The 72,089-nt window shown below is 45.9% G+C and overlaps 1 protein-coding gene across 3 annotated transcripts; it reads right to left on the bottom strand.

The window, feature by feature from the left end:
* Positions 1–28,708: 28,708 nt before the first annotated feature.
* Positions 28,709–71,711, bottom strand: Usp10 (ubiquitin specific peptidase 10). Of its 3 annotated transcripts, none has more exons than XM_027410741.2 (15): positions 71,406–71,535; positions 61,052–61,086; positions 53,413–53,481; positions 49,093–49,150; positions 45,567–46,598; positions 41,732–41,823; positions 41,081–41,190; positions 40,380–40,435; positions 40,068–40,171; positions 38,247–38,346; positions 36,658–36,835; positions 33,625–33,790; positions 30,775–30,919; positions 30,038–30,103; positions 28,709–29,716 (listed from the first exon to the last, which is right to left on the bottom strand). In XM_027410741.2, exons 2-15 carry the CDS (start codon positions 61,076–61,078, stop codon positions 29,529–29,531), a joined length of 2,391 nt encoding a protein of 796 aa, XP_027266542.1. In that variant the 5' UTR covers positions 61,079–61,086; positions 71,406–71,535; the 3' UTR covers positions 28,709–29,528. The 3 variants fall into 3 exon arrangements, with proteins under 3 accessions (XP_027266542.1, XP_027266543.1, XP_027266544.1); XM_027410742.2 differs by having other exon boundaries at positions 29,529–29,716; positions 45,567–46,595; positions 71,406–71,536; XM_027410743.1 differs by lacking the exon at positions 61,052–61,086 and having other exon boundaries at positions 29,529–29,716; positions 71,406–71,711.
* Positions 71,712–72,089: the final 378 nt, after the last annotated feature.

Raw genomic sequence — 72,089 nt, 5'->3', positions numbered from 1 at the left:
GGCCTGGAGAGATAGTTCAGAGATTAAGAGTACTTGCTGCTCTTATAGAAGACCTGAGCTCTGTTCCCAGCACCCGTATCAGGTTGCTCACAAAGACAACTGTAATTCTAGTCCTGGGGAAACCTCATGCCCTCTTCTGGTCTCAGTGGGCATGTGCACACAAGCATGTGAAGACACAGACACATGCATTAATAATAAAAATAACAAATCTTAAAAAAAATTTTTAAGTGTCTACTCTCTGCTATTTTTGTTTTAGCAGCTCAAACAGTAGAGGACAACCCATGTGGAGATCAGAGGACCATGTGGCTTCCCAAAGATTGAACTCAAGTCATCAGGCTTGGTGGCAAACCCCATTAACCGCTGAACCATCTCATCAGCCCTGGGATTTCTCCTCAAAAAAGAGGAGGTGACATGGCCATCATTGCTTCCCAAATACCTGGAATACGTATGTGAAGGCTGAAGCAGAGCAGCCACATTGGTCCATGAGGTGCTAGGGAACTAGAAGTCATAAAGAGGGGGCCATAAATCCCTGGCATTTTTGTTCTCTTCTATCTGTCCCACTGCTTGTGCCATGTAAAGTGTTGTGGTCAAACAAAGGAGAGTAAATGTCTACCCCTAGTTTGGTGAAGAGGAAGGGGAGATCTTTCTTATCCAACGTGACTAGTCCTGATAGACTTTCAAAAGAGAGAGTGAGCTGGGGTGTGACTCAGTCTGGAAAGTGTCTGTCAAGTGTGCATGAAATTGGGTTTGATCTTCAGCACCAAGTAGACCATTTGTACTGCCAAACTTCTGTAATCTCAGCACTTGAGAGACTGAAACAGGTGGTCTCCATGACTTTGAAAGCAGCTTGGACTCCATAGTGAGTTCAAGGATAGCCTGGGCTACAAAGTGAGACCCTGTCTTCAAAAAAGTGATAATTGGAGCTGGAGAGATGGCTCAGCTGTTAAGAGCACTTGTTATTCTTGCAGAGGACCCAGATTTGGTTCCCAGCACCAACATGGTGGCTCACATCACTTGTAACCCCAGCTTCAGAGGACTTGACACCCTTTTCTAGCTTCTGTGGCATCCACACACCATACATACATACATACATACATACATACATACATACATACATACACACACGTAAACAAAAACTCTCTGTGTGTGCATTGGGTTTTTGAGACAGGGTTTCTATGCGTAGCCTTGGTTGTCCTAGAACTCAATCTGTAGACCAGGCTGCTGAACTCACGTAAAGCTGCCCACCTCTGCCTCCTAAACGCTGGTATTAAAGGCATGTTGCTACCACCATCTGCAACTTACACTTTTTAAAAACCTGTCTTGTGTTTGAACAGTGTTTGCCCTTTCCTGTGTCTGTGTTTTCTCTTTGACTCCTCTATTTGTGTTTCTGTCCTCAGGGGAAAAGTCACAAAACGGAAATCTGATTGTATCTCCACAGAGATCCCAGGAAATCCCAGGCTCCCACCTCATGTTGCCTCTGGCCATTCACCTGGCACAACTGCAACTCCTACAACACATGCGCTTGGATTCACATCTTCCCACAAGCTCCTCATTCTGGCTCTTGAGCCCCAATACCTGTCAAGTGTCCAGTTATATGCAGAGTCAGTCCACTGGAAGGCACGCCAGTGTGGGCCTCTCTGACCAGCCAGCATGGTGGTTGCTGCCCTTCCTGGGACCAGCGGGAGGTGCTGCTGGGGTGGGGGTGGGGGTGGGGGGCTGGGTTGTACACTGAATTCTAGAAGGTTATACACCTGAACCTGTAACCCTGCAGTTCTGCCTTGGGCCCCATCTTCAACCCTAGTGTATGAGCCAAGCCTTCTGACAGATCAGCCGGAGCACTTCTCACCCAAGCTTAAGGCAGGAAGGAAATACCTCCCTCAAACTGCCTGCAAGGAATCAGTTTCCGGGTCCCTGGAGACAGTTTGGCCACTTCCAGTCTCAGGACAATGTCCAAGCCTTGTGCCCCCCCATCCCCCATTTAGAAAACGGACAGAGTGATAGCATGTGCTTCCCAGGAACACGGTTTACACTTCAGGAGAGATCAAGATACAGGGAAGATCATACCTCCTGAACTAAAAGGAGGCGGGAAGCAGGGGGGTATATAATTAGGTTTGTGTCACACGCTCCCCAGCTTTTATTGCCTGTTGTCCAGGCTGAGACCAGCTTCTGCAGAACCAAATATAAAACCCTCAGTTTCACAACTTGATGTCTCTTAAATCTAGTATTACACAGAGGGAGGGTCTTGTTTCTCCTGTCACTTTGCAAGGACATCTGCCAACCCCCCTCAACTTTAACCCTGACTCAGCATGAATGCATTTACCTCACCCCTGTTCATCTGTGAAGATGGTTTCTGAACAAGGCCACATTCTGAACAGGGTGCCTGCAGGACATGGGGGAGGGTGGGTTACTGCCTAACACTAGTTAACCTGTGCCAAGGGCCTGGCAGGGGGAGCTGTTGTGAATAGGGTCTCAGGAGGGTTAACTGTCACATCTGGAATAGGAAGCAGGTGGCCTTCATGGTCCCCTGGCTTGGAACTTCACAGTGGGGCCAGAATTGAACCACAGGGCTGTGCTGCCTGGGCAGCAGGGACAGAACACCTGCAGGCAGCTTCTTCCAGCACAGAGGCAGAAAGGCTGACCCTTCAGGGATCCCACCAGGACAAGATGGAGCTGTGAGTAGGACAATGGGGAGGGGACTCCCTCTGCAGAAACAGACATGAGGAGAGTACAGGGCCTCACACCCCACAGTCCAGGGCCCACCCCTTTCTTAGCCTCCTTCCATTGTGGGGGAATATTGAAACAATTTGGCTAGCTCACCTATTAAAGACTTTGTTCTAAGCTGGGCGTTGGTGGCCCACGCCTTTAATCCCAGCACTTGGGAGGCAGAGGCAGGTGGATCTCTGTGACTTCGAGACCAGCCTGGTCTACAAGAGCTAGTTCCAGGACAGCCTCCAAAGCCACAGAGAAACCCTGTCTCGAAAAACCAAAAAAAAAAAAAAAAAAAAAAAAAAAAAAAAAAAAAAAAAAAAAACAAAAAAACAAAAAGACTTTGTTCTAGTTTGTTTTTTGTTTTTGTTTTTTATTGTTTGTTTGTTTCTTTTTTTATGGCCAGAGGAACTAGGGAGCTGGATCAGAGGTCTAGAGAACTCTTTGCTCATGCAGAGAACTAGGGTTCTCTTCCCAGTTCCCACATGGTGGCTCACAACATTCTGTAACTTCAGGTACAGGAGATCTAATGTCCTCTTCTGGCCTCTGTGAGCATTGCACACATGGAATACACAGACATACATGCAGGTAAAGCACATATACATATAATATAAAATGACAATTTTAAATTAAATAAAAAAATACCCCCCCCTCAGATGTAAACTGGTATGGCCACTACAGAAATCAGTGTGGAGATTCCAAAAGAAAATAAAACTAAAAATAGAAGCACCTTGACCCAGCAACCAATGCTACCCAAAGGACCCAAGACAATGCCACACAGGCACCCTTCGCCCCCTGCATGTTCACCACCCGCTGTGTACATGGTAGTTGAGAAGTGGAACCAGCCTATATGCGTACCAAAAGGTGACTAGACAAAGAAAATGTGAACATGTACACAACAAAGTCTTATTCTAGAGAAATCCTGCCATTTCCAGGAAAATGGATGGAACCAGAAATCACCAAGTTAAGAGAAATAAGTCAGACTCAGAAGGGCAAATACTCATTTCCTTTTGGAAGACGTGTTCAGGGTCAGCAAGATGGCTCATGGGGCTGAGAATGCTTACTGCTAACCCTGACGACGTGAGTCTAATCTCCCAGAGCAGTGCTTCTCAACCTTCCCAATGCGGAGACCCTTTAACACAGTGCCTCGAGTTGCAGCAACCCCAACCATAAAATTATTTTTGTTGCTTTTTTTTTTTTTTTTTTTTGAGACAGGGTTTCTCTGTGTAGCTTTGGAGCCTATCCTGGCACTTGCTCTGGAGACCAGGCTGGCCTCGAACTCACAGAGATCCGCCTGCCTCTGCCTTCCAAGTGCTGGGATTAAATGTGTGTGCCACCAACGCCTGGCTTGTTGCTTCTTAATAACTGTAATTTTGCTGATATGAATTGTAATGTGAATACATGATATGGTATCCCTGTGAAAGAGTCATTCTACCCCGAAGGGGTCACAACTCACAAGTTGAGAACCACTGCCCTAAAACCTCATGGTGGAAGGAAAGAACCAATTTCCATAGGTTGTCCCCTGACCCCAACACAAGCTCCATATTCCATATACCCTCCTGCCTAAGCTAAATGAAGACCCTTTAACACAGTGCCTCGAGTTGCAGCAACTCCAACCATAAAATTATTTTTGTCACTTCTTAATAACTGTAATTTTGCTGATATGAATTGTATCGGAAATACATGGGAAGGCAGAGTGAGTATGTGGCCTGAGGCCACAGGCCTGGCCCTGGACAATATAGGATGACATGACCTGACTCATCCTGTGTGTTTCCTACATATTGTTACCATCAGTCATGTAGCCCATGGCTGGGTCTGTGCTCACTGTGGCTGGCGATGGCTCTCCCAGAGAGTAGTGATCACATGGTCCATTGGAGAGCTAGCCCTGGGTGATTCTGCCTTTACTCCCTTGATCCTTTGCTGTGTGACACCCCCCTACCCCTCCACCCCACCCTACCCCCGTGCCCACAAAGGCCGTGTGACTTTGGCCTATGGAATGCAACAGGACTAACCATGCGTCAGTTCCCAGCTTGAAGCAGGAGACTTGAGCTTTGGCTTTAGCTCTCAAGGGACCTCTGGGACCATCTAGCCAACATGGAGCCTGAAATGACAGCCAGAACCAACTCCAGCATGCAGCAAGCCACTTTGGACTCTCCCACCCCAGCTGAGATGTCAGCTAACTAGCAGCAGTATGAAGGAGACCTGATGAGACCAGCGGAGGGACCACCAGGGTGCCAGCCTCAGAACATGAGGACTTGTTGAGATTTCAGTATCTACAGTCTGGGAACTGAGACCATAAACATGTCACCACAAACCACACTGAGGACAGAATGCTCTGGAAGCTACATGTCCCTTCCAACACAGCCAGTTCTGAACTTTAAGACTCTGAGGAAGCTCTAAGGAGATGGCTCAGTGGGTAAAGACCTGCTGTACAAACATGAGGACTGAGCTCGGATCCCCAGAACCCACAAAAGCCAGGCTGGACAGCTGCTGACCTGGACGTCCACCCAGCACTGGAAAGGCAGAGACAGGGGTTGGTTCCCCCACAGAGTGTCAACCTCATAACTAATGTAAAGAATGATGGAGAAGACACCTGGTGGCAACCTCAGGCCTCTACACATACATGTACAAACATGAATGTACCCTCACATGCACATGTGCACCCACAAACACACACACACACACACACACACACACACACACACACACACACAGATATACACATATAGATACACACACACACACACACACACACACAGATATACACATATAGATACACACACACACACAGAGATATACACATATAGATACACACACACACACACACACACACACACACACACACACACACACACGTGTACACATGCTCGCAAAAAAAAAAAAAAAAATCCTGGAGAACATTCTATACTTCTGTTATGACTGACTTTGAGTTCTCATGTTTCCTGTTCACCCTCAGGAGCCCAGGATGTGGCTGTTTTCACAGACGGGCACAAGGCCAGAAGTCACATGTGGGCTCCTAGACTGAACTGACCAAATGTCTTATAAGGAGGGTCAAGGGCCAGGAACAGAGACACAGCAAAGACAGGCCACCAGCAAGCCCAGATGGGTGTCTTCACAGTGACCTGCCTGCACCGTGCTGCAGACTTCTGCTCCTCAGAACTGAGAAGGGTGTGATAGTGCTGTTAAATGGACAGAATCTAGAACCTCTGGCTATGCCTGGGTGTGTGTGTGTGACTTGATTACATTAATTCACTCGAGAAGACCATATTAATTGTGGGTGGGTCTAAAGGCCAGGGCACCTCCTGCTGAATAACCACAGGAGAGCAAAGCACTAGTTTGCACTCTCTGCTTGTGATTGTCAGTCCTTGAGACCAGCTGCCTCAAGTCCCTTCCTGCCACCTAGACTTCCCCATCCATGATGGGCAGTACTCTGAACCGTGAGCCAGAATCACCCTTTCACCCTTGAGTTGCTTTCCTCAGGTATTTAGCACCAAGCCAAGACAGGAGGGTCCTCCCCCGAGGGGCCCAGTCTGAGGCCCTAATGTGTGGTGACCCGGAGAAAAGAACATGGTACATTTTGTGTCTCTAGCCCAGGCCTGTGGTGGAGGCAGCCTTTCTGCCTCAGTGGTACTGCACCTTTGAATGGAGGCTGGTGTCATCCTGAACCTGATGAGGACAGGGAGCTGACTCCAGCATAGCTCTCTCTCTGCTCCCAGCTAGACTGTCCCTGCCATGGCTCTGTCTAGTTGTTATCTCTTTCTTGGAGCAGCTGATCCCCCACAAGAGTAGGAGCAGTAGCTGGCTTGAGACTGCCAGGTGCTGGAGATGCTCACTCATTGCCAACATGCTCCAGAGGCCAGGACCTCTATGGGGCTTCCCAGCCCGAACAGCAGGTTCTAGAACAGAGACCATTCATCCCCTGCCTGTGACAGCCAGGCCCTTGAGGGTCTGCCCTGCCATCCCTGCCACACAGCTGGGAAATGGCGAAGCAGGAATCCAAATGAACAAGCCCAAGGCAGAGGCCACCTTGTCATGCAACATCCACTGATGAAGCCATGTTCACAAAGCCACCTTCTCCTCCAGGTGTCCAGAGCGCTTATCACTTATCAGACACTCTCTCCATGGAACTGTGTCCATGGGATTGAGGTGGGCAGCCCCTCCCCAGAGGACCTGCTTCTCCTCCATGCCCAGGTCCCCTTCTGAACAACTGAAGCTGAGTATGCCATGCATTGTTCCTGAAACCTGTTGTCATTGCCCGTGATGCACTGGGCTCAGAGGAGCCACTGGAGCTACTGGCTTCTCTCCTGGGCCTGAAGGTCACAAGCCTGGGTGGAGGTGTAGACAGAACCAGACTCTTCCTAGACTTCAGGCAAGAAGCAACTGTGGAATCAAAACAGGAGCCACATTGTTGCTAAGGGGTCACATTGTTATACATTGCTAATAAGTCTCCATGCCTTACAAGAATGAGTTTCTCTTTTCTAAGCCTAATGTATCCTACAAACCTTGTTTTTCAATCCACGCTGAACTTGTGACCCGGTGATGTACACTCACCCTTTGCTTTGCTGAACTCCTGAACCTGTGATATACGACTGCCCTTTCGCCTTATGAAGCTGTGTCTTCCCAGATACCTTCATTACCCATGATGTATTCTTGCACTTATCTACCCCATAGGCGGCCTTGAGCCCTGATTGAGCCCCCCACTCTTCTGTCTAGATGCTAACAGCCAATTATCCCGACAGCTGTTTTCTATCAACCCTAACCCTTCCCCATTCAAGGAACCTCAAAAGCCAGTGAGGGGCTGCTCTCTGAAATCCCGACTTTGGGAGAGGCAGCCGTCTGGCCAGTTCTAAATACAGCTTGCTTTAATCAGACAGTCATGGAATTGTTTTTTTCCTCGGGTCTAACACACCCGCCATGCCTCCTCTCAGCCTTTAGTGGTGGCCAGTGTCCTGAGCATTCCTTGGCTTGTGACCACATCCAAACGCCACCACTGTCACAGGGCATTTTCTGTGTGTCTGTGCCCACATCTCTCCCTTATGAGCACCCCAGACACTGCTATGGGAACCTATGGGAGTGAGCATGGCCTTAACTTGAGCAAGGACCCTGGCTCCAAATCAGGTCACAGTCTAAAGCTTCTTAAACTGTGGGTCAGTGAAAAATTTAGCAACAGTAGAAGTTTTGTCATGTGACCACTGTCATGTGACCGCTGCAGCCTTGGTCACATGCTTGCTAAACACACTTGTTCACGCCTTGGCTCTAAACACACTTGCTCACACTCTGATCTGAGAGTGCCATCACCTCTCACAGCACCGGCCTGTAGCACTTGGTGCAACTTGGCTCAGGTATAAATAAGCCACTGTCCCCTGTCCTGCCCTGCAGGGCTCTGACTGTGAGGAGATTCTTCTGCTCTCACAGAAGCATAAAGGTTTTATTACCAAGAACAAAGACTTCTGGTATTTTTTTTTTTACCTTCGTTCCTCAGGACATATGTCTCAAGTTCCTATCTCTTTCAATTGTATTGTTTTAAAGGGTTCAGTTTTTAAAATCAGTTTGAATTGCCGGTTTGAGTTTATTTAATGTTAAAGGAAAGGAATCTGCATTTGGGCTTAGGACAGACTCTTCAAGTTTCTGAAATGGCCCTAAATGTACTTCTGCCAAACACTTAATGCTTTAGCAAAACAAACACATTCATCTCATAAGTATATAAATTTACTTTAGCCTCTAACAGTAATATATATGTATATATATGAGAGAGATGCATATATACCAAAGAACTGTTTTATTGTTTTAGTTTCTAGTTTTATTTATTATTGGTGTATGAACGGTGGGAGGGGGCTGTGCCACACACAGAGGACAACTCTGTGGAGCCAGTTCCCCCTTCCACCTTTATGTGGATTCCAGGGATTAGACCCAGGTCAAAAGGCTTGAATGGCAAGTGTCCTACCAGCTGAGCCAGCCTGCTGTCCCATATAAAAACTTACTTCAAAGGGGCTAGAGAGATGGCTCCGTGATTAAGAGCACTATCTGCCTTTCCAGACGGCCCAAGTTCAACTCCCAGCACCCACATGGCAGATCACAACTGTCTCTAACTGCAGTTCCAGGGTTTTGATACCTCACACAGACATACATGTAGGCAAAACACCAATGCACATGAAATAAATAAATAGTTTAAGAAATTGTTGTTGGGCATTGGTGGCGCACGCCTTTAATCCCAGCACTCGGGAGACAGAGGCAGACGGATCTCTGTGAGTTGGAGGCCAGCCGGGTCTCCAGAGCGAGTGCCAGGATAGGCTCCAAAGCTACACAGAGAAACCCTGTCTTGAAAAACCAAAAAAAAAAAAAAAAAAATTGTTTCATGATTTTTTTAAAGATTTTATTTACTTATTACGTATACAACATTGTATATCTGCATACCAGAAGAGGGCACCAGATCTCATTACAGATGGTTGTGAGCAACCATGTGGTTACTGGGAATTGAACTCAGGACCTCTGGAAGAGCAGTCGGTGCTCTTAACCTCTGAGCCATCTCTCCAGCCCTGTTTCATGATTTTATTTGTAAGCCTATAATATGTACATATGTATGAAAGTTAAAGAAAAATGTATGAGATGACTCACCAGATAGAACATCAGATGTAGCTATGCAAGCCTGATGACCTGAGTTTGACCCTGGATTCCACACATCTGTAAACTCAGCACTCCTATGGAAAGACAGGAGGTGGAGACAGAGACTCATCCAGAATCTCATGCCCAGCTAGCTTCAGTATGGAAGCAGAAACAAGAGGGACACCCCCACTTCAATGCCAAGGTGTCCTTAGACCTCTACGTGTGTACTGTGCTACAAGAGCATTCGTGCACACACTCACAGATGCACTCACACTTGTGTAGACACACACACACACACAGACACACACACACACACACACACACACACACACACACAGACTAAAAAAGAAAAACTTGGGACACAAAGACACCTCAGGTATGCAGAGCTTAAGCAGCCCTTTGCTAAGGTACCTGCTGGATACAAGCGTTTGGAGACACCATTCCGTGCACTGTGAACAGGTCTTTACAGACATGATTCTGCTAAGGACCATAAGGATAAGGTCCTGAAGGAAATGGTGGGCCAGATGAAGTCATACACATCACCTCTAAGAGAGAGTATGAGGGAAGAGTTGGGACAAAGATGTGATGGCCAGAGCAGGGCTTAGGGAAACACTCTGAAGTACGGGTGGTCTCCAGAATCTGGAAAAAGGAAGGTAAGGAACCATCTCCTGATCTTCCAGGAGCCAGCCTTACTACACCTAGACCTTCCCCACTAAGACAGACCTGAGACTTATGACTCCAGGACTAAGGCAGAAAGTTTATATTGTTTAAAACAACTCGGTTTGTGGTCATTTGTTATAGCAACCACAGGGAACTCATACAGACCCACGGCTAGCTGTGTCTGTGCAAGGGTGACAGAGAGGCCGCAGACTGGGGCTACAGGCTCCACAGGAAACCACCATAAATCAGCCCTCAGTACTGCCAGCAGTTTCTGGGCAGAGTTGAGCAAGGGCCAGGTAGCCAGAGGCTCCCAGACCACACACCACTAGGCGTGGCCCCAGTTATCTGGTTCCAAAAGGGTACCTAGTCAAGCCTCTTTACCAGAAATGCCCCATGGTTACCCTACTTATTTTTCTAGTCATCAATTAACACATCCCAGATGTACGAACTGGCTGGTGGCCAGTCTCAGGCTGCCAGGTAGGCTCAGCCTACACAGGAGACCTGGGGATAAGCACAGGGGCTGTGGATGCCTGTAAACTCCCTGTAGGATGGAAGAGTGGCTTAGGCCACAGACAATAGGCACTTGGGGCCACTGAAGCTTTCCCTTTTAAGTCCTTTGATGTCGTCCAGGAAGGACATTCATTTCAACTCTAAAATCATCAACCGCTTACTCTGCCAGCTTGTCTGAGACCCCTAGACTGTGAAGTGCCCTTTGCTCCATACAGAGGTGTGACCTAGGGCTCACTCATGCTGCACAAGTGCCTAACCACTAACCACAGCCATGGTGTTTCTGTGTGTATCTGTGGGTATGGGTGGTGTATGTAGGTGTGTATGTAGGTGTGTGTGTGTGTGTGTGTGTGTGTGTGTGTGTGTGTAGGCACATACCCATGAAGGTGCCTCAAAGGAAGTCAAGACAGGAACTCAAAACAAGGCAGGACCCTGAGGCAGGAGCTGATGCAGAGGCCATGGAGGAATGCTGCTTACCAGCTTGCTCATCATGGCTTACTCAGTGTCTTGACTAGTTTTATGTCAATTTGATACAAACTAGAGCTATCTGAAAGGAGAAAACTCCAATGAGAAAATGCCTCCATAAGATCAGGCCATAGGGTGTTTTCTTAATTAGTGATCGAAGATGAACAGTGCTGTGGAAGTGTGAGCCAAATAAACTCTTTCCTCCCCAACTTGCTTTTTAGTCATGGTGTTTCATTGCAGCAATAGAAACCACAACTAAGGCAAGTGTTGAGATCTCAGTGGGCTGTTGTGTAGGAGCTTGGAAAATAATAATGTTGAAGGCAATAGAGAAGATGGAGGCCTGGCTTGTGACATTTTAGAGGGTAGTTTAAAGACTATTGAGGCCATTTGTTATTTTGAATTAAGCGTCTGTTGCTCTGGTTTGCTGGGGCTGAAGAACCAGCTTTGATTAACAAGATACCAGAACTACTAAAGTGAAACCTTTGCTTTGCTGGGATACTCATTGCTGGTCGCTGGAGCTGAGAAATTGGCAAAGAGACCAGCATTACTGAGGTGACATCTTCTGAAAGTTAACACAGAGAAGCTGTGTTCCAGAGGTGACCAAGGCTGTACTTTGTGCTGGCAGCTGAACTTGGTAGTGTAAGAGTCACCCAGTAGTACTCGTTTTGAAGGCATGAAGGGGTCATGGAGAGCAGCTGAGTCTTGGTATTATGAGAGGCCAGGAGAGGCCACTGGTGAAGGTGCAGCGTCAGTAGCAGCTCCATGCAGAGAGGCTTGGCACCATGAAGAGAGCCTGGAAGAAGCTATTGGTGAAAGTGTAGCCTAGTTGTAGTAAAAGACTCCAGCATTTTGGAGATGTCAGTACCATGGGATGACCACTAAGAACAGCAGCAGCAGTGGAGTGGTGTCAGCCAGAGCCTAGAAGACAAGTTGCGTGTGCTGCAGAGGGCAGAGCTGGAGAAGTGGCTCGAGCCCTTTGGCAGAGCCCAGAAGATTGTGAGTGAGCCCCAGATATTAGATATTGAGCTATTTACGCTGTTGAGATTTGTTGTTGCTTCATTTAGATGTCACTAGTTCTCTCTTGAAAAAAGTATTTAGCTTAATTTTGATTCTTACAGGAGACCACTGCTGAAAGAACTTTTAAACCTTCAAACTTTTAAACCAAATTTTGGATTTTTAAAGAGACTTAATATTTTAAAGAGACTGGAGTTTTAATGTGTTTAAATTTGTAAGGACTGTAGGACTTTTAAAGTTATTTATGTTTTTGTTTTTATGTGTATTTTTTAATGAATTCATTTTTACATTCCAATCCCTGTTCCCCCTCCCTCCTCTTCTTCCTCTCCCCTCACTCCCCCCAGCCCCCACCACCTCCCATCTGCTCCTCGGAGAGGGTAAGGTCTCCCGCAGGACCAAGGCACCTCTCCATCCCCCATGCCCCTGTGTCTAGGCTGGGCAAGGTATCTCTCCATATAGAATGGACTCCACTTAGTTTGTGCATTGGTGTTAGATCTTGGACCCACTGCCAGTGGCCTCATATACTGTCCCAGTACACAATTGTCACCTATATTAAGAAAGTCTAGATCAGTCTTATGCAGGTTTCCCATTTGTCAGACCTGAGTCAGTGATCTCTCACTAGCTCAGGCTAGCTCATTCTGTGGGTTTCCCCATCATTGTCTTGATTCCTTTGTTCATATTATCGCTCCTCCCTCACTTTGATTGCACTCCAGGAGCTTGGCCCAATGGTTAGTTGTGGATTTCTGCATCTGCTTCCACCTGTTTCGGGAAGAGGGTTATAGCTTCTCTGGGGTTGTGGATTATAGGCTGGGTATCTTTTTGCTTTATGTCTGGTATCCACTTATGAGTGAATACATACCATATTTGTCTTTCTGGTTCTGGGTTACCTCACTTAGAATTTTTTTTCTAGTTCTGTCCATTTGCCTGCAAATTTTAGGATGTCATTGTTTCTTACCGCTGAGTAGTACTCCGTTGTGTAAATATACCACATTTTCTTTATCCATTCCTCAGTTGAGGGACATCTAGGTTGTTTCCAAGATCTGGCTATGACAAATAATGCTGCTATGAACATAACTGAGCAAATGTCCTTGTGAAGTGAATGTGTCTCCTTTGGGATTATTTATGTTTTTAATGTGAGGTCTTGGGGATGAATGAGAAAGGAAGGTGTGGCTTAATGTGTTTGTGTCAAGCTGACAAGGAGTCAATTATGCTGGATAATTTTATGTCAACTTGACATAAGCTAAAGTAATCTAAGAGGAGGGAACCTTAATTAGGAAACTGCCTCCAAAAATGTGGCCTTAGGCAAGCATGTAAGGCATTTTCTTAATTAGTGATTGATGGGGGAGGCCTAGCCCACTGTGGGTGGTGCCACCCCTGGGCTGGTGGTCCTGAATTCTATAAGAGAACATGGAGGAGCAAGCCAGTAAGCAGCACCCCTCCATGGCCTCTGTATCAGCTCCTGCCTCCAGGTTCCTGCCCTATTTGAGTTCCTGTCCTGATTTCAGTGATGAACAGTGATATGGAAATGTGAGTGAAATAAATCCCTCCCTCCCCAAGTTGCTTTGGTAATGGTGTTTTGTTACAGCAATAATAACCCTAAGACACCATCCATCAGTTCAGCCTGTCAGACCTCAGTGTGACTCCTGAGGTCCTCAGCCTCACTGCCCCTGATCCTGCTCTCTTACCACAGCCTCTGCCGCTCCAGCTGGGAAGCCCACCCTGCAGGCCAGAGCAGGCCTCATGGGTTGAGTTGGGGAGCTGCTATCAGCCGAATCTGCTTCATCATGCAGACTCCTTCACTTACTGCTAACAGGCTGGCTCTCTCCTGATATCCGTGGGCAAGGTCACCCCAGAAGGCCTTAGGGGAAAGCTGCTCACCAAATCCAGAAAGTTTGACAATGATAGGCCTCCCTGGGGTTTCTCAGGAGCCCAGACTGTGGGCCTGGTAGACAGCCTGTGCTGGTAGCCCGGCAATAGCCTTCAGGGCACTGAGCTTCTGTCATGAGCCACAAAAGGGGCTGACAATGGCTGTTTTTGGTGACATCTGTTCGGAAGACTTAGAAATAAAGCAAGGCAAGGCGTTGTGCAGCCCACAGGGTCAGCTCTCACTCTGAACAGCATACTGGGTGAACCACACGGACCAAGCAAGTATGGACTCAGCCCTCAGCAGCAGACCTGGAAAGTGCTTCCTAGAGAAAGGCCCTACAAACTAAGCCAGAGAAGTTTGCAGAGTAAACACTCAGCTCCAGAGAGGGAACAGCAAGAGAGAGGGAAGGCTGGGCCCTGTGACCCAGGACTCACGACCTGCCTCGAGACTCTCATGACTCTGAACAGGAAAAAGACATTTGCCATCAGCCCAGCTGCCAGTCTGTTTCCTTGTGATGCCCACAGGTTAATCCAAATGTTCATCTGCATGATTGATAGCTTCTGGTTCACTGAGAGGCCCTGTCTCACAAAACAAAAGGTGGCCAAATCGTCAGTTGTCTGACACTGGGCTCAGGGCTTTAGGAGAAGCCTCTTTTCCATGTCTCTCTAGTGAAACTTCAGCCTTTAAGAAACCAGACAGTTGCTGGACAGTGGTGGCTCACACCTTTAATCTCAGCATTCAGGAGGCAGAGGCAGGTAGATCTCTGTGAGTTCAAGACCACCCTGGTCTACACAGAGAAAAAACCTGTCTCAAAAAAAAGAAAGGGAGGAAGGAAAGAAGGTAGGAAGGAAGGATGCAAGGAAGGAAGGAAGAAAGGGAAGGAAAAAAGAAAGGAACTGGTCAGTGCTCTATGGTGGGTTCAAGAATAGCCTGAGCTGCAGAGTAAGCTCAAAGCCAGCCTGGCCAAACAACAAGACCCTGCCAACCAAACTAAACAGAAACAAATAAATAGCTGCAAGAAAATAATATAGTTGGATCAAACATGTGACAGTCAATTCAAAAGATGACAAGAAAGGCAGATAAAGTTACCAAGAAGGGTTGGTTAATCACAAAAAAACAAACACATACTACAATGGTACTACTTTAATCCAGTTATTGACATTTATAGTAGATGTCAATGTTTTAAAATACTCAAAATATAGACACTGTCAGTTTACATCAAAACCCATCGCAGCCTGGGACTGGAGAGATGCAATGGCCACTTTGGTTCCCAGCACCCATGCCAGGCACTCACAACAACATGTCCAGCTGCAGGGGTGGGGATGGAGGTCTCCGATGCTCTTTTCTGGTCTCAGGGGGCTCTGTAAGAGGAGCTAATGCTCCTGATTACTGAGCCATCTCCCTAGCCCCCAAAATCAACTTTCGTTTTCTTTCTTTGGTTAAGGCTAGTGTTAGGATTACAGTTAGAGTTAGGCATTAGGGGTAGGGTAAATGTTAGGGTTCCCTCTCCCAAAACCAACCCTAAATTTAAAAATTCTGGCCAGGTGTGGTAGTGCACACCTTTAGTCCCAGCACTCAGGAAGCAGAGGCAAATGAGTTCAAGGCCAGCCTGGTCTGTCTGGAGAGTTCCAGGACAGTCAAGAATACACGGAGAAACCCTGTCTTGGAAAAAACAAAAAACAAACAAAAAACAAAACAAAACAAAAACCAACTATTTTAAATTGAGCTAGGTTGAAATCAGACAAAGGAGTGTGGTGGTGGTGGTGGTGGTGGCAGCGGCTGTGACAGCTGCAGTGCACGCCTTTGATCCCACCACTCAGGAGGCAGAGCCAGGCAGATCTCTATGAGTTCAAGGCCAGCCTGGTCTACAGAGTGAGCTCTAGGACAGCCAAAGCTACACAGAGAAATCCTGTCTAAAAAAAAAAAAAAAAAAAAAAAATCAGAGGAAGGAGACCTCACCAGGCATGGTGGTGAACGCCATGATACATACATCAGACTCTCAGGCCTAAGGTCTGCCCTGGCTACATAGTGAGACTCTGTCCCAAAAACAAACCCAGAAAGAAGGGGAGACAACTTAGTCTATAAAGTGCTTGCCACGCAAACATGAGGGCCTGAGCTCAATCTCCAGAAGTCACACTAAGAGCTGGGCCTAGTGGAGACAGGCAGACTCTGGGTTCACAGGCCCCTCAACCAGAGCAGATGCTCCCACCAGAGAGACCTTGCTTCAAAATCAATGAAGGTGCTTGAGGAATGACAGAGGAGACTCACACCTGTACACACTAAACCTCAGGGGCTGGAGACACACAGCACAGTAGGTAATGCCCTTGACTATAGTCTGGATCCCTAGAAGCCACATAAAAGCCAAAAAGGTCTGCTGGTGACCTGTGACCCCAGCCCCCAGGGAAGAGACAGGAAATCCTTTGGGGCAGCTGGCTGGCTAGACTACAAATGTATGACATGTATTCACTCATGCATGAATCCCGCACATATACCAAACAAACAAAAATGTAGACCTTATTGTAAAACGGGAAACTACTTTTAAAAGGCCCAATGTACTGGAGAATGCCTTTATTCCCAGCACTTGGGAGCTGGGGGGTGGGGGTGGTTCCTGTCTACTTTGGTGGGGGGAGACTTTCCCAGAAGAGAGGACTTTGGCCAAGGCTGTGTGAGTAGCTGCATTTCCCTATAGAAACTCCAAGCAAGCTCTCAAGAAAACAAAGGGAAGAGAGTCCTCTTTGAATCAGCTGTAAAAGCCCAGCTCACCCAAGAAGAATGGGCTGCATTGGTAAACACACGCTGACACTGGGGTGGGGTTCTACCTTGCTGACACTGGGGTGGGGTTCTACCTTACGTGGAATGCAGAGCAGTAAGGAAGTCAGGGCAGACTGACATGGTGTTACTAGGCTCCTGCTTTAGTCCAGTGCTCATTCAACAACAGTCCCTCTTGCTTGGTTGCGAGGGACCATAGGTGCACACTGGAGACCACACCGACAGCACTCTCCAGGGGCCCAGAGAGACTTATTATGCAGGTTAAGCAAAACCAGAGGAGAACAACACTGAATCACCAGTACAGTACTGAACACAGGAAGAAAAGGAGGAGCAAGCACTACGAAGGCCGAAAACCAACACACCACAGTAACGGAGGGAACAGGTGGCCTGTTTTTCCCCTGTTCTGTCAGAACAGGGAATGTCTGCATGAGCACATGTCACTATGGAGGGGTGAGGGACAGACAATGAAAGTGTGAAACAGGAGGGAAGGGGCATCAGAGGGAGGGCATGGAGTCCTGAAGTGGGGGGAGGGGCAGAGGCTAAATAAGTAACCAGCAGCTTTCCTTCGCCCTGGCAGGCACTGAACGACTGTGTGACAGACAGCAAGACATTTGTAGTCCAGGGTCGACTGTCAACACTGTGGTAGCCTGCTGTGTGCTCTTTAAGAGTGCATGGCATTGGTGACACACACCTTTAATCCCAGCACTCGGGAGGCAGAGGCAGACGGATCTCTGTGAGTTTGAGGCCAGTCTGGTCTCCGGAACGAGTGCCAGGATAGGCTCCAAAGCTACACAGAGAAACCCTGTCTCAAAAAACAAACAAACAAACAAACAAACAAACAAAAAAAGAGCGCATGGCACATGGTATGGGGAGGAGCAATGTCACCTGCCTAGGAGCAGTCAGGAGTGACCTCAGGGGCTGACATCATGAGGATGGCTCTAATGATCACTGAGGCCCCTGCAGGGAGGCCTGAGGTGACAGGCACTGTGGCTGAGGGGTCCTGATGTGGCAGCTGGAACTCACACCTCCTGCCAGTGCTGGGGAAGGGCTGTGAGTCAGGCCTGCGTGCTGCATGCTGTACGATTGATCACCAGGTTCCCACAGGCAGGAGGGGGCCAAAGCTCTTGGAGTGGAGGCAGCAGCTCAAAAGGAACTCAGGCTTCCCAGAACTCATAACCAAAACATAATGCTCCAACCTTGTGAATTCTGAGGAAAAACACTTTCCACTAGCACTTCCCACCAGCAAAACCCATGTCACCGACACCCCATGACTCAGTGGTTCCCAGGCATTCCTGGGCCCAGTGTTTGCTGCCACCACTGAAGCTGGCCTGGGTTTGAATCCTTGCTGGGCACCCTGCTGTCTTCTCCTTCTCTCCCTGGCCTCTGGGCTGCTGTGGAAGGGACGTGTATAAGGTGCGGGGTCCACAGCTGGTGGTCAGCGCCCTTGTTCTTACAATCACTTAAAACACAGGCTCCCAGTGTTCTGCAGACAGCTGCCTCTCTGAACCCTAACAGAAGATTCTATTTGCAGGAAATGGTGATTAACATAGATTAACTAACTGGTCAGGGTGCAGAGAACAAGATACTGTGGAGTGCTCAGTCCTAACTGAGACATCAGTATTACTGACCCTCCCTCGCCCACTTCCGCCCCCTTCCCTCCCACCCTTCTCATCCCAGGGACCTTTGGGGAAAAGGGGGCAGAAAGAGCCACAGGCTGCAGATGATGACAAGGAAATTGCTTTCTGGACACAGCAGGGCAGCTGTACATATGAACTCATGGCAGTTGTGACAGCATGCACAAGACAAGCTCAGATCACTGCCTACTACCCCAAGCAGAAGAGCTACTGGCAACTGATAGCTGATGGGAGAGGAAAGGCCACTGAAGCCAACCCATACCCCAGTGGACGGCCACAATCCAAGAATAAATGAGTGGCACAAACTGAACTTGATGGGAGGAGTGGTGGTGTGGCGATCATGCATTTGGGTGGGAAGTGGTTAAGAGTACTGGCTGTTTTTCCAGAGGACCTGGGTTCAAGTTCCAGCAACCACATGGAAAGCTCACATTTGTCTGTAACTCCAAGATCTGACACACTCACACAGACATACATGCAGGCAAAATACCAAGGCAAGTGAAATAAAAGCAAATTACTTAAAAAAAAAAAAAAAAAAGACAGAGCATGTGCAAGACTCCCGATCCCAAACTTTCTTATCTACTCTGTCTTCTACGCTTTATCTTCTGATGCCCTGGTTCTCTCTCTTAGGACCCTGTCACTGAAGAACTTGACATGCTGGTCCAAGTCACCCTCCCTCCATCATTGTGGGCTGGCTGGGGCTCTGCTTCCCACTGCTCAGGATCACAAATGGCAGGGGCCCAGGAACAGCTCTCAGTGCCACCATAAAGTCACACATCTTCTTTGTGTCCCCTGCCTCTCTGTGTGCAGTGGCTTGTATGAGTGGCCCCTAAAAAGCCACGTGTTGAAGACTTGGTCCCTGACTGTGATGCTCTTGGAAGGGGGATGGGGCCCTCGTACCTTCCTGTCCCTCCCTTTCTGCTTCCAAACCACCAAGAAGTGAACAAGCCTCATCTAGCTGTGTTCCACACCATACACAGTGCATCTCAGGCCCAGATAACCCTTCCCTCCTTATAACATGTTTATCTCTGGCATTTTGTCATGGTAGCAGAAAGTTGATTGGCAATCTGCTACATGATTGGCTGTGGTAGCTCCCAATCCTCACACTCCCATCAAGGAAGAAGACAGAAGTCACTCAGCAAGCAAAATACAGGATAAGAACACGAGCCAATGCTTGGAGTGAAACCTTTGGCTGCTGTAAGGAGGACAGCTGGATCCTTTGCACAGTATTGCTATGAAAAAGTAAATGGAGGCTGGGTATAGCAGTCCATACCTGCAATCCTAGCATTTAGGAACAGAGACAGTGAATTCCAGGCCAGTCGGGCCTTAGAGTGAGACTGTCTCAAAACAAGAAAAACAAAACAAACAAACAAAAAAACTCTGGAAAAGTAGAGAGAATAAGAGAAGAACATTCAGGCTAGAGAGACGGCTCAGAGGTTAAGGGCACTGGCAATTCCCAGCAACCACACAGTGGCTCACAACTATCTATAATGGGAACTCACAACTATCTATAATGGGAACTCACAACTATCTATGATGGGAACTCACAACTATCTATAGTGGGAACTCACAACTATCTATGATGGGAACTCACAACTATCTATAATGGGAACTCACAACTATCTATGATGGGAACTCACAACTATCTATAATGGGAACTCACAACTATCTATGATGGGAACTCACAACTATCTATAATGGGAACTCACAACTATCTATAATGGGAACTGGTGCCCTCTTCTGGCATGCAGACAGAACACTGCATACATAATAAATGAATAAATAAATCGAGAGAGAGAGAGAGAGAGAGAGAGAGAGAGAGAGAGAGAGAGAGAGAGAATACTCCTCAGATCTGGCAAAGGACATATGCAAACCCCCCAGCTGGCAACACACTCTGGGAAAAGTCAAATATCATCTCAGAAGGTCCAGAAAAGGTGACTCTCACACCTGAACTCCCCGCTCCCCATGTCATCAGGGGTCCTAGTGGGGGGGGGGGCAAGGAGGGAGGAACAGAAGAAAAGGAACCTGGCTAGAGATAGCTCAGCGGTTAGGATACTGGATGCCCCAACACCCAGGTAATTACGATGGAAATTGGTAAGAAGTAGGGTCATTGCTGTGATAGACCTGACCGGGTGGCTCCCAGGCCTTGGAGGAGTGTGCAATAGCTTGCAGCTGTGTGCCAGAGAAGCCCTAGAATGCTGCCTAGAAGCCCTAGAGCTCAACAGGTCTTCCTGGTGGGAGCTTGGAACGTATGGTGACGTTCCTCACAGTCCTAGGTCCCTGGGCCTTCCCCCTTCAGTCTCCCCCCCCCCCATGAGCTTTTCAAAATAGTAGTGGGACATGGTGACTCAGGCCATCGGCCCAGCTATTTGGGAGGCTGAGGCAGGAGGATCAAGTTCAAGGTCACCATGGGCTACAGGGTGAGTTCAAGGCATTTCTAGGCAACTTAATGAGACTATGTCTAAAGGAAAAAAATGAGGAAAGGTCTAGAGACATAGCTCAGTGGTATAGCACTTGCCTCACTTGCTGAGGTCCTGGGTTCAATCTCCAGTGCTGGGGGCAAAAAGAAGAAGAGAGGAAGAAAGGGGAGGAGAAGGGGGAAGACAAAGAATGGTATAGAATTCTCACCTCCCAAGTTTCGTTGCAACTACAAGCAAGGCACAGAGGGGGACTCAGTCTGTGTTTGATGACTAAATAAACATGCACATTTGAAAATGAGCCACCACCTGGTTCTTTTTTTAAAAATATTTTATTTATTTATTATGTATACAACATTCTGCTTCCATGTATATCTGCACACCAGAAGAGGGCACCAGATTTCATAACGGATGGCTGTGAGCCACCATGTGGTTGCTGGGAATTGAACTCAGGACCTCTGGAAGAGCAGCCAGTGCTCTTAACCTCTGAGCCATCTCTCCAGGCCCACCACCTGGTTCTTACATCAGATTTCTAAAAGCTCAAGTGTGTGTGCTGGAGCCTGCTAGACAGACCATGTCAACTCATACCACCTTGAACTCTCAGGGAAGCCATCTCTTCAGTCAGTCAGTCATAATAATAATAGCATGATGAAGCCCCAATAGCTATGGTTATTAAAAAACCAACTAGGTCTCAGGCTGGGACCACGGAGGGTTTAGAAATATGTTTTCAGATTCTTTTCCAAGTGTTTGAAGAAATCCCAAGACAGCATTCCCAGGCAAACCTCCCCGTGAAGTTCAAAACCCACAAGTATTTAGGGGGGAACTTAATCCTCAGGGTTAGGATCTGTTTGTGCTTAGGTCACCCGAACGGAATGGCACTCAATGCCCAAGAATTCTCAGTTCCCTGTGCTTTACACACGGAATTAGACCCTTGCATCTTATGGGCACAAGACTGTCATGCTAACTTTCAAACCTGAACTTAGTGCTTCCCTTTCCAGAGGGCACAGACTTGGCCAGCGTGCTTCCCAGTTTAGTCTCCTGGGTTTGTGGCACAGTGAAACCTCAGGCCTTGCAGAAGGGTGACTGATCTCCTGCAAGGAGGAGGGTGGGCAGGAAGGTACGCCAGCTATCCTAGGCATAGGAAAAAAGGGAGACAAGCTTTGCAGATCAAAAAGTGAAAAATGGTTGGTGTGTTGCCATATGCCTGAAACTTGGAAAGCAGAAAAAGCCAAGGTCACCCTTAGCTTTATCCAAGTTCAAGGCCAGGCTGGGTTACCTGCAACCCTGTCTCAAAAAAACAAACAATAAGGGAGAAATGCCCACCATGGAAAACCTGTAACGTAGACAGAGAGAGAAACACAGACACCCTGGCTTGGCTCACACTGGCATGCCACTTTTGTAGTTGGATTTTTCTTTGGGCCAACAGCCAGCTCCCAAATAAAGACACAGAGACTTAATTATGAATGCTCAGCCTTAGCTTAGGCTTGTCTCACTTTATCTTTAACTTAATTTAACCTGTTTTTATCCCTCTGTTTTGCCTTGGGGCTTTTTACTTTCTTTCCTTCTGTATTTCCTACTTTCTGTATTTCCTACTTTCCTGCTTTCTCTGTCTGGCTGACTGCTGTCTCCCTGGGGTCTTTTTCTTTCTCCCTTCCCCACCACCCCCAGCCTAAATTCTTCCTCCTACTTACTCTCTCTGCCTGGAAGTCCTACCTATACCTCTCCCCTTGCTATTGGCCATTCGGCTTTTTGTTAGACCAATCAGGTGCTTAGGCAGGCAAGGTAAAACAGCAACACATCTTTACATAATTAAACAAATGCAACACATTTTCACATAGTTAAACAAACATTCCACAGCACACTTCCTCCCCTGCACCCTGAGAAGTAGCTTGGGAGGTGCCCGACATGAAGCTGAAAGGAAATGTGGGTCTCTGGTATGTCACCCACTTACAGGGCACAGAGAGAGGGGCTAAGTGGTGCAAGCCAGAGGGGATGCCCAGTAGGAACAATCACCCACATGCTAACTTCACTTCTGCTCACAGAAACCTTCTCCACAAACACATTGAGGTCTTTGCTCTTCTTGCAGAGGTTGCAGTTCACTGGAGACAAATCAGGGAGGGCAGTGGGGGAAGTACTAAGGTGATCAAGGGCAGGTGACTGAAATCTACCATTGCTGTGTATGATGCTTGCCCCTCTCAGCTGCTCAGCCCGGCACCAGAGTGCTAGGTGACTGTCAGTAAGTGGCAGCCAGGAAGAAGGGACAACACACTTCTAAACCAAGAGATACTGTCACCAAACTGGCAAACTTGGGACCTCTTTGTGTCCAGAAGCTTCAAATTGTGACCACAGTTCCCCATTGCAGATGTAAGCTAGAAGAGGTAACTAAGCAACATCAGCTCCTGCTGAGGCTGCAAGCCCCAGGTGCTGTGGGTCTACTCTTGAGCATGCCTGAAAAAAATGCTGTGTGCACCACAAGAACTCAATAACATTGGAGCAGCCCTCGCTGGTAGCAAGTCCATCCACGCGCTGGAAGCACAGAAGTGTAGGGACATTCCTCAGCATCAAAAAGGAACACCGTGAATGTCTAAGGAATGATGGCTGTGCAGACTGTGGGTGCTGCTGATGGAAGCTCAAACCCAAACACATCTATGGCTAAACTGGGTATATCTGGCAATGTCTGGAAACATTTTTAATGGTTACCCTGAGAGTTGTGAGGGATGCTGTAGCATGTAGTACCTCCAGACCATAGATGCTAACATACACAGGAGAGTGCTCCTAAAGCCAACAGTACCTAGACTGAGAGCTGGAGGTCAGGCAGCCAGGCCTGGACTTGGGCAAGGCCTTGGGATCCTACAGCCTATTAAGCCAGGCTGAAAATCTGAGCTTCAGACTCTGGTATTCTAAGGCAAATGGGAACATGAACATGCAGAGCCAGGGTAGCTGTTTTGGTCTTCTTCATGGTATTTTCCCAACCACTGCCTTGAAGCCAGCAGTCACACACCATCACCCTGGTAACAAACCTTCCAGAGTTCGACATAAAACAGATGCTAGCCCCTGGTCTTAGACGATGGCTTCTCGGGGGTGTCAACAACTGCTTAATGCTCAAAGAACACATAGGTCATCTGCTTGGTGGGACAATCGGCCAATCCCCAAAAGCCATGACTGTGCCTTATGCCTACTTTCAGCCACTCTGTGTAACTCAGGGCAAGATTGGTAATGTGAAGCCCTGGCTAGACCTGGCAATAAACTCCATGAAGAGCAAGTTCAGCTTTCTGCCCAATTAGGACATGTACCTATCCACTGATTTTGTGATTTCCAGTAGGGCCTGTTTTCTTCTTGGTTGGCATTATAGATCATCACCATTAGAACCAAGATCAAGAGCCAGGTATGGTAGTAAGCCCCTGAACTAGCACCCAGAGGCTGAGGCTGGAGGATTATGAGTTCAGGCCAACCTAGGTTACACAAAGAGACCCCCAACTCAAAACAAGGGCGCTGAGGTGGGTCTAGTTCCAGAAGAGAGGTCAGAAGAGGAGGAGGGGGTAGTTGGCAGTATACCCTCCAAGGCCTGGAGCTATACTACCGGCAATGCCAACAATGAAAAGACAGCACTACCAAATGTAGGCCCCCAGAAGGCTTGGGCCACTCCTGACACCTCCAAAATTCTGATACCAACTCATGGCCAAACTGTAAACTCCAGAAGTGAATGGTATGGCCCATAGAGGTCAGAATGGAAGAGCTAGAGCGGTAGACTTCACTGACCAGTGATGACCACGAGTGGCCTATTGGCTTGGCTGTGGGTACCTGCAGTATCAATACTAGGTCAGGAAAAAGGCACTCACCACATCCCTGCTTCCCCATATAACCTTCTTGGCAGTTTCCTACCTTCCTTCTCACAAACTTTGCTGCCTGCTTTTCTTACCCCTCACCCCCATCGCTGGCTCCCTCCTTCTGCTTACTTACTTGGCCTCCATGAAGAATCAGAGCATACTCCTGTGTGTCCAGAAATGTGAGCTCCTCTATAGGACGGCCAACGCGGACAGACAGAAGTGCTCTCTCTGCTGCTGAGCCTCGTCTCAAGCTGGACACAAGACTGCCTGGGTTATTTTTGTGTCCCAGAAACTTCTAGAAAGCTCATAATGTGGCTATAAAGGAAAGTAGTAAGAAAAAAAACAAAACAAAAAAACAAAATCACAAGCTCCTGTGCAGCCAGCTCGTGGCCAGACATTGGAAGGCTGGAAGGGTAAAGATCCAGTCCCTACAGGGCTACTGCATAGCAGTAACCACCCTGGGCTGCCTTAGAGGGGCTGCCAAGCACACAGACCCCACACTATTTCTTAGTAGCAGCTGGGAATGTAGCTCAGTGGTAGAGCACATGCCTAGCATCAGGGTTCCACCCTAAGCATGTCCAAACACATCAGTGGCCAAGGTCTATCTCCCTGGACTTTGAGGTGACACCCCAAACTACACCAGCTTCAGGGAAGCATCCAGAACTGGCAGGATGATACCAACAAAGGAGGAGATGTGCAAACAGGTTACAGATCACAGCAAGGAAAAACTCTGAAAACTTAAATGTGGAAACCAAGGCAGAAGATTGCTGCAAGCCTACAGACTTATTAAAAAAAAAAAAAAAAAAAAAAAAAAAAGTCAATTGCCAGGCCCAGCAGGCCCAGGTGTGCTTACCAAAGATAAGGGCCTGCTGACAGGCTTCCCTGAAAACTTCCTGCACAGGAGCAGGTGCCATGTGAACAGCACACTCACCATCCCACATGCCCACTTGTGAGCCAGCTGAGTATCCCTTGCTTAGGCACCAGTACACCATGGGGGCTGAGATGGGTCTCCAGCCTCACCTAGTGTTTGTGATAGTGAGCTGGCTCCTTCCTGGGAGGTGACACTACCGTCACAGGTCCCTGTCCTATAGGACTGTGTAGTCTCTAATGCATGGAGGCCTGAATACTAAGGACCTGCTCTGCTCACAGGGATATCACAGGAGGTGTTGGGGGTGGTGGTGGTGCTGCTTCTGGCTGTTTAGATGAACACAAGCAGTACACCCAAGCCCACCAGGCCAGCCATGTGGGCTTTGCACCCATCTTCAGTCACCAGTCACTGTTGCCATGTGGGACTATTGCAGCTCTGGGAATTGCAGCCCCTGCCTTTGTTTCTCTGCTACACCCACCAGCTTCTGAACACCATTTGGTACATGTCAGTGACCAGCTCCCCTTAACAGGCTGACGTCTGAATGGGTGTACCTGCCCTCAGTCCTTCAGGAATGGCTGGCACAGGCTCACAGGCAGACTAGTGCCAAGTCTCGAGCAGATGCTACTTTCGATCACAGCCTTAGGGCAGGACTGGCCCAAGCTCACAAGCCTCAAGCCTTCTTAGAGAAACAAACACCATGGAGCTTTTAGCCAAAGCAGCAGTGGTGTCCTGGAGTGCAGAGGAAGGTAGGAAAGCTGGAAGGTGCCTGGAAAGAACATGCCAGAGGTGGACCACCACAAGGGAGGGTAGCCATTGTTGCCATCTGACCCAACTTGTCAGCACTGGAGGACTGCAGCATCTGTCAGCGGCAGCAGCTGTCAGTAGGCTGCACCACCCCATGTGGTCCCACTGAATTGCATCACAGCAGCACGGGGTCAGCAAATGTCACTGGAGAGGTGCCATCCTTTCTCTGCAGATCACAAAAACCCTTCAGGAAAATGTAAGCCTAGGATGTGGAACCCTTCCAGCCTCACAGCAGCAGGCAGACTCAAGGAACAAGAAATGCTTACCCACAGGGACAGGCGTGTGGTGATGCCCAATCCAGAGGTGCTACCTCAGGCAAGAGATCCACTTCTCATGTAATTTATTTTAGCAGAAGAGTGATTTTTCTTAAACATAAAAACATCAAAATATTGAGGGAAAATATGAGATGCTGCTTTATTTGACTTATAGGCTAGGAAGAAGCTGGAGGGATGGCTCAGCTCAGTTAGGGGCACTGGATGCTCTTCCAGGTTTAGTTCCCAGAACCCATGTGATAACTTATAGCCATTCTGTTCCAAGAGATCTAATGCCCTCCTGGCCTCTGGGGGGAACCAGACACTCATGATATACATACAGGCAAAACACCCATATACATAGAAGTTTAGGTTTTTTTTTTTTTGTTTTGTTTTTTGTTTTTTTTTAAGTATAGGCTAGGAACCCAACGTCAGATTTACGGAGACCCTAATCTAGGACTCCAGGGAGCATCCTAGAGCCTCAACCACCTGACCTGACACCATAAATCAACATACTCCACATTCCAATCTTGAATGTCAGTCAGTCCCAGAGACATGGCTGGTGTCACCTCATTCACCTTGACTTGCAGGGAAATTCCGAATATGAATGACCTGAAGCCGCTAAGTTCAGACTCCAAACTCCTAAGATCACAGATTCCAAAGTAAACATGGGAGGCCCAAGCCCAGTTCTCTACCCATGATCACTGTTCATTTAAGAGACAAAATGCTGGCAATTCTTCATTCCTGACTGTGTGCCTCATCTGCCTTAACTCTACTTACCCATCTGCACCTAGTTGTGTATTGACTCAGCTTGGACAATACAAAACTGAAAAACAAAACACAATCTTGTGGCTGGAGAGATGACTCAGTGAAGGGCTTGCTGTTCATGGAGAGGCCCTAGGTTCAGCTCCTGGCATCCACATGGTGGCTCATATCCGCAATACCAGTTCCAGAGAATCTTCTGAAGTACAGTACACCAAAGTGCCCGGCATGGAGGTGATACACATGAATGCACACAGGTAACACATGTTCACCTCTCTTCGATACTAACATGCCAGAAGGGTTACGTGGGGTCCAGAGGCGGAGAATCCAGAAGGAATACATGGCCTTGTAAGAAAAAGCTAGAGTTCACATTGCCTCAGGAAGATGACAGAAGTGTCTGCAAGCCTGGAAACCGATCCTTAGACAAAGGATCTGCCCCTCCACATTGGACTCGGCCTAAAGATGTTGTCTAAACAGCCTTATTTGTTACAGCAGCCCAATCGGGAATGGGTTAAATAAAGCACATGCCAGCATTCTTCCCAACAAACAGCACTGGCCACATAGAAGGGAGTGCACCACACAAGAGACAGTCCCCTGAGAAGGGAGAACACATGTCATTAGCTGACCAAGATACCAAGTACCCCACTGGACTTGATCTTCAGATGGTCCCAACATTTCAGTCATTTCTAACTTTTGTGCTAAAGACACTAACTGGGACAGAACACAAGCAAAATGATACTGGAGGGGAAAATGTCTCCTATATACACACAGAACACTTATGTTTGTGAGTCTACTAGGGTACCAGTGACTGCATCCATGAGCCTCTTAATGTTTTCTAGACACTCCGAGACAGAGCAAGCCCCAGATGTGTAAGAAGTATGTGCTCTGGCTAGATTCGTCATGAGTACAACAGAGGACACAATCACTCCAAACACATCACACAGAGAACAAACTCTGGCATCCCTCTGGTTGTTGACTTGTTTCCACAATGCAAAGGAGCCATGGTTCTATGTCTTAACGGGAAGTAGAATAGGACTTAGGCAGGCAGTTAATGATGGAAACACTGCCATTTCACAAAAGGAGCTTGAGAAAAAAAGGTTCCACCCCACTGCAAGCCCTGCCCTGTAGAGTCCAGCCCACAGGACCAAAAATTCAGCGGACTTCCCATTGCTAGCAACCTCTTCTCCATTTCCACCAGGAGCTGAGGGTAGCATCAGAAACATTCAAAAGAAAAACTTGGCCTTGACATGACCCACAGGATCAGAGGGAGCAAAAGTGAAAAGTCAGGTCCTCTCAAGCTAATCAGCAGCTGCATTAGCCCACCACAGCCAGTGTGGCAGCTGAATTCAGAGGCTGAATCATAGGCTTGTAGGATTGAGGGCTCTTCTGGAAAAGGTGTCTCAATCACCAGGCAGTGACTTTAATCCCAGCACCATGGGAGTAGAGGCAGGCTCTGTGAAGTCAAGGCCAATAGAGACAGCCAGGACAGCCAGAGCCACACAGAGGAACCCTGTCTCAAAAAAATCAAGTGTCTCCAAATCAAGAAACACACACAGCTTTAAACCAACTTTGTGATCTTTATTGACGGGTGACAACTTTATACTCCTAGGAATCACTACACTGTGTACAATTAGGGACACGGCATCAGAAGGGCGCGGACAGGAGTTTACACAGCAGACATTGGGAAATGTCAATCTTCATTATTTTGCCCACTTTTCTTGATGTGTACACAGAGCATGAATGCGATTTGAAATCTTTCCATGGTAATAAAGTTACAATCACCCACCTCTATAGCCTGACGTCTGCACCCCAAATGTCTGACCTGCAGTGTATACGTCAGCAGTTATTATCTCACAATTGTTAAAATGTGTTTCCGTCTAGGAACCAGCGACATGTTTTGTGTATTTATATCCTTTTGAAGTAAGAACTCTCTCATCTCTGATAACTGGCTCATTTTTATCGTTTATCAAAAACTAAAGGGTAAGGGAGGAAAGTGTGATGAATTAAAAAAATTATTTTTTAAGGATAGATAAAATTCATTTTCACAAATTTACAAGAGCTGCTGGTGCGGGACTTATTCCACTATGCAATCAGACTGGGACACAGTACAAGCCACCTCCTCCATTAAGGAGCCAGCAGTTCTTCAGAAGCGCTGTGTCTTGTGTATTTCCTCAACCAAGCGACTGTCTCTGAAAGTTTAGAGTCAGCATGAGCTGCGCTGTGCAGACCCCCCCCCCCCCAAGACATCTCCTTTCATTCAAGCCCACTGTCACAGAGGAAGAGTTTCTCTCTAAAGAGCCACTAGAGTGGTGGGAAGTTAGTAAGTTGGGAATTGTAGGAAGCAGCGTCAGGCACACACACAGGCACACGGACACGGCTACAGCAGGTCCACACGGCGGTAATACAGGAGGTAGGCTGTGCGGTCAGCAGTTGGCTTCACCACCTGGTACTGGTTAATAACTTTGACCGTTTGGTCATCAATTCGCAGCCAGCCATTAAGCCCAATCTGGAAGACATCCGTAGTATAGTGGCCGCCCGTGGCACTGTTGCCATGATGGTACACCACTGGAAGACAACACAAGGCAGGCAACCCGTGAGAAAAGTCCCTCACCCCGACTGACACAGATCACAACCTAATCCCTCCAAAAAAAAAGGGGGGGGGGGAGGGAGGGAGGGCTCCACTGGAGCCCACAGGCCACTGACTCAGGGAGACACTCATACATTTTGAGAGCCCTCCCTCATGTCAGACCCCACTGCTTTCTAGACACCCAAGCTCTCCCAGGCTCCTGTCTCTATGATAGTGCACTCCAGCAGAATGTTGCCTAGGGACCATACAGGCTCTCTGCTTGCTGTGTTTATGAGTTAGCAGTGGGCAAGCATACTCACCTGCAAACAGCCTATAGGTTCTGTGGCATTTAAAATTCTTATTTTTGACTCCTGGAGAAAGAAGTTCTGAAAAACAAAACAGCAACAGTTCAACAAAATCTCCACAGAACAGCAGCACTGACTGGTGACAGCTCTACCTAACAACACCCACCCCACTTCAAGGATCAGAGCAGGGATGGACAGGTCCTGGCCCAGAGCTGTGTCAGGACTGTACCTGAAGGTGCCATTGACAGCCAAGGGGCAGGGGTAACTGCACACCCAGTTCGTGGACCAGGAAACAGGAATCCAGATATGCAGTCCTGGGGACAGAGTACTCTCTACTTGAGAGGACTTCTCTCCAAGATTAGGAGGAAGACTCCACTGTCCTGCTCCCCAGACCCATGCATTCTGTAGACTGCCTGGGCTTGCAATATTCCTAGTCAGGCTTTGGCACAACTATGAAGTTTGTGCCTGGGTTTGATTCCCAGCACCCACATGGCAGCTGATAGCTATCTGTAACTCCAACCCCAGGGGATCCAATACCCTCTTCTGGCCTCCACCTGTACCAGGCATGCTCGTGGTGCATAATGATACATGTAGGCAAAATATAAATCAAATTAAAAAATAAGAAAACCACTAATGAAAATGTTTGTATAAGTTCCACAAATGCAAATAAACTTAAAGCAAAGAGTCCTGACTTGGTGTCACACTGAGTGGACCTTCAGGGTCACTGCAGCAAGCACAGGGCTTGGCATTACCTCTGCTGATCTCCAAGTCCACAGGATAATCAATGTTCTTGACTAGCTTCTGACACCCACCCGTCTTCTCATAGACAAAGCGCTTCAGGTGCAACACGAGGACAGGAGGGAGCTTCTCCAGAGTCACTCTGCGACTGACTTCAACCTGCAACACAATATGCCAGGGTTCACAGGTCTGCCCGGCTGCAGCAGCACCCTCTATGGGGTTTCACAGCTGCTTCCCAGCCACACCCACACCCGTACAGACACACCTGCAAAGGATCCTCAAGTTTGAAGCCCATCTGTGGCCTCCAAGTGAAGACCAATCAGCTGAGAACACAAGCAAGCTGAGGAGAGGCTGGAACTGGGAGGCACTAGCCTGTCTTTTCACTCATTCACAAATCTATCTAGTATCTTTCTTCAGACAAACACTGAGTAACCCTAAAGCCATCTGTCCCTGTCACTGTCTGGCTGGTTCTGTCATCATGCCATCATGCTTTCACAGGTCTCCTGAATCTTTTCACTTAAACTTAATGCACTGAGTTATTCCCATGTGAGCACATCATGCCCTGCTGACCAAACAATGTGTCCTCATGGATGCAGCACTGCTTTGCCCACCTAGTACTGTTCCCAGCCTCTTTGCCTGGTGTCGGGCTTTATATTTTCTCCATTAAATCTATCTTCAGCTGGTCATTCCTTTCCTTGAACCTCCACTAGTTACTTAAACACAGCAAGAATGTGAAGTAATAATCCGAAAAACAGCAATACCAGCAGCCCACCAGAGGCTGATCTGGCAGGAGCTGGGGGAAGGAAGCTGGGCCTCCCAGATGTCTGCTTGTCTCTCCCCAGGTGAGAAACCTAGCAAACACCTCACACCGACCTGTGAGCTAACAAAGGGGTAGAAAGCTGAGAGGGGCACAAACCAACAGTTTAACCTACAGATGTTAAATTTCAGATTCATTCCAGGTACTTGATGCCATGTTTTCACCTTTTAACCTCCAGCCCATTGTCCAGGTGGTGGTGGTGCCCTCCTTTAATCCTAGCATTCAGGAGGCAGAGGCAGGTGAATCTGAGTTTAAGGCCAGTCAGGTCTACCCAATTAGTTCCAGGGCAACCAGAGCTACAGAGAAATCCTGTCTCAGAAACCGAAGCCAAACAAACAAACAATAAAATTTTTTTTCTAACGAAAAAATTAAAAAAAAAAAAATTCTCTCATATAACACATCCTGACCACAGCTGCACCTCCTTCTACTCCCCCGCTCCCATCCACTCCCAACCATGTCTCCCCCCAAAAAGAGCAGGCCTCCCAGGGACATCAACCAAACACAGTACAAGATAAAATAAGACCAGGCGCACACCCGTATCAAGGCTGGGTGAAACAACCAAGCAGGAGAAAAAGGTCCCAAAAGCACACAAGAGTCAGAGACACCCCATTCTCACTGCCAGGTGTTGTGGAATATTTGTTTAACTATGCAAAGATGCATTGCTGGTTTTACCTTAACTGCCTAAGGCAACTGACTGGTCTAGGAAAAAGTTGATTGGCAAATAGCAAGGGAGGAGGTATAGGCGGGACATTTCTGGGCAGGGAGAGGAATTTAGGCTGGGGGGTGGAAGGAAGAAAGAAAAAGCTGCCAGGGATATGCCAAGCATATACCTATGAATGAAAGGAAGGTAAAAAGTCCCAATGCAAAAGGTAGACGAATAGAAACAGGTTAAATTAAAAGAACTAATGAGAGAAGCCGAAGCTTGTTTTGTTTCGAGACAGGGTTTTGCTGTGTAGCCTTGGCTGTCTTGCAACCCAGTCTGTAGACCAGACTCAAAACTCACCTGCCCGCCTCTGCCTCCTGAATGCTGGAAATGAAAAAGAAAGACCACAAAGGGATCTTTTTCTGGTAGGCCTCCCAACAGGACACAGGACCATGCGGCTGGCTTAGCAGAGTCACAGCCTCTATATAGACTGAGCGGAGCTGGCACAGCCAGACACAACTTAACCACCAGCTTCCCCAACATGATGTCTCTACTGCCCTCTTCGGCATGAAGATCATCAGCCAGGCACTTCTTACTCAGGCAAAGACCAGGTTTCCTTCTCTGGTTCTTGGTATTTAAAAATTTTAAACAAAACCATCCACCAGAAACAAGTCAGACAACATTGTGGAGTCCTAGACCTTTCTTCTGCAGATCCCCAGAGTGTGGCTTGGCTGACTAGAGCAGGAGGCCTCAGAGGCGGTTGAAGTTCTCTTCACCCTACTCAGTGCACAAGTCATAAGAGGACATTTCTATAGGGCCACAGAAAAATACCACCCTAACTAGCCAAACAGCCTTGTGACCTCAATGACTCAGACTACAAAAGACATGATAGAGAAGATGGGATCCAATGCAGACCAAAACAACAGGTACACCAAGAGCCAGATAACAGTACCTTTCTTGACCAAGGTACAACCCCAATCACTGTTGAGGATGGAAAGACTTGTCTAATCACATCAAGGAGCAGCATGCATCTGAACAGTTTAATTGTCAGTGTGTCCCTGGTGACCTATGATAAAATACAACTCAGATGTACCCAGAACCCTCTTTGCACCCCAACTCAGCCTCTGCTGGAGGTAGGCTGACTTCAGAATACCAGGATGAGACAGACTGCCAGAAAATGAAATGCAGAGCAGGGACAAGGACAGAAAGGAGATGTTTCCTCAGGCCACAAGAGTAAAGGTGAAGCAACAGTAGGATAATCTGCTTCTCCCACTCCATCCTGAACTTCAGACTTCTCAGTAAGTTACTAACTGGTGTGAGAAACAGCTTCCCACATCCCTAATTCTGTTCTGTTCAAGCATCTAGAGGACCTCCACACAGGTTCCTGGCCAGCTGTGAACATACCTCCTGTTTGGTTTTGGTGGTGTAACCTTGGACAGACTCTCTTGCCACCAAGCTTTCCAATGCATCCTGGACTGTGCGTATCTTGTCAGACTGAATATCCAACTGCAACGTGAAAAACGGCTGCAAAGTGGCAGATTCTTTGGAACTCTGCTGGTAAACCACAGATCTAAGAATTGGAATTAAAAACAAGATGTTAAGAGGCCACTCTTAAGATTAACCAACAGAAAAGGGATAAACATTCAAAGTAAGTTTATTCAATATCACTTCCTGAAGACCAGAGAGCAGAAAAGTAAAAAACACACTGAATTTAAAAATAACTCTAATGATTACCACCTTCTGCTACTAGCTCTACTCGGATGTTTCAGTTTCCATATTCTTATCTTGCAAACCTGAATACTGTGTGGCACCAGTTAACAAATGTGACCACCCAAAGGGTTTTAAAAAAGCACAACAGCCTGTTCTAATGAAATAGAGGAAATTCCCACCGAAACAGGTCTTTTAATGCTGCTTTTGTTCTATAAAAAACAACATGAGAAGGAAGGGGAACACGATGAGGATAATAAAAATCCTGTTAGCAATCCAGGAAGAAAGGCAACCAGCCTTGTGGGTAGGACACCAACTAAACCATGTTTCGGTTTTTTTTTTGTTTTTTTTTTTTTTTTTGGAAGTTCTTCAGAGTAATAACTGTAACCTCATCCAGGAAACATTCTGATATTCAACAAAGAATCTTGTTTGTGCATCCTGGTGTCCTAGTCTACGAGCAGAGTAAAGTTGGGGCAGACACCATGAGAACCAGCGGAAAGCAATTCTGTGGAGGCCTAATCCTCCAATTTTATTCCTGAGTGTGAAGGCAATGACTGGTACTCCTTTAAAAACAATCAAAGTAAAGCTGGACAGCGGTGTGCACACCTTGGGAGGCATAGGCAGGAGCATTTGAGTTCAAGGCCAGGACAGCTAAGGCCACAAAGAGAAACCCTGTCTTGGAAAAACCAAAAGAAAGTGCAAAAAATCAAGACCCTCTTGACTCCAAAGTCCTGCATTTATCAGAGAAGGACAAAGAAGTGTTTTCTTTCAGGAACCCATAAGCCTAAGAATGAGTCTCTCAGTCAGTATAAAGATTATTCTGTCTTAAAGGCAGTTCCCAGGTCAACAGAAATCCTTACCAGCCAGGCACTTGCAAGTAGGAGGACTGCCATGAGTCTGAGACCAACATGGGCACCTACCTTCAGAGGACAACAAAAACAGAGTTTCCTTGTCTAGGCCTAGGGATGTGGCAAGGGATGGAAGGGCCTTGCTGGTATATAAGATTCCCTGGGTTTTATCCTCAGAGCTCCCTAAGCCAGGTTAGACTGCACATCCCTGTAATCCCAGCACTTGGTAGGGATTTAGGAAGAGCAAGAATGAGCAACTCAGTCATCCTTGGCCGGGGCTACACCTACACAGTGAGTTCAAGTCCAGGCCAGCATACATAAGACCCTGACTAAAGTAATAATCAGTAACAACAATTCCTTATCTGTTTTACTGTTTTTATAGAAAAGGTGAACTTCAACATAAAGACTTCCTCCCACCCATGGAGGCCAGGGACCCTACCGAGGCTGGGGAGAGCAGCTATGACAGCAATCTCTTCAATGGGAGCCTGATTTTCCCCACTGCTACTCTTAGGTACATCTGGGATCTGCTGTGCTGGCTGTGGCCCTACAGTTCTTATTGGCCCTAGTGCAAAGGATGTGTTCTCACTATCTGCTCATCGCCCTCTGAAGCATGCTCAACAGTCCTAATTCTAAAGCTGCAGCAATCTTTTTTAGTATTGCTCACCAATTTGGCCTTTTGCTACCCCTGCCACCATGGCTCATCTCAGGGTTGGGACGTGTCTGCTAAAACATGTCACAGTGATAATGGGTATGGCCTGGCAATCTCCAGACCACACCTGATAGTATGGTTCCACAAAGACTCCAGAACCCCAGAGGAGAAGGGGGCCTGTGCAATGTTACAGGGCAGCTCAACTGGTACCTAAACCCTCTTCATGGGAAACACAGAAGGAGAAAGAAACTTCTGAGGCAGGGAGAGAAGCCATCCTGTTTAAAGCTGCTCAATCTGTTGCTGAGCAGACAGAGTTCGCTCTGGATGCCTGAGAAGCGAGCTGTCATTTAAATACAGCACCCAGGAGATGCCAAACACTGATTGAAAGACTGGTATAGATCTGGGTCGTATCCTATGTGCCAATGTCTCACTCTACTCACTTCACTTTCTAGCTCAGAGGTTCTGGTATCTAAATGCATCTAGTCCATTCATAATTCGTTCAAAGATAAACTACCTGTGTCCATCCAAAAGCAAATGGGTAACACCACCATGGTGGCTACACTCAAAGGAGTATTACTCAGCCTTGGAAAAGGAGACCATGACATTTGCTAGAACATGATGGATGGATTTGGAAAACATACTAAATAACTGAGCTGGTCACAGAAGGAAAACCTTAAGGGAAAAACCTTAAGGAATAAAAAGGAAAGTTAATCACAAAGACCCATCACCATGGCAAAGTGGTGGAATAAAACAGGAAGAGATAAAGATCAGAAGACACAAAGCATCAGACCTGCAGTAACAGATAAGTATAGGCCTAACAGTTCGTGTCATGGACTTACACTAAATAAGCAGAACATGGCTATTCTTATCCAAAAGGGGAGGGGAACTAAGGAAGGTAGTGGGATGTGCTGACCAGTTAGTTCTCTGAGGCCACCACTCCACAACATCATGCTATAGGCTTTAAACATAAGCAATACATTTCTTAAAATATAGCCAATACAATGCCTCCACTCAGAAATGAGTTTCTTTCACCAAAACAAAAAAGTCAGATGACTTTCTGACTGTCAACAATGGTGAGAGATGGGAGAGCTCACAGGAGCACTAGGGCACACTGAGGCACAGAGCCCCGGTAGCAGGGTGTTAGGAAGAGCAATTGAAAAGCAGGCAAAGCAGATGGCAGGAAGCTTCCAGACACCTCACAACCCCCTTCTGATAACATGGAAAAGCATAAACCTGATATGTCCCCCGAAAATGCCGGTGATAGGTGTTTGAACGAAATCAGCCTGCCGGGTGACGGACGTCTTATTCCTGGGCCCCACTTGCTCCCACTCGTCCTCACTCCCTTCGCCTGTGTCTTCCTGCTCTTCATCTTCAATCAAGTGGCTTCTGGGCCCATTGGAAACAGTAAGTTCTGAAAAGGAAAGGGTCTGCTTAGAACAAAAATCCAAGCAAACAGATTCTTCAAGAACAGTCTAAAAAAGTGGTTCTCAACCGTCCTAATACTGCCATCCTTTAATACAGTTCCTTGAATTGTGGGACCCTCCAACCATAAAACAATTTGTTAATTCATAACTGTAATGCCACTATTATGAATTGTAATGTAAATATGTTTTCTGATGGTCTTAGGCAAACCCTGTGAAAAGGTAGGTCAAACCTACAAGTTAAGAACCACTGGAATAAAATTTGTTAGGGTCAGGTGAAAGGGGGCTCATCAGGTGAAATCACATGCCCTAGTTCCTGGTACCACTTGATGAAGACAACTAACTCCTACAAATTATCCTGACCTCCACATTGCCATAGAATTCTAGTGTGCAATCGCACATGCACAAACCCACAACCACCCCTACACCTACACCCACACACACACCCACACACACACGAACCAAACAGCAGCAAAAAAGCAGGTGTGCCAACTACTTTAAAGACTAGCAGTAGTGGCATATGCCTTTAATACCAGCACTTGGGAGATAGAGGCCAGCCTAGTCAACAGAGTTCCAGATCAGCCAGAACTGAAGTGGGGGGGGATAGAGAGGGAGAGATATGGGGTGGGGGAGATAACAACAACAAAAAAGAGGCATTCTTTGGAAAACTGAAGAAATTTGAAAACCCCCTTTAATCGTGCAATTACAGCAGCTATGGCAATTTAGCATGGGGCTTCTTCCTCAGAGGTTGCTTTTAGCACCTAGCGGCAACTATTTCCTCCAACTTCCCATCATTAAGGAGAAAGGCAGGCGCCAAGGTCCTGCAGCTCCTTGTTCTGCTTCTCTGCACTTCAGGTGTCATGTGAATGGGTAAGGTACCTGCAGGCTTACAGAGCTGAACACTTAGTTTTTGGCGGGTGACACTGTTTGGAAAGAATTGGAACCTTTAGGCAGTAGAGCCTTTCTATAGAAGTACATTACAAGCGCTAGGCTTTGAGGTCTAGTCTTGCTCTATGTTTTGCTCCCTGTGTGTAGATGGAGTGTCATCTAGCTTGCCATTATGCCTTTCCACTGCGATGGACTCTACCCCTCTAGAACTGGAAGCCAAAGTAAACCCTTTAGTTCCACTGCTCTGGGACCATGTTTTACATAGCAAAAGAACAGTAACTAAGGCCTCAATCTCTTTGGAGTAAGAATTAAAGCAAAACAGCATGGAGCTGGATAAAATCCAGTTATCCAAACCTAACTTTCTCATTGCTATACTAAATAAAAGTAATGAAAAAGAACCACTGTTCTGACAGTGTTATAACACTGTTCTCACCACTGGTGTGTGTGAGAGAGAACATGGACATGCAATCTTCCTTTATAACAGATCTCAGGCATTCTCACTCAAGAACCTACTTTCGTGAGTGGGGGAGAGGAGCTTCTTCAGGCTCAGCATTTCCTCATGAAGTCCATTCAGAATGAAGCCTAGGTATTCCTCAGCGTCTTCCTGTCGGCCCTGAGGAGGTCAGACAAGGTCACATTAATTCTCACTGACTGCAGTGAGACCTACAAGACTCACAGCACCTTGATGGAGCTACTTCTGATGATACCTTCCAGACTGGTGCATGTGCAAATCCCAAGAGCTGTTTTGTTTTGTAACTCAATTTCCAGACATACATATTACTTTATAGTGTTAAAAAAATAGCCAGGCATTGGTGGCGCATGCCTTTAATCCCAGCACAGGCAGAGGGACCAGCCTGGTCTACAAGAGCTAGTTCCAGGACAGCCTCCAAAGCCACAGAGAAACCCTGTCTCTAAGAACAAAACAAAAAATAAAATAAAATAAAATAAAATAATAGCCAGGCTTGGTGGTGCACACATTTAACCTCAGCAGTTAAGAGGCAGAAGAAAGTGATCTCCAAGTTCAAGGTCAGTCAGGTTTAGAGAGTGAATTCCAGGTCAGCCAGGGCTATACACAGAGAAAGCCTGTCTCATCAATATACTAAATAAAGGTAGTGAAAAATAATCACTGTTGACAGACATTTAAGTTCTGACCACACCCTATACAAGCAAAGTGCTATTTCCTCCAAGGTATTTGGAATTTTCTGAGCCTGACAGTTCTTGAGGTGTTTCCTCAGAGTCTCTAACAACCACATGGGCCACCATTCAATATTAGAGGAATCCATGAGCACATCGTGGCTGGGAATTAGGGGTGGCACAAATGGGGGTGACTGAGGTTTCTCTCTGTCTACTGCAGTACTATGGCCATAACACCAGTTTCCCCAGCTCCTGCTAGGAAATCAAGCTTCAGGTTTGGTCTTACAGTGCTAGCTCCATTCAACTCCAATGTAACTCCCAAAGTGCTTTCTTCATAAGCATCACTTTGGAATATAACTTAAGAGAGGTTTTGGGGGGAGGGGGAGATGTGGTGGATGGTGTCTCATGCCTTTAATCCCAGCACTTCCCTTTCTGTTGCCTAGGCTGCTTCTAATCCCCACCCTTGGTAGGGCATCCCTAACACCTGAATCCCAAGTAAAGGGAATGTAAGTCCAAGTCAACAAGAAAAGCTGTATCACAGACATTAAAATTTGTGCAGCTGGAGTCTCTTCTGTACACCTGGAAACTCACTATTTAAAGCAATGTAGCTTCTATACTACTTCATTTAAATGTCTAAGCTGACTACTTAAGACAAATGTCTCAATCATTCTCAACAGCTCTCAGGGCCATCTGTAAGGCTTCCTGGCTCCGTTGCTCACTTGCCTGTAGTAACACAATATGCAATATTTAGGAAAAAGCAAGAACCAAGTTGATGGAATAGCTGCTATAGCCTGAGCATGAATAAGAGGGAGGCTGGGCACTCCAACACCAGGAATTTCTACTCTACCCAAGTACAGGGCAGCAATAAGGAAGGGACAAACTCAAAAGTCAGGCTCTGGACATTAACAGCTTGGATTCAAAAGGCTGGCAGAGCAAGTGAGACTCAGTCCTTGTGCCCTTAAATGTGGATGACTGACACACTCATTAAGTGACTCCACTATAAACCTCAGCGCAGGTTTACAAGTTACAGCACAGGACATGTGACACACACAAACAGGAGCAACAACCACTGACAGTGGTTCAGGCTCATCTGCAACTTGCTCTGTAGCACAGGCTGTGCTTGAATTCACAAAGGTCCTCTTGCCTCAGCCTCCACTACAGGAATGTGCCCCCTCCCAGCTACCAGAGAGCACCTCAGACCTTTTCAGACAGGCTCGACTTGATAACTGTCAGGAGTCTGTAAATGTATGTGGGTTCAAAGGCAGCTCCTGGGCGGATATCCCTCACAATTTTATCCCCGAGGGCTGCAAGAGAAACAGACACTCTGGTTACTAAAACTACAGCATAAAGGACAAAAGCACAGTCACCCAAATTTCCACCACCACTCAGGCAGGAAGCTGAGACTGGCACAGGGCAAATACCTAGATTTAAAAAAACATATTCTTCTCAACAAGATATTTACCAAATGCTTGTTCCCTGGCTCCAATGCAAGGTATCACAGCACTCACTCACCTTGGCGGGGTTTGGGAGGTACTGGCATATTAGTAAACTCGTTCATTAGCCGAACACTAAACAGAGAAAAGGAAAGTGAAGCAGAACACATTATGAGAAGGCCTTGGCAAAACAGCACATTAACAAGCAGCTGTGCAGGCATGTCAATTGATGTGACAGTACCCAATGGGTTCTTACATTGAATCTATAAATATTTTGGGAGCATTTTTTAAATGGTATTTTAAGCTGGCAAACAATACAAGATTTTCTACTGAATTTGAAGGGCAGAGAAACACAATGTTCAGTTATACTTCAGGTTAACTTCCGTATAAAATCCCAATAGTAAGTTCCTTTAAAAGAGAATTCCAGAGGCTGAAAAGGCGGCTGGGCAGTCCAGAGCACTTGCTGCTCTTGCAGGGAACCCAGGTTCAGTTCTCAGCACCCATGTGGCAGCTCACAACTGGCTGTAACTCCAGTTCCAGAGAATTCAAAGTCCTCTTTTCACCCCCATGGGCAATGTACACATGTGGTATACTTATACATGCAGGTAAAACACTCATACACATCAATTAAAAGGGGGCAGGAGAATACCCAGCACTTATCTGTAGAAAATCAAGAGTGGAGGACTGAACTCAGTTAGGGAGCCCCTCCTTTGCCAAAGTGTTCCCATCACCACGGGAAAGCCCTCCAACCACTGGCACATGTATGAGCAATTTACTTACAAGCTATCTATCATGGGCGTTGACGTGCAAGGCCTTTGTACTTTTGAGTACAGAGGAATGAACTTCATCAGGTGATACATCGGAGGGCAAGCCACCAATGCCTGCAGGGTCTAAATGTCGCAGTAAGGAAGTGTAAAGGAAATAAACAGACACAGCAAACTTTCTAAATGCATATAAAAATGATTCTGTCCTACTATCTACAATCACTCCAATGAGAACAAACATGCCTGATTCTGTCCTTCACAGGTCAACAGACCAACCTCTTACAGAGGGTGGAAAAGTAGAACTAAAGAATGTGATGTAAGCTGGGCGGTGGTGGCGCACGCCTTTAATCCCAGCACTCGGGAGGTAGAGGCAGGCGGATTTCTGTGACCAGCCTGGTCTACAAGAGCTAGTTCCAGGACAGCCTCAAAAGCCAGAGAAACCCCGTCTCGAAAAAAAACAAAACAAAACAAAACAAAAAAAAAAAAACAAAAAACAAAGCAAAAAAACAAAAAGAATATGATGTAGGCAGAAGCAGACCAAGTGATGGCCCCATCTCTTTGTTCAGGGTCCAGGCCAGCTGTCCTGTGGAAGTTTCACTAAGTCAAATGCACCAGAAAGAAGAGCACCACGGTGGCTAGGCCTGGGGATGGCATCCAGGAAGGATACGGCATTAATGTAGCACCAGTTTCCTTTATTGATCAGCCCGCGAGGTTGCAATGACACTGGTTTATGTATTAGGGTTACAGTCTCCAGCAACTCTGCAAGAGTGAAGAAGCAAATGAAGACATTAACAACTTTCCACCAGCAGCATCAGAATCCATGCAAAGGCATTTCTGAAGTGCTAAGAGATCTCTTCAGGAGAACATGTGTCCTTAGAAAGCCACAATGACCTCTGTGGAGCTCTGTAGACATGAGAACACATCCAACCTGAAGCCAACTATAAATGGCTCCTTTTGGACATTTACTGGGAAACCACATGCTCAGGTTGGTTTCTCTACACTGTCCTTCCAAGGGAGTAAGCTTAGCTCTTAGCACCACTTAGTGGCCTGTTCAATTACTGCAAGCACACAGACACAAATACAAAGCAAAGTTTGAGTGTCTCAAACCTTTCCTCTCTGGCACAATCCTCAGGTGCTCTTTACAGTCAGATATAATAAAAGACATGTCTAGACTGTGCTATTGTTCTCTTGGGGCTGGAGAGATGGCTCGGTGTCCTAGAGCATTTGCTGCTCTCAGAGAACCAAGGTTTGGTTCCAAGCACCCACATCACCATCTTATAGCCATCATTGCCTAGCTTACAACCATCCATAGAATTGAGCAGCTGTAAAAGTGATTCCAGTTGAATCCCAGCCCCTACACCCACTGTTCCTGCTCTGCACCATGCCATGCATGGGGAACCTGTTCGTTCAAGTGACTGCCACAGCCAAAAGTTAGAGAGAAGGCTGTTGAGGCCCTCCTCAGTTACTTTACTGGACTACACTCATTCTAGCCTGATCCACAAGCCTGTAATTGTGGAGAGAGCGGGTTGAGCACTGCTAGCCAAACACTAGAAACTGGCTACAACACCAAGTTCTCCAGAAACTTCTCTTCATTCAAGGCAACTTTGGGAACATGGTCTTGATGCATCTTTCTCATAGAAGTTGGTAGAACTATCCAAAACAATGCTTATGGAATGACTCATAAAATAAACTGGCATTTTGGTAAAACAGCAGACATTAAAAGGTTGAGCAGAGTGCCGCTTTATGTAATCTGTTGACACCAAACTAAATCACTGAATATCCTTTTTATATCTTAAGAAATACAGACCTCTCAAAGACCACCAGCAAGCGGATAGTAGCTAGTACTGAGTTTTCATGGCAGCTCAAGCCTTAAGGGGTTTCCTACATGGTTTGTTTCTAAAAGGCCAACAGCTGCCAAGCCATCCAGGACCTGCCACACCCCAATGACTAACCACACTCCAGCACCTAACCTAGTCATTAATGCCTAGCTACTGTCACACTTCCTTTCTTCACTCTTACTTTGGGCTATCTTGGCTCCTCCCATGTACAACAGCAAACTGACCTAAACTACCAGTAGTAGAAGTTTCTAAGCCACTAAAACAATAGTCTTAGACTGTATTGTCATTACACAGGAACACACCTCAGCTTACAATGGCTGTCCAGCATTGTGAATGAAAAAAGTACCTACCCCACATGGCTGGACAGACTTCAAGACCTCAACTCACCAAGTTCTCTTCCAATGGGATTTAATGTGGGCACTTGGCAGATTTCTATTTGTCTGTAGTTATTTATATTCCTTGAAAGCTGATGCATAAAGATCAAATATGAAATACAACTTTGTGCTCTGGAAGCCTCATAGCTGGGATCTAAAATATGCTCCTCTGAAACCCCAGAAAGACCAGGTGCATTATAAGGGTGCTGTGAGTCTCCTGAGGCTTTATGCACAAGGGAGTCACAGCAGTCAGCCCCCATCACCTTCTTTTCCCACTTCTGATAGTCCTATGCAAACATTGCTCTCCAGCCAGCAAACACCTTTGTTTTTTTGATTTAGTTACTTAAACTAAAAATAGTTCATATGGCTGGAGAGTGGTGGTGATGCACGCCTTTAAATCCTACCACTTGGGAGGCAGAGGCAGGAGGATCTCAGGCCAACCTAGTCTACAGAAAATGTTCCAGGACACCAGGGCTATACATAGAAACCCCGTCTCAAAAAAACAAAACAACAACAACAACAACAAAAAACCCATCCAAGGCAATATGCATTTAGAATGGCATAAATGGAAGCATGACTGTCTCTCTACCTGTCAGACCTCTGATTAGAACTTTTATAAAGATTTTTTTCCCTGGCTGGCCTAGAATTCAAAGAGATCCACCTGCTAGATACACTAGATTGCTAGCCAACAAGTCCCAGAATGGTGGAGAGTTAGAAGTACAAGGGCCATATCTGGCTTTTTTTTACAGGGATGCCGGAGACTCAAATTCAGATCTTCATGGTCGCATAACAAGTGTTCTTATCTACTGAGGCATCTCCCCAGTCCTGCAAACAAATACATTCAGGGAAAAACAGGCAGGGCACACAGATATGCAGATAGAATCCCTGCACTTGGGAGACTAACAAGATGACCTTAGAATCTGTGAAAAGCTTTGTGCTACAAAGAAAAAGAAAAATGAGCTGGAGAGATGGCTCAGGGGCTAAGTGTACTTGCTGGTCTAGTAGAATGGGTTCAATTCCCAGCACCCACGCATAAAATGAGTAAATCTTTTATCAATTTTTTGTATTAAAATAAAAAGGAAAGAAGAAAATGACTTTAAACTATCATCAAAAAGGGTTGGAGAGATCGCTCAGCAGTTATTAGCACTGGCTACTAGTCCAAAGGACCTGGATTTGATTCCCAGCATTCACATTTCTGGCATCCACTGGCACAAATACACAAGTGGTGCCTAGACATACACGAAGGCAAAACACCCATACCATATACATAAAACTTAAAATTAAAAAAAAAAAGATAAATTATCCCAGTGGAGTTCAGGAGTACAACTTGTGATCCCAGCACTCAGAAGTGGAAGAAGAGGCACTTTGAAGACAGCCTAGCCTAAAAAGCAAGTTCAAACCAGCCTGGGCTATAATTTGAAGCCCAAAACAATAAATTAAAAATTCTATCAATTTTCTCATTTGAAGAGATAAGATAAGACTCAGAATAACATTCTCACATAGGGAATAAATGTTCTCATCTTTGTTTTGGCTTCTCTTGAGATAGGATCTTGCTACTGAAGACAGGCTGGCTTTAAACTGCCACTCCCCCTGCCTCAGCCTCCTGAGTGCTGGAATTACAGGTGTGTTTCCACCAACAGCCACAATTGTGGTATTTCAAAGCCAGACCATCAAGGATACGCCTTACTGTCTACTGGGACTCTGAGCACTCCAAGGGCACAGCACACTGCAGCAGTCTCCAGTGCTGGGGACCGCAAGACCTGCACCTCAGCATCCAGCTCCTGTGTCTTCCTACCTTGAGCTTAGTGCTACAGTGTTGAATAAAATCTATCCCTCAACAGAAAGAAAGTCACTAAGGGTAGGGAGGAGGGCTGCATTATTTTCTTAAATGCCTTTTTCTATACTGTTATAGAAAGAGTACAAACTGAGAACCATCACACCTAAGTATTCCCTAGTTGCAACCCACGACACATTTGTCACACATTCCAACACTACAGCACTAAGAAATGGAAATGGAGTTTGTTAATAAGAATTTGTTTAAAAAAAAAAATAAAGAAAGAAGAAAAGAAAAAAGAAGAAAAAAAGGTTTTCCACTTGGAATGGCACACCCTTTCCTTCAATCTTTCTTATATGTAATACTGTTTTACAACTGGATAATACTAATGCATACATGTCCTTTACTTCCTGTTACTACACAGGTCAGCTATCACCACTGTGGTTACCAATACACTACACAATGTGTCCCTAAAACCTAATCCCATCTACAGTCGGCCTGTCTGTTTAACTGTACCTGCAATCTTTATGGCTACAGGATCCTCTGAAACTGGAACAAGCCCTTCTTTGACTTCCACCTGCTTTTCAGAGGCTAGGGGAGATGGGACAGGGGGGGAACACTTAGTTTCCACATATGCCATAGGCGAGGAGGAAGAGGGCTTAGAATCATGAAATAGACTAGCCCAAGACTTTGCAGGCTGGCTAATGGGAATGGCCCCAGACACAGAGAGCACATTGTCGGCAGGAGGTGACTGGCTCTCAGGCTTTGCAGGGTCCAAGTCTGTGTTTTCCTCAGTGTGCAACGCTACCCCATTAGCAGCAGTGTCCTCGCCCAAGGATTCAAGTATTTTTCCATTAGCAACTGCAAGATTCTCAGTAGTATTGGTGCCAACGTAGGGTTGCGTCACAGCTGTCCTTAGAAGGCTATCTGCAGGGAGGCAGGGTTGCTCAAAGTCAGTTCCACGACAGCCCTCAAGCAGCCCTGCAGTCCTGCCATCACCACCTAGTGTTCTAGGGAAAGAACTGTCAGGCACAGGGTCACTGATGAAATCCATGGGATTCTGAGGGCTGTCACAAGTCCTGGGCGTAACTGAAGGAAGCATATCAACCATGAACTCAGCATCCTCCACACCCACGCTGTTCGTGACTGCTGAACTGGCATGGCCGTTGACCATGGCAGCTGGGGAAACCCCCTCATCACTACCATCTTTCAGGTAACTGTAGTACCCAGGGGGGCGCTTCTTCTTCTTTTTACGCTCCCTTTGACCAAGACCACCAGTACCACCATCATTCTCCAAGGCTTCTGCCTCTATGTTAGAGCTGTTTTCCAGGGCCAGGGCTGAGCCTGGGTACTGGTCAACGGAGCTGTAGTTCTCATCTTTTTCTACACCATCAGAGGTCTTTTTGGAAGTTGTGCAACCAAGAATAAACTCAGGTGCCTGAGGATTCAAGGTGCTTGAAATACTGTAGGTAGTGGTTCTCGGCAAACTATCACTTGGTTTGATGACTTCTTCAACACCAAATTCAATCTTCTGATGTTCTTGTCCTGCTGAGAAGAAACAGTCAGTCAATGTCCATCCATTCTGAACACAGGGTACAAGCTATGTAGTATCAAAGCCATTCAGACTCTTTTGAGAGGCAACACCTTTTCTGAAACAGGTATGACAGGCTTTATGTCTATCAAATCTGCTGAAAATGACATTAAAAAAAAGTAAATTGGGGGTATGAAAAATAGAAGCCCTGTACCTGTGGTTATCTGGGTAACTAAGAAAGACTTTCAGAGGGTAGAAATTAATTAAAAAATTAGTGGGGCATGTGATTGTAGTACCGTGGTGGTAGAAGTGGGATTAAGAATCCAAGGTCGCCGGGGCATTGGTGGCACAAGCCTTTAAGTTCCATCAAGTACATAGCCTTCCATTGGGTGTTAGAGATTTCCCAAGCAGGGAAGACAAGGTTCCTGCTCATGAGTTTACAATTACATTTACTGACAAGACCAATGTGAGTTACCAAAGATTAACAATGCAAAAGAAGGGCAAAAGGAATTCAGATGTGGCTTGGTGGGAAGCTGACTGGTCAGCACAAGAATGTGCAAAGTTTATGAACATACTGTTCCAGTAGGGTGTGGTGACACCTTTAATCCCAACACTGTGCTCTCTTTCCATGGAAACTATGCAGAGAGCAGTAGAATTTCAAGATTTAACTTGATGGACAGCAAGGACACATTGATTCAAAGTTCAGCAACTTCCTAGAAAGGGCAGTAGATAAAGTGCAAAGCATGATAGGGGACATGAGGTCACCTGCTGGGAGGCAGAGGAGAAGGAAGCATCTGTGTCAAGCATTCACTAAAGGGTCACAGCATTTTAAATGGATACTAGGCAATGATAGACATTCAGAAATTAATGTGGTCCCTGCCACCTACTCCTGAGCAGTCTTAAAGGGAGGCAGATTCATTATCACTGCTCTGTGGCAGTGGTTCTCAACCTGCTAACGTTGTGACCCTTTCATACAGTTCCTCATGTTGTGGTGACCCCATCCTCAAAATTATTTCACTGATACTTCATAACTAATTTTGCTACTGTTAGGAATTGAAACATAAATATCTATTAAGCAGTTTATCTGATGTGACCCCTAAGGGTCATAATCCACAAGTGGAGAACCACTGCTCTATGGAAAAAGAACTTAACAGGCTTTAGAGAAAAGAGCCTTTAAGTGGTCCTGACAACTAACTGTGAGAGCAGGCAATAAGACTCTGGAAGCATTTTCAGCAAAATTAAAGCCGGACTTAGGAAGAGAGCAGAGAATGGAGAAAAGGATCCAAGTAACAATAAGTGGGCTGAGATCGAATACAACCCAACACCAAGGCAGATGTGAGCAAGAAACAAGGCTACTGACAAGCAAGAAGTAACACATGGCAAAGAACAGACCATAGCAGGTGCAAACATGTACGCACTACATGCAAAGCAGAAACAAAAAAGCCCTAAAGGACCCAGACAACCGGAGCTGGACACTAGCACATTAAAGAGCAGCTTGCTTCTAGAGCTGTTTGTTTTGCCAATTGTACTAAGCCATTACTGAACCTGCCCTTTCCAGTCAGATACATTGCAGCTCACTGCAGAACTGGTAACATTTCTATTAGCTATACTTTCTGAGATGTTACTGTAGACAAGGCCATCTTATCTTTTCAAGCTAATATGTAAACCTAATTAACACCCTATCACAAGTCTGACATGCTAAAGATGAAATTCATACCCTGGCTCTTAAAAAAAAATTATTTTAAGATTCTTAGAACCAAGAATCTTGTAATGATCCTGGCCAGAAATGCACAGTCAAGGTATGAACACCAGTGTTCAGCAACTAACACTACTGCACCTTGATAAAACACCACCCTTAGCTATCAGCCAGAGCTCATGCTGGAGCAGAGCAGGACATGAGAATGTTACCTAAATGCCCAGGAATGGAAAAGATAGGACACAAACACCTAATGCTACAACAGTTCCCTGGGCCCTCAGCTGACAACACCAAGGCTCACTGCCAGAAGGACCCAAGGACCCAAGGAGGATTGAGCAAATCCAAGCAGAGTGACACACATACAACACCAGGGTTGGCTGGAGCGATAGATAGGCACACCTCTCTCCTAACCAGAACTTACCATGCTCAGTGCTCTGGAACACAGAACAAACTTGAAAAAAAATCTGTCAGAGTGACTTGGTAGTTGAGTGAGCTGCAGTTCACAGCAGAAGCTTCAAGCTCTGCTTGAATTGTTGGCCTGGTACTGCAGGCCTGCCTCCTCAGCTTCTAGGCTAAGCTAGATCACAAATCTAAGCCTGCTGGGCTACAGAGAAGATAGGACCAGGAAACCAGCTCAGCAAGCCTGGACCTTTGTCCAATCCCCAGAACCCATATCAAAGTAGAATAGGACCCTATTTCAGGAAGTTGACCTCACAGCCCACCCCACAAACAAATGGGGAAAAAAAAAACAGGTATGAACCAAGGGAGGAAATGTTGGCAGGTTTCATGCGCACCTAGCATATGACCCAGCTTACCATCTGGTAGTTCATCTTCAGTCTGGATGCCACATAGAGTCCCACTGTATGGAGGAAGCTGCACAAGAAATCAGAAAAACTTAACATAAGCCACTGCATAAACATCACTTTTCCAAAAATCTGAATCCAACAGTTTAGGAATGCTTTCAATTATTTAGCATTACTAAATACACTGAAAATGAGACTGGAAAACTGAAAATGCACTGATGGGGGAGGTCCTTCTGTGTAATATGACTGTCTTGTTGGTTGATAAATAAAGCACTGTTGGCCAATAGGAAAACAACATAGGTGGGACTAGAAGTCAAGGAGGATTCTGGGGAAGGTAGGAGAAAGTGCAGAGTCACCATGTGAGCCCCAGAAGACATGATGCTTTTATATGTCTTATAAAATATATAGATTTGTGATAATTAAGACTGAGCTAGCAGATGAGAAATCCTAGTCATTAACCAAGCAACATTTGTCTCTGTGTGTTACTTGGGAACTTAACATGGCGGTGGGCGGAACTTGGGCGGCCTGGCAGAAAGCGTCCATGTGACAGCAGGGCTCGGGCCCCTTGGTTATTGTTACAATGCACTCCTAATGGTAACCGTACAGGCTATAGTGAAACACACCCTCCTTCTCTCTATCCTCCCTCCCACAGGATTTCAGTCAGTGATGAGTCCAGACCCTGTGCTGTCCATCCACTGGTAGAAAATCTCTCTTCTTGAGTGGCAAACAGCAATACAGCTGGCAGATGTGGAGCCAGGGCTCTGGGCACAGAAAGTGGCCCATGAGAAGGGCCTGGAATCTGTGACTCCCTTCTTTACAGTGTTCTATGCAACTGAATTAATGGTTTGAAGTCACCTTTCTTCTTGCTTGGCAAAAAGAAAACATATACCTGGCTACTTTGTGAAAACCAGAGAAATTTTATGAACCTGTCAATTCCACATTTAAGAGCTAGGGATTTCTGAGACTGACAAAGAAAACCTGCGGCAGCATTTCTGTCTGGTCACTAAAGTCCAGAACATAGTTCAACAGTCTGTAGAGCCTGGGGTCTTTTAGCTGGTGCTCACATCACTGTCAGCTGTTTTAGTAGTCTCCTAGGCGCATGTCTCCAACAGCCAATACAATGGTTAAGAGGTTAAATTTAACCACTCCACCTGGCAAGGTAAAGTGCTAGGTTCTCCCCCCAGATGGTAATGACAAATAGCAAGAAAAAAACTGTGACTGGAAAGGAGCCCAAATGCTGAGAAGTTAGTGCCAAGAGGCAGCCCAGTACTTAGCACCCTGATACACAGGCAAACAGTTCTAAACTGAAGCCAGGCTAACAGTTCTAAACAATTAACTGATCACCATCAAAATCTGTGGCAATATTACAAATTCATTTAAGCCTCTTTTTAAAATTCCATTTACTATTAACTGGGGTAGTGGTGGTAGTATCACTTCTCTAATGATACCATGTGTCCTAGGGATTGAACTAGGTCATCAAGCTTCGCAGCAAGGACCTCTACCCACTGTACTCCAGTCCTACTATCATTTTCTGTTAGTGTATTTAAAGCATTTTACTTTTGGGAACAGTGAGAGGGCTCACCGGTAACAGGGTTTGCTGAACACACGTCCAGCAACCTGAGTTTATATCCTGCAACTGACTCCACAAAGTAGTCTTCTGTTTGACCTCCACAAGTGGACTCACATTCCACCCCCCTACCCAACACACAATCAGAGATCCACCTGCCTCTGTTTCCTGAGTGCTGGGATTGAAAATGTGTACTACCACATGCAGGAAAAAAAAAGGGGGGGGGGTTATTTCCTTTAGGCTGGCTTGCCAGATTGCTGCCATCCCTGGGACCCATATGGTAAAAGGAAAAAAAAAAAACTCCTACAAGTTGTTCTATATCCACAGAGCACTATGGGCACACAGTCAGAGACATGTGTATGCTCAAAATAACTTTTGAAAACTAGGCAAGTTGGGCCAGGCGGTGGTGGAGCACGCCTTTAGTTCAGCACTCAGGAGGCAGAGGCAGGCAATCTCTGTGAGTTTGATACCAGCCTGGTCTACAGAGCAATGCCAGGACAGGCTCCAAAGCAATACAGAGAAACCCCTACACTCCCCAAAAAGAAATTAAAAGAAAATCAAAAAGACAGACAGAAAGACTTTGATTGCTAGTCTGAGGAAATCACAACCATGGAATGACTGCAGCTAGGATGTGTTCCAGCACAGCAAAAACGTGATTACTTTTGCTGTCCAGGCCTGTGGCACCCTCCACCCAATAAACTAAGTTAAGGCATTCCCTTGTAGCAGCAGATGTTGTAAGCACAGTGGGATAGAACTACCCAAATGTACCAAAGCAGGTTATAATACAAAAAGTACATGACTTGTTGGCTCACACTTGGAATCCCAGCAGTCAAGAATCTGAGGCAGGAGGATCACCATGAGTTCAGGACCAATTTGAGATACATAGTAAGTTTCAGACCAGTCTAGACTATGAAGTAAAATTCTGCCTCTTACACATCAAACCAAAAAATGTAACTTCCCACACAAATATTTAAGTGTGCTGGAGACAAAGTAGGGACCAGCTTACTATGGGAACTATGTAAGCCTGGGATGCTACACCAGGTAATGTTTCCAGCTTCCTCAAACATTCTCAAGCTTCCTCAGGAAACACAACTCCCTAATCTGAAAGCCAGTCACTGTGACACCAACTAAGGGGGCTGAAGACATGACTCATCAGCTAAAGGTGCTTACTATTCTAGCAAGCAGACCCACTGACCCACTGTCAGTCAGTTCACAACGGCCTACAACTCTAGCTCCAAGAAATTCAACACCTATGGCTTCCATGGGCACTGTACATACAAGTACACAAACCACATAATTAAAAAATTAATCTAAGACTGGCACAGTGGCACATGTCTTTAATCCCAGCACTCAGGAGGTAGAGGCAGGCGGATCTCTGAGTTCAAGGCCAGCCTGGTCTACAGAGTGAATTCCAGGACAGCCAGAGGTATATCCTTAAATGACAACAGAGAGCTTTTTTTTTGGGGGGGGGGGTCCCACCTGTGCCTAAGTCTGAGCTATGGTGCTAGAGGTGATCTATTCAGTAATGCTTGATGTGTGTGTGTTGCTTCTAATACTAAGATCTGAGTATCTCCTGGAATAAACACTTTCCAAGCACCAATAGTAAGATAATGACTGGGGCTCAAACACACTGCCTAAATTTCCTGACTATTCTCCACTAGGGAGAACCACTTTCAAGCCATTGCTCATAAACCAGAGCACAGCTCTAGAAATACCAGCAATCCTTATAACATTAATATTTAATTAAGATCACACTCAGAACTCACCTGTTTGTTTCTCCCTGGCGCCCTAAACAAGCACCTACACTATAACACTCTCTCATTTCCCCCTCAAGTTCTTGACCTCAGATACAGAAGTACTTCACTAAATTTTATAGCCCACAGCATATAGAGAATAGAGCCAGGTCATAAGCTACACTATTGCCATGGAATACCATTTTACTTGCAAGAGTTGGGGACAGACACAAGTTGATCTCTGTGAATTCAAGGCCAGCATGATGTCCTAGACAGTGAGACCCTGTCTCAAAAGGGGGGTGGGGTGGTTATGGAATAGATAGAAGGCCATGAAGAGAGACACCATTACATATTCCCTCAGCAACCCATTAACCCAACCAGGCAGCCCCTACAACATTCAATAAATAAACACACACTAATATAGTATAGTAAATAAAACTACAATGTTGTTTGATGGACCTACTGAGCAATTAAAATCAGAAAGCAGGTCCTGTAGAGGTAGCTCTGCACTTAGTGCTCCTGCTAAGACCTGATTTTAATTCTACACAACAACATGGTTCATAACCATCCATAAATCCAGTTCCAGGTTATCTGGTACTCTGTTCTGATCTACATGAGCACCATGCATGCAAGTGGTACATATACAAACAGGCAAAACACTCATACACATAAAACAATCTTTAAACAAAAAATAGAACAACCAAATGTATAATCATACAGTTGCATAATATAGCCATTGACTTGAACTGTAAAGGGATGATCTTAAAGCACACAGCACTGGACATTTTCTGTGAACAGAGTGTGCTACCCACCCCAGTAGTCACTACCTCTGAGAAAGGCAGGCAGGATGAAGAAATAGGGGTTCAACTATGTGTGTGCAACTATAAGTTTACAGCAAATGCCAAGAGCCAACAAGTGGGCCCAGCACACTCCTGGTGTAGTCTCTACTCATCTGGGCATTAGGATTCTCAAAGTAAAAATGAACTGTCAATCATTTCAACACATATTTTGTGTATGAAAAGCTTTTCTTACCTCAACTGAAGAGCGGGGAGTCACAAAAAACTGATTGAATTCATCAGGGCTGAAATCGCCAAAAATATACTGAAAACAAAAGAATATTTGATTACATTCAATATACAAACATACTTTTTTTTTTTTTTAATGAAACTTGGACTGGACTCCACCAAATCCTTTTCAAGTAAGAAGTGAGGGCTTCAAGCTAAAAGCTGACGTTCCTAGGGGTGTATTTTCCTGTGACATGCTACAAAACGCCACCTAACCTTCTCTGTAAACTGTCAAAGAACAAGGTTGATTGAGAAAGCTTATTTTGAAGCAAGTCAAGTGTGGTCACAGAGCATGTGGGCTCCTGCCTGTGTTAAAACTTCCTGGTTCACCTTTTCACCTCCATTTAGCTTTGTGCTGAGTCACGTCATTATCTACCTCCATTTCATTACTCCCTGCCAAAGGACAGGGAAATTCATAGAAAAGTGTCAGCCATCCTGACTAACAATCTTTAAATACTTGTCATTTATTCTAAACAGGAACTAGAACAGGACTCAGATACATATGGCATATATATGCCCTCTATTCACAGAGTGCTGGGTGAGACCTTCACAGACAGGATCTAGCATAGCTGTGAGTCTGCCAAATGGCAACCAGCTCCTAGGAGCTTCAAGAAATCCTCCACTAACAAGTATCATGGGATTTTCACTACATACATACATGCATGCATGCTTCATTCATTCATTCAGGCAGGCATGGAGCCAGTAACCTATGAATAAACTCAGGACTGAGGGTGAATGTACAAGCAAAGCTGTGTCCTCGGCTCTATTGCAGCTTTAAGTCTTACAGGGATGTTTATAAACCTGGGTCCTGTAACTAAGCATTACAGTAATACTCATTATTATGCAAAAACCCACTGTTAGGAAGATCATTTCCTGAGGCTATTTGGCTGTGTCTACCAAAACCATAACAAACACTGAAAACAAAGCTGTCTTCACATAATACTCACATATCTTTGACCAAGTCTACAAGGAGACTGTGGACTAATGGCAATGGTAGAAACACTGAGATTCAACAAGGAATATTCTCTTGAAATGCTTTGGGACTCAATCTCTTACCAACTGCAACATTAACCAATTGCTTACAACATGGGAAAGCTTATATGAACATCACTCTCAGTATGGCAGATTAAAAAGGAAACAGAAGAATCACAGTAAGGGGCAGAATGCATTTACACAGCAACAAGACAGCTTCCCTAGAATGCGAGGGTATTTATTTTCACCGAATTATATCCTGTGAATATTTTACTAAAGTGTGCAAAGTATATAAAACATTCTCAGAGACCAGGGATATGGTGGCAAATGAAAGACCTGGGTTCAATGTCATCACTACTAACATCTGTTTTGTAACTTCCATTAAATGAACTACAGTGATGGACAGGGATGGATACGGAAGTAGGATCCATGAAACTCATCCCCCTTTGGAGCCTCTTAGGAATCAGAAAGACTGCAGACTCACAATGTAGGATGAGAATAAAATCTGACATGTTGGATCTTTGTGGCTTATGAGATGCCTGGTGTGAGTGCTGGGAGCTGATCCCAGAAGGCACAGCAAGAGTTCCAACCCACTGAACCATCTCCCCAGCCCAGAAATGTTTATTTAAATTACACTTCTAAACACACTTCCTAATGTGTTCATATACATGAAAGTTTTTTAGAAGATTTATTTATTTCGAATACAGTGTTCTGCCTGTGTGTATGCCTGCAGGCCAGAAAAGGGCATCAAATCTTATTACAGATGATTTGTGAACCACCATGTGGTTGCTGGCAACTGAACTCAGGACCTCTGGAAGAACAGCCACTGCTCTTAACCACTGAACCATCTCTCTAGCCCAGATAGGTTTTGTTTTGTTGGTGTGTGTGTGTGTTTAAATTTAGTTTAGTTTCTCTGTGTACCTTTGTAGACCAGGCTGGCCTCAAACTCAGAGATCCACCTGTCTCTACCTCCTGAATGCTGCGATTAAAGGTGTGCGCCACCACTGCCTTGTTAAAATCTCAATCTTAGGGCTGGAGAGATGGCTCAGTGGTTAAGAGCACTTCTGCTCTTCCAGAGGTCCTGAGTTCAATTCCTGGCAACCACGTGGTGGCTAACAACCACCTGAATGAGATCTGGTGTCCTCTGCTGGCGTGCAGGGCACATGTAGGAGGAAGACTGTATACTTAATAAAATCTTTTTTTAAAGATGTACAAGTAGAGACAGAGGAGACAAGATTACATGGCTGCCATTCTGAACTGCACTGGGAACCTTCATTTAGTTCATTATTTGTCCAGGATCACTTGAAAGAGTCTGTTCTAGTGTTTTTCTTACAAATTCATACCTGGACGTAGTGGCACATGCCTTTAATCCCAGCACTGGAAAGTCAGTCATCTATCAACTGTCTGTGCATTCAAGACCAACCAAGACAGCGTGTTACAAACGGGAAGAAACCTTCAATGTATGTCCAAACAAAGAAGCCCCCATCATGTAACAAGAAATAAAAATATAGTTTTGTTTACAGAGCCTCTGGACCTATAACTCACTGACAGAGATCTATAGAGGTGTAAGTTGCACTGGGGGTGGGGTGGAGTAGGCTGTCTAAAATTCTAAAATTTGTTTTTTAATCATGTTTTATTCAAGAAACTAATTAGGAGCTGGAGAAATGCCTCAGTAGTTAAGAGAACCTAGGTTCAATTCCCAACATTCAAATTGATGGCACACAATTGTCTGTATCCCAAGTTCCAGGGGACCCAATACATTCTTCTGGTTTCCACAGCACCTGTACATGGTACAGACATACACTCAGGCAAAACAGAAATTAACATGTCGGTATAGCACTCAGGAGGCAGAGGCAGGTGGATCTTTGTGAGTTTGAGGGAGGGACACAGACACACACAGACACACACACAGACACACACACAGAGAGAGAGAGAGAGAGAGAGAGAGAGAGAGAGAGAGAGAGAGAGAGAGAGAGAGAGAGAGAGAGAGAGAGAGAGAGAGAGAATATATGTTGGTATAAAGAACAGTATTCTACCTCTGCATAGGCATCAATTGTGCACGAGTGAACACTTCACCCATCAGAGGACACCCTGTTGAGAACAATTAATCCATCTAATACCATGAGAACTGTTAACTAGCAGCTATGACACCAAATACCATTTAGTGAATGACAGACAAATGGACAGCCAGGGCTGTCTGTCTGGAACTCCATTCTGACTCCCTTCCCACTTGTTCATGTCTATCAATGGACAACTCCATCAAGACACATGAAGCACATCCTCAGCTGTAATGAAATCTTTTCATGGGTTTTTGTAAGAGACCATTACACCACTAATATAAAAGACTTGTTACACAGTATCCACTCCAGGAGAATGGGTCATGGTCTCCACCATTGTGAATATGTCCACACAAAATCATTCTGATGGGATGCAGTAATGATGTGTAACAGAACCCTTGATTCTTGGGGAAGCCACTATCAAAGGCCAGGGGACTCATTAAATAAAAATAGGAGTGGGGGCTACAAATGTACCAGATACACAAATACATCTGCCTAACTAAAGTGATTTATACCCGAGTGGTAACCAGGTAAACATCCATTCCCTGCACCAACAGGCTGGCTCACAAGCATCTGTAACTCCAGTTCCAGGGAATTCTACTCCTTCATTTGACCTCTAAAGAGCACATGGTACATAGACACACGTGCAGGTAAAATATCCACATACATAAAATAAATGGAAAAAAAAAAAAGAAGAGTCGCTCTGAAAAGCATTTATACCACTATTGCAGAGAGTGTGGCTTATAGAACAAATCTTAAGAACACTTTACATTTATAGGAAGGAGGAAAAGGAAATTACAATATGCTGATAAAACCTCAAAAAGCAGAGTCCAAGCTTCAGGGAGTGACACACATGAATTACAAATGTAACAAAAGAACTAGAAGACAAAGAAAAGACATCCTGCTCAGATATAGTTTCTTCCCAGAGAAGGTTGAGCAGATGCTCCAGGTTCACTTGCATAGATGAATAAGAGTCTGCCAGCAAAGGAAACTTTAGGGCTGCCATTACTGAGTGGCACTAGGGGGCACTGGAGAACAGTATTCTCTGGCCCTAAGCTCTAGAGACTTCATCTCTAGAAATTCAATTGAATATGTCCACTGCCTCCAAATTAAAGTTCTTTGCCTTTTGAAAAGGTTCCTGGTGATTCGAGAGGCAGCTCTGAGACAAAATCAGCTGATGCTTTGCTGTTCATACTCAGTTTCCAAGAGGGGCAGCCACAAGTCAGTCTCCCACTGCAGTACAAAAAAACTATGAAGACATGGCCAAAGGGCTTCGGGTCAGTCTTTCTACTATCTGGTAGGTTTGGGCCATCTTTCGAAGCAACAGATGCTGTGAGGGAGCAAAATTTTCCCATTCTTTGTGCAAAAGATGAGCTAGGTCAGGTAAATCCAGACTTCTCACCAACTGGAAGAGCTCCTAGGCCTGAGGATTAAGAAGCCATAGGTAGGACTGGGATGGGGTATGCCTGGCATTTGTGAGACTGACCTGTGTTTCAAACATGGCAAACAAGACAAAACAAGCAAAAAGAGAAAAGAACAGGAAAAATGTACCTGGAAACTGCATACTAATACCTACAGGCCAACCTGTTCTCACTGACAGAGCTATTTATATAGCACTACCCATCCCAGGTGAACTATGAGAGACTGGGGATAATCTAAACAGACGCTGAGAACTCAGGACATCACAACATTCACAGTTGCAGGCTCATGAGAGTTACAAATGCAGGGGAGACACTTATTTCTCCCCTGTCAGAGCTGCAATAATCCAGCTTTGCTTCCTGGGAAGAGGGTCAGGGGCAGAAGGGAACAAAGCATCAGCATTACAAAGCCACTTTCATATACAGCTTTGTTTTGGAGAGAGAGTAGTAGTGTTTCAGTTTGGTGTCTACTTTATTTGCATATTTTATTCCAACTACTAAAATTTTGTCGGGCTTTAAACAGGCTAGCTGCATATTCTTGGACTTCCATTTGCTACAGACATAATGTCAAAATTAGAAACCGTGATTCATGTATAAAACCCCAGGATCAGCAGCTTCCCAGTCCTTTCTATAGAACAGCAATGGCAGCTCACAAAGCATACTATGAAACTACTCACAAATTCAACATGGACAAATTGGGAAGAGTTCCAACTATTTTCCTAACCACTACACTCACCTTGGAGCCAATCTTAAGAGCAGAGGGAAATGGAAAGAGGTAGGTATATAAAGACAAAACAGTTATCAATCATCCTCCTGGGACAGGGTGGAGGGATGATAACTGACCAGCAGACGGTTGCCTGGGTGAGAACTTTAGGGTGGCATAAAAGTATTCTGTAACTGTATGGGAGTTACAGTGGGCATGCACACTGCACAGTACTGTAGCTCAGTACATTGCTGTTAACTAGTTCATTGTGGTGGCCTGCTGTCTTTGAAAACCTTGCCCCAGCCCTCAGCCAAGACCTCACCAGTGTTGAGTATACACACAGCTACACAAGCAGAAACTGAATTCTCCACTAAATGAAATTGCTAGAACCAAACAAACACTCAACAACAAAGGAAGGAAGTCACATCAATAAACTTGAAAAGCAGAGGCCATAACTGATCTCCTAGCTTGCTGACTTCCCTAATGGTATATCTATTTAAACACCCCAAGAAATATATGCATCTCTTGCCACTTTAAGAAGGAAGTTGATATATAACCTCCCCTAGGCTCAGCAAGTTAGAGTTGCTTACTGCCAAGCTGGACAACCTGAGTTCAATTCCTACCTTTCCAGCAGAGGGAGAGAACTAGCTCCCAGAGTTGTCCTTTGACCACATGGTACAAATAAATAAATGCAAAAAAAAAAAAAAATTGCTACAGCCAGGGTTACATAGCTACACAGAAAAACCCTGTCCCAAATCCCGCCCCCCAAAAAATTTTTAGTTACAGTGCAGGCTCAGAGGTTAAGATCACTGGCTGTGGGGCTGTAGAGATGGCTCAGAGGTTAAGAGCACCAGCTTCTCTTTCAGAGGTCCTGAGTTCAATTCCCAGCAACCACATGGTGGCTTACAACCATCTGTTATGAGATCTGGTGACCTCTTCTGGTGTGCAGATATACATGGAAACAGAGTGTTGTATACATAATAAGGAAAGATCCAATTAGCCATCAGTGCTGCTTCCTTTTACAGTTGCAGCACACTGGGGGTATGAGGGGGGTGTCTCTAGCCCTCACTCCAGTTTTTAAACACCCTGGGCTGTTTGAATTCAGAATCTCTGGCTTGCTTGAATTCAGAATCTCTGAATGGCGGCAATCCCAGCGTCTAAGAGAAAGCTCTGTCACTATCAGTCCCTGACTTAGCAGAGTGGGAAAAACAAAACAGAAAACAGGAAGGTAAGGAGTTACTTGTTTGTTTTTTAGACAGTGGATCCCTGTGTAGCTTTGTAGACCAGGCTGGCCTCAAACTCAGAGATCTGTCTGCCTATGCCTCCCACTTCTTTGTTTAGTTAATTGGCCCACTTATTCAATGGATGGATGAACTGACAGATGGAATCTTTGAGCCATACTGATTATTAACAAAGAAAAAGTATACTGGCTCATGTCCTTTACCTCTACTTGTAAAAAAGGGGTTTGAAAGAATTGACAAGTTTCATGCCAGCTTGATATTCTCTCCCTCTCCCCCCCTCCCCCCAGACACACATACACACACTGCTGCAGCACATAACCACTGCTACAAGGCTACCAGGTCCTCTGCAGGGGAGCCTTCACTTCCCACACTGTGGGCCTTTTGGTACTTCACTAGATCGCTATAAGAACTTGTGTCAATCTTCATATGCCCGGTGTTTTCTCCCAACAGTGTGCATGTGGTTCCCTGGAAAAGATCTTCCCAGGATGGTCAGTGAATCTACAAGTACCCTCAAGGTGTCCAGACTCACTGTGCACCCAGACCCCCGCCCCACATCTCTCCACACTCCTACGGCCACACAAACTATGCAGGCTGGACTTTCTCTTGGGTCCCTCTGGGGTCCCTCTTGACACTATAGAAATTACTTCTGTTAACTATTCTCTCAGCATTCCTTTCTGAATATTGTCCCACATCCTTTTAGGGCAGCATTCTTCATTTTAGATATTAATAGCTAGCTGACTTACACCTTTCCCATTATTGACTCTGTGCTTCAAAAGCATTACCTGCAGTATACCTTCCACTGATTAATCTACCCATACTAACTGAGCATTTTCTATGCTATAGACTCCTAGACATAGTGGGGAACAAGCAAAAGTCTTTACCCTGGGTTTACAGAGCAGAAAATGAATGAGCACAAAGCACCCATATCAAATCTATGGTATTCAAATGTTGTAAATGCTGGGGACAGAGCCAGCCCACAGCTGGGGGGGAGGGGGTGTCAGAAAGACACAGAAAACAGGCCAACAGAAAATAGAGTAGGGAGGGAACCAAAGTTTTAGACAAGTGGACAACTAAAGAGCTCTAACTGGGAAGGACAAGGTCCTAAGGTTTCAGGGACAACTGCACTAGCTCAAGACATGCCAGCAAAGGAACTGGCATGCTCACTAACTGGCACAAATGCACTTGTCAGGACTACAGGAAGAATATGACACAATACCTGCATCATGACGTGATTACCGCTCATCACCTGGCCTGAAGAAACAAGAGAAAGAGCATCTTAAAAACACAAAGAGGGCAGTGGTGGCATATGCCTTTAATCCCAGCACTTGGGAGGCAGAGGCAGGCAGATCTCTGTGAGTTCGAGACCAGCCAGGTCTACAAGAGCTTGTTTCAGGACAGCCTCCAAAGCCACAGAGAAACCCTGTCTCAAAACAAAACAAAACAAAACAAACAAAAACCACAACAACAAAAAAAACCCTCAAAGATCTGTGAGTGGTGGTGCAGGCCTTTAATCCCAGCAGACAGGAGGAGCTTTGTGAGGTCAAGGCTAGCCTGATCTATATAGTTCCAGTACAGCCAGGACTACATAAAGACCCTCTCTCAAAAAAAAAAAAAAAAAAAGAAAAGAAAAGAAAAGGCAAATATGGCTGATATGGTGACACATTTAGGAAGTGAGACAATTAGGATCTAGAGTTCAAGGTCAGCCTGAGCTATGATCTGTATCAACAGGGCTGAGAATATAGCCAATGGATAGAGTGTAAGAAAGCCTGGGTTCTATCCTCAGCACTATAGAACAGGGCATGGCTACCCACACCCATGATCCCAGCACTATAAAAGAGGGATCAAAAGATCAAGGCCATTCTCAGGCACAGTTCAAAGCTACCTTAGGCTAGAAGAGTCCCTGACATTGAAACCAACCGAGGTGTCCAGTAACAGAAGGAATAGAGAAAATGTGTACATGCACAATGGACATCCTTCAATTATGAGGAAGAACAAATCTATGCCATTTGCATGAAAATGGACACTGCTGGAGATCATATAAAACTGGTCTCAGTCACAGTTCTCACTCATCCATGGATCCTTGGCATTATAGATATATGTACCAAGGATGTAAAGGAAGGGAAACTAGGAAACAAGGCAGCTAATGGGAAGGCAAGGGAAAAGGGGAGGCTTTGGGTAACATCTATGATTATGCTCCGCAGGGCCACAGTTCCACCTACTGCACTAGCACTGAAGGGACAAGTCTATGTTTTTATTGACATTAACACCCACCCTAGACTGGTAAGGCCTGGTGGCACAAGCCTTTAATCCTAGGCACATGAGGCAAAGGCAGGTGCACCTCTGTGAGGAGTGAGTTTCTTCATTTACCCTCCCCTTTCCCCGCCCCCAGTAGCCCCTGGTTGTCCTGGAACTCACTCTGTAGACCATGCTGGCCTGCTGGGATTAGATGCATGCTCTGCCACCACTGGCTTTGCATCCGAGTTCGAGGCCAGCCTGGTCTACAGAGTGAGTTCTAGGACAGCCAGAGATATGTAGTGGAGTAGAAGGGAGACTCGGGAACTAATACAAAAGACCTAGTTTTGTATTTTATTAAAATCAGAAGTAAATGTACCAGTCAGGAAAAAAAAAAAAAATCGGGAGTTGGAGAGTAAGGAATGTTTTGTTTATCTGGCCACTGCAACACACTGATAGGTAACTGTGGAGAAAACAGAAAACATTTCAAGTTAAAGAGCCGGAAAGATGGATCAGCAGTTAAGAACAATGGATACTCTTCCCAAATACTAACTGGGGTTGAGTCCCAGGACCCACACAGTGGCTCACCACCACCTGTAACTCAGTCCCATGCTATCACGCTCTTCTGGCCTCCACCAGTACTGTATGCATGTGGTGCAGACATACATGCAAGCGAAAAGACCCATACATATAAAATAAAAGCAAAAGGAAAAATGCTTAAGAAGAAAAGAACAATCTTTCAGGTTAATTAGCAGATTCCTCGTTAACCACTTAGATGACCTACTACTACTCTCTCCAAAGAATGCTCTGTCCTAGTAGAGTAATGGACCAACAAGAACCTAACTGAGAACTACCTCTTTTTACAATATCAAGCTAGAACACTAGACTAAAAGTGGAATGTGGGGCTGGAGAAGTGGTTCATCTGTTAAGAGCACTGGCTACTTTTTCCGGAAGACCCTGCTTCAATTCCCAGCACCCACAACATGGTGATTCACGACCATCTGTAGCTCCAGTTCCAAGGAATACATGCCCTCTCTTGCCTCCCTGGGCACCAGGCACATGTTGTATGTGTACATACAACACCCACAATACATAAAAAATTTACTGAATGTTTTCAGAATAGTTTCTAAATTGTTTGTTCCAATATATGGCATACTACAATCTTAATGTGCAATCCCAAAATGGGAAGGTACCTTTATTTAACTAACACACACACACACACACACACACACACACCCATTCCAAACCCAGTGAGTTGTCCAGACTTCCAACTCAGAGACCCTGCCCCAAAAACAGAAAACAAAAAACTGTCTAATCAGCCGGGTGTTGGTGGCGCATGCCTTAAATCTCAGCACTGGGGAGGCAGAGGCAGGAAGATCTCTGAGTTCGAGGCCAGCCTGGTCTCCGGAGCTGGTGCCAGGATAGGCTCCAAAACTACAGAGAAACCGAAGGAAAAAAAAAAAAAAGGAAAACAGACTAGAAGGCCAAAGACCTGTTCTAGTAAGTCCCCTGAATTCCTGGCTTATCAGCCTCCTGAACTAGAGCCCTGCCTCTCTTCTGTGGTGTGTGTGGAATAGTGATAACTATGTGACAGCTGACAAAGGCCACATAGATCCACCTAGGACCACACAAACCACAGTGCTTAGCCACTGCTATGCCCCTTCAAAGCTCAGTGTTGTGCTGTATGTTCCTTTTCACCAACCTACCAGGAAGCCTAATTTGGCTCTTAAGTAGAGATGGCCTTGGCAGCCACCTAAAGGGAAACACTACTTAAAATACCATAAGAATGGTATGTGAGATGTCTATCTTCAATTTTGTTGTGATCCTAAAACTATTCTTTAAAAAAATAAAGTCAGTGGTGATGGCAGACCACTTTTTAATCTCAGCATTCAGGAGGCAGAGGCAGGTTTGTGTTTGAGACCAGTCTGGTCTACAGAGTTCTAGGACAGCCAGGGCTACAGAGAAACTCTGTCTCGAAAAAGAAAAAAGTTTAAATATATCAAGATATGGGCTAGGATGGATGGTAGTACTTGTTCCATCTCAGAAAAAAATATTTAAATTCCAATGGGGGGGGGGGTCGAGACAGTTTCTTTTAAAAGGGGGCATGGGGGGCTGGAAAGGTGTCTCAGCAGTTAAGAGCATAGCTCACGTTCCAGAGGATCCCAGTATCCTCATAGACATACATGCAAAACATCAATGCACATAAAATAGAAATAAATTTAAAAGGGGGGGTGGGATCCACCTCTAGAACCCACATACTGAGTTCTATCTCTAAAACCCACATAGAAGTAGACAGAGATCTGAACCAACAGAGTTGTTCTCTGGCTTATACATATGTACCCCCAAATACATAGAAGAGATGCCCTGGCTTGACTTCTGATACAGCTTCCTAAAACAGACTAAATGCAGAAGACGAAAAGAAATAAATGCTAGAAAGCCTCTTGACAGCTGCTAGAATACCAATAAATTCATAAGCTAATGGGTCCAGACAACACTAAGATAAAAGCAATGTTATCAAGGTGAACAGTTTCTGTCCCTCCAAGGGCACTAGTGTGTTAGTGTGAGAGCCCCATTGGTGTAGCCTCAGATCTTTTATGAAAAGTGATTGCAGGTTTTCTAATGGATTCCATTAAATGTTCTTTGGCAGACTAGGTGACAAGGTCCATGGCTTGCAAAACATAATCCATATATTGCTTCAGCCTTACTCTGTATTTTAAGAGATAAAAATGAATTTTTCAGGGCATAGTGTACACCTCTAATCACAACACTCAGGAGACTAAGACATGATTGCTACAAGCTCCCAGCCAGCAGCTGTGACACAGCCAAGACTTGTCTTACACAGAGCTGTATCAACCATGTCCACACCCAGCCAAAACACCCAATTAAGTAAGTTCAGGGTTCTTTACCAGGCAGCTTCTTTTAACCCCACCAAGGTTACCCACTGAAACTGACCTACAGCATGGCCATTGTTGCAAGCTTAGTACTCTTCTACTGAATTCAGTTGTTTGGCTTGTTGTTTTAGGACAGGGAGGGTTTCTCTAAGTAGCTTTGGCTGTCCTAGAACTCTGTAGACCAGGCTAGCTAACCTCCACCTCAGAGATCAGCCAACCTCTGCATCCCAAACTCTGGGATTAAAGCTATATACTGCCACTGTCCAGCTCTGAGTCTAGTCCTTATGGAGCACTTAGATGCCAACTGACACCTGCATTTCTTCACAGTGGATGTCACAGTAAATCTCTTGGATCCCCAGCATCACATAAACTGGCACTGGTAGCACATTACTGTGACCTCCAGCACTGGGGAGGTAGAAACAAGTGTCATCCATTGCTATGTGGCTAAATGGCAACTTTGAAGGTAGCCTTGGCTACATTTAAAGTCAGTCTAGGGCCAGGTGGTGGTGTTCTGTTTTTTTGTTTGTTTGTTTGTTTTTTAAGAAAAATAAACTTGCCAGGCGGTGGTGGCGCACACCTGTAATCCCAGCACTCGGGAGGCAGAGGCAGGCGGATCTCTGTGAGTTCAAGACCAGCCTGGTCTACAAGAGCTAGTTCCAGGATTGTCTCCAAAGCTGCACAGAGAAACCCTGTCTCGAAAAAAACCAAAAATAAAGTCAGTCTCTGTCTGTCAGTGTCTGTCTGTCTGTCTGTCTGTCTGTCTGTCTGTCTCTCTCACTCACACACACACACACACACACACACACACACACACACACACACACACACACACACACCTACTTTTCTGGAAAAAAGAAGGATCCAGTAATATATCAACCTCCCAAAATTTTTAATGCTTGTGAGACTCAGATGATCAGAGTAGACTAGATCATCAAGATGACTGCCCTCAAAGATGCAGACACAGCCCCGTAAAATAGGGCCCTAAGGATCCAAAAGTCAACCCAGCGTTGGGGAGGTCTAGACAGGCAGATCCCAGAGCCTGCTAGATGAAACAAAAGCTTTAGCTTTAGTGAGACCCTGCCTCAAAGCACTAAGAGCCATTCTCTGGTCTCCACATGCACCTGGGCATGCACCTACACACAGGGAGCAGCCCATTCCCATGTATCCTGTACATCCTCAAGTTCCAGGAAGAGGTCCTTGAGTCTTCTGATACCAGTCCCAAATCCCTATTCCATCCCAACAGCTCACCTGCTCTGTTCCCAGGAGAGAGTAATTGAGATAGATAATAGGTGTTAAGATGAGCAGAACAGGAGTGGGCAGCTTCTGATTTCCTAGGTCTTCCAAAGAAAACTGGATCACTGCCAGTGAATTTCTCAACACTAAGAACCAGTTCATGAACATTTATAATCTGAAGAGCCACACTCAAATTTACTATAAATTACACATTTTCTGATCTTTGAAACAAATAAATATGCCATATGGGTAGGCTACCTTTATGTTCCAATTTATGTTCATTTTGGGTTTTTTTTTCAGGCAGGATTTTGCTATGTAGCCCAGATTGGCCTCAACTTCCCAAACATGCTCAGCCTCCCATGTGCTGGGGTAACTCACACCACCCAATTATTTGTTTTAATTTTGTGAATATGGGTGTTTTGCTTGCATGCATGTCTGGGTATTGTGTGCATTCAGTATCGAGAATGCCAGAAAAGGGTAGCAAATAACTGGAGTTACAAGCAACAATGTGAGCCATCGTGTGGGATCAAACCCAGGTCCTCTACAAGAGCAAGAAATACTCTTAACCAGAGCCATTTCTCGAGCCCCCAACACTAGTTCTTAATCCAGCCTGTCCCAACAGGATACTCACACAAGGCCTTTTAGGAGGTCACTTCCACAGACAGAAAAACTGCAGTTCAAGCACATGCAAGTCTTAGAAATGAATAGTGCCCTGCTGAAGTGGCACTAAGAGACAAATGACACTAATCCAACATCCCATGGCCAGCAAATTCCACTGCAGATGCATGTGTAGCTCTGCAGTGACTCTTCATGTGTACCGTTGATGGCAATCAACTAGCCTAGTTAGGCAATCACTAGCCTAACTACAAATTCAAAAGCAAGTTCTATTAACCATTTCCCATACTTTGGCAAATTATCAGTGAGAAGTGTCCCCAGCCACATCTAGTGTGCCCTGAGAACTTGAGGCATTGCCCAGTACTAACACACCTGTAATTTGCAAAACTAAAAATGACTCGATGTACCTCATCCAAGTGGAAATGACAGCTGTCTCCATTGACAATCCAGCCTGCATGAATGAGGCAGTCACCAAATTATGGCATATATGTTTCTCCTTTCAATTCATGTTTTCCTTGTGTGCACCACTGCTCAAAACATACTACTTCCAAATAACATCCACTGAAATACCTAATTCTAATGTTAGCCCTAGAGAAGAAAGAATCCAGAATCCAGTCTGTCCACTGACTTTCTGTGCCGAGTTCCCAACAAGGACAAGAGGGTGAGGCCCAAAACACAGCAATATGCACTCAGAAGACTACCAGCTCCTGGACTTATAGCATATACAGTCTCAAGACTAGAATGTTTTACTTTTGTTATGCAAAAAAAAAACCTTCAAATACCCCATGACCACTTCAAAACTGTTATTTCTGTTGCATACTCCCAGTAAGATTCTGATTCTAATCTCAGAGTGAGGTAGCTCAGGAGACTGAAGTAGGAGTTCTAAAAGTCTCAAGTCTGAAACTACCACTGCTGAATAATGAGTTCCACAGGATTATGGGCTACACAATGAAACACTGCATCTAAACATCTATATCTATATATCTCCTTTTAAGAATTACCCCAGCCGGGCAGTAGTGACACACACCTTTATTTCCAGCACCTGGGAGGCAGAGGCAGGCAGATCTCTGTATTCAAGTCCAGCCAGGTCCTCAAAGAAGTTCCAGGACAGATAACAAAGCTAGAGAGAAATCCGGTTCCCCCCCCCAAAAAAAAACCAAACAACAACAACAACAAACTTACCCTAATCCAGCTGTCAGTTACAAAAGCACTTCCATGACAGTTTAACACTGCCATGTGCTATAAACTACACCCAAGAAATTCCAGCATGAAAAGATGTGGGGGTCTGTGAAGAACAGAAACCAACAGCTCATGGAATCAACATCGACCTTTAAGTACAAGGCATGCTGGTAGCTTCAAATTAATCCCCTCAGCTTACTGAGCCAGTTCTGACAGCACACATGCCAGATTCACTTCCAACTTCATGTGAGAGCTAGCTCCTCCTCTGAACTGGTTCAGCTGGTGGACAGCAGCACACCCTACACACAATGTTTCCAAGTTCTTTACTGTTGTCCTTCAGTCCACAGAACAAGGTTCAAACACACAGTTCAAAACATGGAAACAACTACAATCTATATGAAAGAGTTAACCTATTAACCTCTACAAGTCCACAGAAAACTGACCCTTAGCTGAACTTGTGGAAGCTACTTCAACAAAAACCTAGAGAATTAGAATATGGAGGCTTGGCTGGGCGTTAGTGGGACACGCCTTTAACTCCAGCACTTGGGAGGCAGAGGCAGGCGGATCTCTGTGAGTTTGAGGCCAGCCTGGTCTACAGAACCAGGATAGGCTCCAAATCTACGCAGAGAAACTGTGTTTCAAAAAATAGCAAAGAATATGGAGGCTCCCTGCTAAAATCCCAGTCCTTGAAAGAGTGAGGCAGGTAAATAGTCTAAAGCTAACCTAGACTACACATTGACCCAGTCTCCAGAAACATCTAAACAAAAAACACCCAGTTTGCATATCATCGAGGGCGGCACATGGTAAAATGCCAGGAATGAATGAATGAATGAATGAATGGTTAAAATTCTCAGAGCAAGACAGATTCAATAGTGAAATCCTGTTTTGTTTTTTCTTTTTTTATGTCAAGGACTCATACAGTCCAGCTGGCCTGAAACTTGCTGTGTAACCTGAGGCTAACCTTGGACTCCTGATCCTCCTGCCTCCACCTCTCCCATCCTGGGGTTACAGATATGCTCAACCTTACACAACTATTCCACTACTATTCTTTTAAAACTAAAACAGCACTCAAACTATATCACCTTTTCTCCTTTCTGCCACTAGACAACCTAAGGTACTGCTAACATTTATGTTTAGGTAGATCTGCCAGTCTGAGTCCTGAAGATGTGCATATGTTGTTGTGCTGCAAAACACAAAGGCCAGGACAAGCTTACAAAGCATCACTAGCACTTCCATTAACTTAACACTGCTACTGGTGATTGAGAAAGTGAATTATGTTTAAACATGCTTTGTTCATCTCAAAATTACAAAGAAAGCATTACACTACAGCTTAGTTCAGAATGAATCCTACAGACTAATTCCCAAGTAAAAACATGACAGTCAACTAAGATTTTCTTTTGTTTGTTTTGTGCTCTGGCATTCTGGAACTCACAGAGCTCTGCTTGATTCTGCCTCCCAAGTGCTGAGAGTAAAGGCATATTTAAGTTGAGTAAAAGCCTGAAATCTCCTAAAACCTCCTAGGGGAAAGACAAGTGACTCCAGGATTCAAAGCAGTTGCTATAGCAGAGAACTCAGGTTGCATTCCCAGCAATCAAACAGAGCCTAACAACCATTCTTATTCTAGTTCCAAGGGATCCAAAGCCCTCTTTTCTCACTTCATAAGGCATCAGGAAGACACATGCATGCAAGCAAAGCATTAATTCACATTTGAAAAAGGGGGGGGGCTTGAAGAGGCAGGTGTGACTGTGTGCCCAACTCCTAGCACCTTGAAAGCAGAGGCAGGCAATGAATTCCAAGCTGTATAATGAAGATCTGTTTACAACTTAAAAACTAATAAAAACTCTGAATGACATACTTGTCAAAAATATTATTGAGAATTCCCATCCTATTTCAAAGAACTACACCAAATACAAAGGTAAATTTACAAAAGGAGGGAAAAGGTCAAACAGGCAAAGTTCTGATTTGATCTAAAAAACATCACATATTGAATAGAACAGCAGTTTCTAAGATCTAACCTTTCATTTAAAACAGGATAATAGGCGGGGCATTGGTGGCACACGCCTTTAATCCCAGCACTCGGGAGGCAGAGGCAGGCGTTCGAGGTCAGCCTGGTCTCCAGCGGGAGTGCCAGGATAGGCTCCAAAGCTACACAGAGAAACCCTGTCTCGAAAAACCAAATAAATAAACTAACAAACAGGACAATAACCCAGAGGTGGTGGTGCATGCCTTTAATCCCAGCACTTGGAAGGTAGAGGCAGGTGGATCTCTGTATGTTCAAGGCCAACCTGGTCTACGGAGGAAGTTCCAGGATAGGTTCCAAAGCTACAGAGAAACCCTGCCTCAAAAAAAAAGTTTTGTGGTTTAAATCCCACATCGTACTTCATTGAAACAGTTATTAAAATAACCTTTTAAAATCCCAACCCAACCCCACCAGGCTGAGGCAGAAAAAATTCAAGTTAGAGAACAACCTGGGGCAGGGCGTTGGTTGGTGCACGCCTTTAATCCCAGCACTCCGGAGGCAGAGGCAGGTGGATCTCCGTAAATTCAAGGCCAACCTGGTCTACAGAGCAAGTTCCAGGACAGGCTCAAAAAAAAAAAAAAAATCCTGTCTCAAAAAACGAGACCAGCCTGGACTAGAGAGAACCCTATGTGTGTTTTCCAAATGTGTGTAACCAGATCGACCTCGTCCGCATGTATACAGACCCATCCACCAGCCTCGGAAAGGCTGAGATTTTACTCCCCACCAGTTTCCCAAGAGTCACTTTATTTCTCAGCCTGGCAGAAAAAAAAAAAAAAAAATCATTCGGATGAGCCAATTTCTAGTCTAGGTCTCCGACCTCAACAAACGCCGGGCTCAAAGCAGCCCGGAGAAGCAGCACCACGTGCTGACGACTTCTCATTTCTCCCAAGTGCGTCTTATCAGGGGGTCTGAGGGAGCAGCTCCCCGCACGGACCCGCACAGAGAGCAAGGCGCAGCAGGCGCTCCGGCCTGCGGAGCCCCAACCCAGCCCGGGCTCCGTGCAAAAGGTGTCAGTCCCGGGCGAGACAGAGTGTGCCACCCCAGTGGTTCCCAGTTTTCTTTACAACACTATTCTGGAGGCGAGGGCCGGGTCCCTGCGGCGCCGTACAGCACCACCTGAGCCGCTGGGCCAGAGCGTCGCCCGGGACCCCTCGGCTGCCGGCGGAGCACGCGGGAGGCCTTCCCTGCGGCCTCGGCGCTCTCGAGGCTGCTCGGGCGCTCTCGGGGCAGTTCGGGCGGCCTCTGGCGCTGGGGCGCGCGGCGATAAGGGGCGCGGCGCGGGCCTAGGCCGGCAGCGTGCCGGCGCCTCCCCCACCGCCGGCCCACCGCGCAACTCGCGTTCGCCGTCCCGAGGTCTTCCCGCAGCCCAGACCTCCCGCCCTGGACGCAGCCCTCGCTACCTGCGGGTTGTGGAGGGCCATGGCGGCCCGTCTCAATGAGGCTCGGCACTGCTCCGGCTCCTCACGCCGCGTCCCCCGTCGCCGCCATCTTCTCGCCGCACAGACACACTCGCATCGGCCGCCGCGCCTGCGCACTGGCCGTGCCGCGGGAGAGCAGGCGTATTTATGCGCCTGCGCGCGACAGGTGGGCGTGCGCCCCGGCCGGCGACCCTTCCGCCCGCGGCGCGTGGAGGGCGGCCGCTTCTGGCTAGGGCGTGTTGATGGAGGTGGCCACGCACCCTCAGGCTGCACCGTGGAGGAGTGCCGGCATCAGCTGCGCATCGGCTGCCCAAGGTCGGCCCTGAGAATCCCCACAGGAGATCCCCACGGATCCTTTACCTATGGAGCGCGCTCTTCTGACCGTTCATTCATTCGTTTCTTCGCTCTTCAGTCCCTCCACTAGCTTTGCCTGCCACTGGGGGAAAAAAATTGTTTTTGTTTGTAAAGCAAAGGAATAAACGCTGAAGGAGCCACTGAGATGACTCAGCGGGTAATGGAGCCCGCCTCCTTTACCCTTGACGACAGAGTACCATCCTTGGGATACACATGGCAGAAAGGGAAAACAGACTCCAAAGAGTTGTCCTCTGACACACACAGGGGCTCACACAAAATGAAAATAAACTAGTTAATTTATTTTTAAAAAGA

This window comes from Cricetulus griseus, chromosome 3 (assembly GCF_003668045.3).
Source record: "Cricetulus griseus strain 17A/GY chromosome 3, alternate assembly CriGri-PICRH-1.0, whole genome shotgun sequence".
Taxonomy (NCBI): Eukaryota; Metazoa; Chordata; class Mammalia; order Rodentia; family Cricetidae; genus Cricetulus; species Cricetulus griseus.
The sequence above is the reverse complement of the archived record's forward strand: the minus strand, read 5'-3'. Positions and strand labels throughout refer to the sequence as shown.

Excerpts from the sequence above, each read along its gene's own strand:
- Usp10 (XM_027410741.2), bottom strand. The coding sequence starts at position 61,078 with ATGAGCGGTAATCACGTCATGATGCAG. Across the intron at positions 49,151-53,412 it reads CTCCCCGCTCTTCAGTTGAG|CTTCCTCCATACAGTGGGAC; the intron begins GTAAGAAAAGCT and ends TTTCTTGTGCAG. Across the intron at positions 41,191-41,731 it reads ACTGGTGCTACATTAATGCC|ACCCTGCAGGCATTGGTGGC; the intron begins GTATCCTTCCTG and ends TGCGACATTTAG.